Here is a 72089-nt window from a genome sequence, read left to right on the forward strand (position 1 = left end):
TTCGAAAAACCGGACCGCCACCAGCTGTATGAAGTGTAGAACTTACTTAGATAAGTTCCTCAGTCAAATTCAAGATGCTTTTCCCGCGCCGGAAGCTGAAAAAACGAAACAACGAAACGAGATGTATAAATCAACAATGGAGACTCAAACGACCTGATATCTCAGAGCTCCTGTTTCCTAGACATGACTAATCCTTGTTTCCCTGCAAGCTTACCGGGAGTACATTTTCCATCCGTCCACAACCTTGTCAAACCACGAGTGAGGATACACTCAGTCTTGTGGGTACTAGTGACGTATAGCTCTCATTCGGACTACCAGAAGCGCAAAGCTTACTGGTACATGTAGTTTATGCTCAGCGACCCTGCAGGTGTGTTTTTGAAAATGTGGCTAGGATTTCGTGAACCTGAGGAACAGTGTTTCAAATTTGAAATAATAAAGATGAAAAAGACAAGTGGCTTCCGGGTGTTATAGTTAAAAATTCTTCCTATCTAGTTGTGTGTTCATAAATGTAAAACAATTCCTTAGCTACGCACCTAAACTACGGGGAAGACTTCCCCAAAGCGGGGAGTAATGCATGGCTAAACAAATGATCGGAACTCTCCATCAATTATAGTTGTATAACAAAAAGAAGCAGCAGAACAGACCAAGCCCAAAACATAGAGACAGCGACAGAGAAAAGGTGTTCTTTTTACTTTAAGCAATTGGTCTGAAAATTTCAGCGACTTCATTCAGGCCATTAATAGCCGTGTTGTACTTCATGATTAATAATGCCTCGCGACGGCTTAATTGGCCTTCCAAATCTCCTCCACGTGGATCTCTTTCAATTTTTGACAAAACCGTCCATCTCAAATCTGCCTCCCTGTGTGAATGAGTGACCCAATGATGGACTAAAGGGGCATTCTCAACTCGACGTCTGATCCTAGATTTATGCTGGATGATGCGTTGTCGCACCTCCTGTGTTGTTTTCCCAATGTACATCATGAGGCGTAGCAGGGTGCCTGAAATGATGATGCAGCTGCGCAACGAACGAGCATGTGTTGTTGGTGGGTACAGTCTGTCTGTCCTGTATTTTGCATAGCCTACCAGCACGACCGCTTCACCAGTTCTAACGATGTCCATGTGCTTCCCATGTAGGGGACGCTGGCTATCCCAACATGCCATGGCTGCTCACACCTCTCCGCAACCCCATCACGCCGGCCCAGCTCCGCTACAACACTGCCCATGGCCGGACAAGGCGAGTGATAGAGAGGACGTTTGGCCTGCTGAAGAGCCGATTTCGGTGCCTCCACAAGACCGGCGGCGCGCTCCCATATGCCCCTGCGAAGGTCTGCAAAATCTTCATGGTCTGCTGCATGCTGCACAACATGGCAGTTGAGAAAGCTGTGCCACTCATCCTGGATCAACATGACGAGGACCATCCACCCGTGGAGGACGAAGGGCTTGGCAATGGGGCTAGGGATGTGGAGCCGCAAGAGGACATCCGGACTTGGCTCATACACGACTTCTTTGCTTAGTGGTGAGTACCAGTGTCTGAGTGTGCACACATTGCTCCACGTGCGGCATGTGTTGTGATGTGTGTCTCCACCTGCATGTATGGCACGTGAGTCAGATGTGTGTGTGGGTGTGTCACTGGAGTGATGGTGGCAGTGATGGTTGTATTTCCCCAGTCATAATTGTGACCTAGCATGTTGTCATCCATACATGTGTCGAGTACATGCACATGCAAGTGGCTGTGCTTTTTGTGGCTGACTTCTTGTGTGTCTCTCATCCCCAGGTACTTGCGCATGCCGTCTGCTGGTTGCATTGTTGTGGCACTGCTATTCCTCATGGACACGTCATCGTGTGCTGACTCAGCGTTACACGCACGGACAAGTTTGGAAGTCTCCTTAGGGTAAGGGATGCATCAGGGGTGTATTGGGTGTGGCAGTTGTTCACGATGTATGCACACTGCCCCTGTCGATGTTTGGTTCCTCTGCAGCCATGTAGCATCACCATGGGACACGACATGCAGCTGTGTACACCTGAATAGATGGTCTGACTGGTTGACAGTCATCAGTGATGGGATAGTGGATTGTGATGATGGCATCAATGTGTGTAACACTGCCCTCGGACACATACGGTTTGCATTGGCTTGACATGGTGTGGGACTTCTACATCAGCGGATCAATGGTGTATGGCAGTCTCTCCGTGAGCAGCTGTGGGTGTTTAGCTGTTGGCCGACAATTGTGTGCCAGTTCCATGGCTATCACGCATTTGTGCTGCAGAAGGGGGGTGCCAGTGTTGGACCCACATGTTACTCCACATGAAGTGTTCATGTGTATTTCAAGTTGCCTCTGCAATCCCGAAAACATGACTAATAAAGGTGTCCCTATGCCTCCAAGGTGCCTCTTCTCAGTCAATGCTGGTGTGTTGCCACGGTGCATCCAGCATGTCTGGCAGGGTTTCCCCTGATAGTGGCTATGTGTCTATGTGTCGAGTAGCAAGATGCAAGCTGTGTGTGTGGGCTGAGACTGTGTATTATGCATGATGTCCATGACTGTGGGTATTGTGACATGTGTCATCCCCATGCATCCAACGTTGGCCAGGCCCCCATTCTCTGCATCCACCGGACTCAAGCTTGCAGGACATGGTTCTGCCACCTGTCTACACATACCTGGGTGCCCCCCAGGACACTGGACTGGATCCCTGACCTCTGCGCATGACTGTTGCTGTACTCAATGTGTCTGTCAGCACGGTTGTGCGGCCACCCCCTCAGCTGGTTGGGCCCATCACGGGTGTGTATGGTGCTCCATGTCTGTCTTGCCTAATACACTGTGGCCCGTGTGTCCTGTGCCAGACTCAGGCCCCAGGGTGTGGATGGTTGAAGTCAAATAGAAGTCAGGCATGTTTAGACTTTACAAGACACATGTAAGGTAATAATGCAACCAGCAGGCATCTTCTCTTCATGGTGTGAATTTTTAGTTTGGGGGGGTGGGGGGGGTATGACGTGAGGGGCTTTCCGGGAGTTTGGAATCCAAAGTTCAGTAGGGGAGTTGGTGTCCTTGCCATTGGAAATCCTCAGAGTCCATGCCACAGTCTTTGTCCACATTGGTCAGACAGTGACCAGCAAGGCCATGTGGCAGAGAATGTCTCTTGATGCTGTGATGCTGTTGCTCCAGTGGGCCAGGTGCCAGGCCAGGTGTCCTGGGAGATGGTGATGTAGCGCCGACCCTCACGGTCCTTTCCGTGGACGACCCGGCCTCCTGTGGGGACCCTCAGAAGCAGGCCGTGACGATGTTTGGGATGCTCCATTGGATGTTTCCTCCTCCTCCTGATCCCTCCCTGTGGGTGGTGATGTTCTACGCCTTCTGGCACAGGGAGGGTTGCCCATGTTGTCGGCCATCCGACGGAGTGTATTGTGAATCCCCTGGAACACCGTCACTTGCTCAGCCTGTCTGTCCTCCATCCTCCGTTGGTGTTGCAGTAGACAGGCATGTTGCTCCGCATGTTGCTGGGCCTGCTGGGTCTTTATCTCATCGAGGGTCCCCTTGATCTCATTGAGGGTGGACACAACCTGGGCCATGCCCGTGGTGTCCTGCCGGTATGAGTCCAGGATGTTACGGACATGGGAATATACCGGTTCCCCAGCCAACTGGTCAGGCTGGCGCCTCCGCCGTCCTCCACTCCCACCACCCCTGCCCACTTGCACCTGGCCTGCCCTTGTGGGCACATCGGGTCTCCGGGACCCCTGAGGGGTGGCATTGGCGTTGTCGCCTGCCTCCTCCTGGGTGCCCGGGACACCGTGTCCCTCCTGGCCAGCCTGGCTGCTTTGTGGTGGTGGGGCAGGGATCCTGGGTGTCTCCTGGGATGTGGCAGGAGTGGGGGTGGTGGTTGGCCCTGTTGTACCTGACGCAGGTGCTGCAGGTGGTTGGACACCAGAGGTGCCAGGTTGGTCGGGGTCGTCCACAGAGTGGTGAGAGTCGTCGCTGCCGGTGGGATCGGGCTACCGCAGATCCGGGTCCTGTGAGTCTTCCCCCCCAGTGTTGGGGGGTGAACCACGACGTTGACCTGTGTGTGAGAGAGACAATGTTAATTTTGGTCCATGCAACATCCATGTTTCATCAGTTTCAACGTTGGCACATTTCCTCTTGCAATTAGGATCTGTCTTGCATTCCACTCACAGTGCACTTGTGCATGGGTGTGTCCCTTGGGCACCACTTTGGCCCCTTTAACTATGTGTGGCACAGTCTTACTTGCTGCGTCAAGTGTGACTGCAGTCAGCAGTGGAGTGGGCAGGTGTGGCGAGCCATGCATTGGTGCCTTCCGTGTAGCACTGTACATGTGCACATGGAGTGGATCCACACACTTATATAATGCAGGTAGCTGTCGTTGTGCTCGTGAACAGGTTGTGACATGGCCCTGTGTTTTGCCATGGGGAAGAGGGGGGGTTCTGGCACTGGCCACCCTTGGCTACATGCACGCAGTCTACCTGCTGACGAGCAGACATTCCCACACACCACACGGCTGATTTGCTCTCCCTGTGTCTCCCTCCCTCTCTGTCCCCCTCTCCCTCACTCTGTGTGTCAGCCTCCTCCCTCTGTCCGTGTCCCTGTGTCTCCCTCCCTCTCTGTCCCCCTCTCCCTCCCTCTCTGTCCCCCTCTCCCTCCCTCCGTGTGTCAGCCTCCTCCCTCTGTCCGTGTCCCTGTGTCTCCCTCCCTCTCTGTCCCCCTCTCCCTCCCTCCGTGTGTCAGCCTCCTCCCTCTGTCCGTGTCCCTGTGTCTCCCTCCCTCTCTGTCCCCCTCTCCCTCCCTCCGTGTGTCAGCCTCCTCCCTCTGTCCGTGTCCCTGTGTCTCCCTTCCTCTCTGTCCCCCTCTCCCTCCCTCCGTGTGTCAGCCTCCTCCCTCTGTCCGTGTCCCTGTGTCTCCCTCCCTCTCTGTCCCCCTCTCCCTCCCTCCGTGTGTCAGCCTCCTCCCTCTGTCCGTGTCCCTGTGTCTCCCTCCCTCTCTGTCCCCCTCTCCCTCCCTCCGTGTGTCAGCCTCCTCCCTCTGTCCGTGTCCCTGTGTCTCCCTCCCTCTCTGTCCCCCTCTCCCTCCCTCCGTGTGTCAGCCTCCTCCCTCTGTCCGTGTCCCTGTGTCTCCCTCCCTCTCTGTCCCCCTCTCCCTCCCTCCGTGTGTCAGCCTCCTCCCTCTGTCCGTCTCCCTGTGTCTCCCTCCCTCTCTGTCCCCCTCTCCCTCCCTCCGTGTGTCAGCCTCCTCCCTCTGTCCGTCTCCCTGTGTCTCCCTCCCTCTCTGTCCCCCTCTCCCTCCCTCTCTGTCCCCCTCTCCCTCCCTCCGTGTGTCAGCCTCCTCGCTCTGTCCGTCTCCCTGTGTCTCCCTCCCTCTCTGTCCCCCTCTCCCTCCCTCTGTGTCCCCCTCTCCCTCCCTCTGTGTGTCACCCTCTGTCACCTAAGCCCAGCTTCCTGGGCACACACTGTTAGCAGATCTTTGAATGGCCCTTGGCTTGTTGATGTGAGTTTGTTTCTGATCTCCAGGCACCCATTGGGTGTAGTGTCTGTCTCTGCGCTGCTGCTGTGGTGGTGTGTGCTGCCACTCTTTCACAATGTTGGCTGTTCATTAGCTGCTGTCATGTGCAAAACAGTGCCTTCACCCCCATGTGTTGATGCAAGGCGTCCGCCATTTGCTGGCGAGTCTTTCCTGTGTGGGGACACAGTGTTTGTATGGCTGTGAGCTAGGCCATATGGGCAAAGGGCATTGTTGTCTGCTTCTGAGTTGCACTATGTGAATTTTGGGGCCCACCCTCCCGCTATCCGGGTTACCGTGTCATGTGTTGGTGTCTTCTGTGGCCTGTGACTTGACATTGTCCAGCTGGGTGCATGGGGCATGGTGGCGCCAGTGGCATGTGCGTGTTCATGGAGTGTGGTTGAGTCATGCGATAGCTTGGGGTGGTTGCGTGCCTGTTAGTGATTTTGGTTGTGGATGACGTTCCCCCCATGTGAGGTGCGTTGTTTGTGTACTCACCCGGGTCTCGGAGTCCTCCTAATCCTTCGACTGCCTCCACCGGCTGTATGGCCATCACCCTCTCCTCCCAGGGCTGGTAGTGTACGGGTCTGCGGGAGGGCCCTCCTCCAGTGGCGTTGGCCTGGTTGGGTTCCTCCAGCATCTTGGCTCGGACCCTCCTCCGCAGATCGTACCACCTGGCTTGGCATTCATGCCTGGTCCTTCTGGTGTCCGCAACAGCATTCACAGCATCGACGATGGTCTGCCACATGGCTGTTTTTGCTGCAACGCTGGTCTGTCTGACCAATGTTCCAAAGAGCTGTGGCTCGACTCTGAGGATTTCATCGACAAGGACCTCCAACTCTCGGTTACTGAACTTTGGATTCTTGTTAGTGGGCATGGTGAGGGGTGTGTGTGTGGATGGTGGGGGGTGTGTGTGGATGGTTGTGGGTGTGTGGGTGTGGTTGTGCAGGTGTGTGTGTGTGTGAATGTGATGAGGGGGTGTTTGTGAAGGTGGTTGTGTGAAGGTGTGCAAGTGTAAGGTGTGGTGAAGCTTGTAGTATGGTGCTGTAGGTTGTCTGTGGTGTCTGGCAGCAGTGAGTCTGTTGCAAAGGCTCATGGTTTGTGTGTGTGGGCCCTTTTTATTGGTCCATTGGTGGGTGTGGCTGTGTTTGAAGTTTGGGTGGGTGTGTTATAAGGAGTGGTGGTGTTTTGGGCCTCTGTTTGTTTTTGGCAGTTGCAGGTCAGTGAATGTGTTTTTTTAGTGTTTGTTGGACATGTTTTGTGGCTTTGTGCCATTCGAATGGTGTATTCTTGTGTTGTTTTGGTTTGTCCTGGTTGTGTACGTGCGTTTTTAGCGTGTGTACGGTGTGTACATGGGCCATTTGGTTGTACGGTGCTGTCCTTGTGTGTGGCTTGGTACGACTCGTACATGCGGTTGTGATGTTGGGGCCTGGGGTGCGCTCCGTACTTAGGAGGTTGTGGTGGGGGTGCGACTCTGACGTACACGGGTGTACATACAGGGGGGTACGACACGTACAGGGGTGTACATACACGGGGGTAGGACACGTACAGGGGTGGGGGTACGACTCGAACGTACAGGGGTGTACATACATGGGGGTACGACACGTACAGGGGTGGGGGTACGACTCGAACGTACAGGGGTGTACATACACGGGGGTACGACACGTACAGAGATGTACATACACGGGGGTAGGACACGTACAGGGGTGGGGGTATGACTCGAACGTACTGGGGTGTACATACACAGGGGTAGGACACGTACAGGGGTGGGGGTACGACTCGAACGTACAGGGGTGTACATACACGGGGGTACGACACGTACAGGGGTGGGGGTACGACTCGAACGTACAGGGGTGTACATACATGGGGGTACGACACGTACAGGGGTGTACATACACGGGGGTAGGACACGTACAGGGGTGGGGGTACGACTCGAACGTACTGGGGTGTACATACACGGGGGTAGGACACGTACAGGGGTGGGGGTACGACTCGAACGTACAGGGGTGTACATACACGGGGGTACGACACGTACAGGGGTGGGGGTACGACTCGAACGTACAGGGGTGTACATACACGGGGGTACGACACGTACAGGGGTGTACATACACGGGGGTAGGACACGTACAGGGGTGGGGGTACGACTCGAACGTACTGGGGTGTACATACACGGGGGAAAGACACGTACAGGGGTGGGGGTACGACTCGAACGTACTGGGGTGTACATACACGGGGGTAGGACACGTACAGGGGTGGGGGTACGACTCGAACGTACTGGGGTGTACATACACGGGGGTAGGACACGTACAGGGGTGGGGGTACCATTCGAACGTACTGGGGTGTACATACAAGGGGGTAGGACACGTACAGGGGTGGGGGTATGACTCGAACGTACTGGGGTGTACATACACGGGGGTAGGACACGTACAGGGGTGTACATACACGGGGGTACGACACGTACAGGGGTGTACATACACGGGGGTGGGACACGTACAGGGGTGGGGGTACGACTCGAACGTACTGGGGTGTACATACACGGGGTAGGATACGTACAGGGGTGGGGGTACGACTCGAACGTACAGGGGTGTACATACACGGGGGTACGACACGTACAGGGGTGGGGGTACGACTCGAACATACAGGGGTGTACATACACGGGTGGGGGTTCGACACGTACACGGGTGTACATACAGGGGGGGGTGTGTACATTAACGGGGAGTGCGACTCGAACGTATGGGTGTTGGGGGGAGTGTTGGGCGCGTATGCGGGGACATGTCTCCATGGTTGCAATGGGAGTTCGGTGCGGATGGTGTTTTTACCATACGGTTGTGAGATGGGACGCACGGGTTGGATCGTGATTCCTCGGTCGGACTTCACTTTTCACATTTGTACGGTAAATCGTCTGAGGACGTGTCGGACACATTTTCCGACCCGAGGACGTGTGGGGAAATATTCCGAATGCAGTTCGTATGGACTTTTTACCATGCGAATCGTGATTGCCAGTTTGTACGGCACTTGTACGATTCGTACGGTAAAAAGACCGGATACGAGTCGTACGGGGAATTTTTTTGCCGGATCGTAATCGGCACCATAGTCTTCAGCATCTGTAAGCTTCCCATCATCCACTCCAAGAGGCTCAAAACAGGTGTTGAAGTCCCCAACAACCCTGTTAACTTTTTTAGTTATGGTTCCTAAGAAATCCTCTAATATAAGGGCTGTTGGAGAACATCTACCACCTGGGAGCCCCCTTAAATAATTATTAATAATAATGATGTTAAGCCCCTTAGTGGAGCAGACCCTAATAGCCATAATGTCTGGGCTATCTATCGGAATCTCCACCACTGACGCACCCTCTCGTTGGCGTACCCAGATCGACAAACCGCCCACAGGTCTACCCCTAGTACCCTTAGCTGCTGGTTTAAAAAAGTCCAAGTAGCCTGAGCGAAAAAGTGGAGCTATTGCCCAAGTTTCCTGAAAGGACCAGATATCAGTCTTATCAATTAAACTAGCCCAGTCTGGTAGATGTAATTTGGATTCCAGCCCCGCAATATTCCATGACGCTACCTTCGCAAAAGGAGTAACGGGGCTAGAAGTAGCCACCTGACTATCCACCATATTACAAGAGGCAGTACTCCCCATCACGACATTATTGAAGATAGGAGGAGAGAACTGCAGTGAGAGGGAGTAATGAGGCGGTGATACTGAACTACAACCATTTACCCCAGAGGTTTGAAACTGGCACCCATATAGCGATAACCTATCCAGATCCTTTCCATCCCCATGTCAATCATTTTCCTCTAGGGTGTACAAGGGGGCAAATTGGTTATAGGTAGAAATAGGGTGATTAAATAAGGTATCAAAATGGTGGGCCCGAGGGAGGTGACTCTCTACCCTAAAAGCAAGATTAGAATGTCTATAGGGTGTTTCAAACCTATTCCATGTAAGCAGAGGGGTACCTGAAGTTGATCGAGGATAAAAGTGACTTAGAGTAAGCGTTTGGATCCCACCCCCTCCTATAGAGACCCTCCCTTCACAGATAAACCTTACTGCTCTGGGATCTCTAACATTTACAATAATACAACCCCCTACATTGTCCTTACATCTACTGCCCAACCAGCTCACCCTCCTTACATGAAGTATTTCACCATTAATGTGGCCAGGGAGTGGTTTATTGTTACTAAGCAAAAAATGACTTTATTTTTCAGCTCCCTGTGATTTTCCAGTTTCTCCTCTTCGATCTCTGGTACCCCTGCCAATATCACAGTGTACGGCACTGAATCGGGGGGGGGGGGTGGGGGGGGGGGAGATCGATACAGGGATGTTTCCTTTTCCTGACAACAGTTCCTACAACCTCCTTCTCCTTATGGATAACCACTACTGCCAGTTTGGCATGTTCAGACTCCTTCCTACCCTCCCACCCTGGCACATCATCTCTCGTACTATTGTGGTGACTATTCTTGATTACCCCTGTAGTGTCCCTACTATCATGATGTCTTGGATGCATGGGGTTTTGGGGTGGGATATTATTGGAGCTGACAGCAAGAAAACCATCCAACTCCGACGCTGGTCCTCCTTCTGCTACACAATTAGGGACTATAGTGCAACCCACAACCTTTTCTAATGCAATGGTATTCGCCATAACTATTTTTCCCAATTTCCCCACATTTTCAAGAAATAATTTAATTCTTTGGAATAGGGGGAGCATTAACGACTCCATCAAATGCTCTATCTGGTCAAAGAAGCTATCAGTATACTGTGCTTTCAAAGGCCAGCGCTTAGGCAGCTCAGTAGACTGTTTCCTCAAAACTTCAGGATTGGGCAGAGTATTCTCAATTACCAAATGAGGCGCTATGACTGAGGCCCCTCCAGATTTACTGGTTTTAATTATTTTGGGACACCTGCCCTTATGAGCCCCACCCCCTCTCTTCCTTTTCCCGCATTTGGGCATTTGGAAGGTAAAACAGTAGCTTTTATGGAGCTGTCCCCTGGTAATGAATTCGAGATCATAGGAGCTACTGAAGAACAAGCGTCAGATACATCAGTAGCCTCCAAATCTCTGCTAATAACCTGCCTGGTATCATCGCGGGGTGAATCGGTGACCAACTGCTCTGGGGTAACAGCATCCCTAATAGTACCCAGTGAGGAGCGCTTGGAGAAGATGGGATCTAACGACAGTCTCTTCTCAGTTAGCGCTATCTCTCGTTCCAGCATGACCGCAGCCCTTGTAAAAAACTGGTCCATGGTCCTTGAAATAGACCCCTCAGTGCTACTAGTCGCGCTATTTTTCTCTTTCACTTTCCCTTTCCCCATAGTAGGCGACAAACCTCAGGTGGGCCAGGAGATACAACTAAATTTGCAGTAGGTCAGTACAGGTCAGTACAATGAAACAACCAGAACAATGAACGCCAAAACAAACATAACTACAAATATATTTAACGAACCTAGAGTCCCGAAGATAACTAAGTCCACTGTTCAATTAACCCGGCGCCGCCCGCGACGCAAGGGAGACGCCGGTATTTTGTGCGCCTCCGGGCGTGGAAGTGGACGCGAGTGAGCGGGGATGTCCTGCAATTTCTTCTGGGGGCTGTAGTCCCCCCGCACAGCGGCCGCAAAATAGCACAGTAAGCAGCAGCGGAGGGGACCATCCAACAGGAATCTCCAAGCGCGAAAGGCAACAGAGCAATAGGACAAAGAACCAAATAACAAATAACTGAGGGCAAATTTTACAAGCGGCTCCTCTTATCACTCTCTGAGTAAACAGCCGGCAAACTCTCCTCTACCTGTCGTGCGTATCTTCTTGATCGGGCGTTACAGCCCCAGTACGACCTTCCAGCTTTTTGGCGCCGCCAAGCAATTCCACTAGCGTTGAGCCGGGCAGGCGTTGCAGGGGCACCTCTCCTTCCCCTTCCTCTCTGGGACCTCCTTTCCCTTTCCTCTCCGGGACCTCCTTCCGGGTCGTGCCTCCGTTGCGAATACAGCTACAATGCACTAGAGAATCACTCACAACAGCCCCAATTGGGGAAGAGGATGTGGCATAGATTAGTACTTTGCTTCTATTAGACTGGCCTTTGCCACCAAGATGCAATTCGCAGCCAAAATGCAAGTATTTAGTCATTAACCTTTATTGAAATATTCAATTTAATGATAATTTTCTAAATTCTATTTGCACTTATTACATTGTATGTTTTTTTTTTTTTTGTGGTTGTAGGAGAACAAGGTGGGAAGTTATTTAGCAGCTAAATTAAAATGAATTAATTTTATTTATTACTTCGGGCCACATTACGATCTCGGTCGGAAACTGAACCACCTGACTTCTTGTTGGATACGGTTCCAACCGACTCGTGGTTAGCTGTTACGCCTGACTGATTATGATTCTTCCGAACACCGTTTGGAAGGACTCACATTGACTTAAATGGCAGCCTGTGTTCCTACCAACAGCACAGGTGCCTTTATGGGGAAAATGGGTGTTTGCAGAAAACCTTGCACCCTGTGGCGGTGACCACACTGCATTATTTTACAGGGGGGGTCCCTTGTCTACCCCCTTGACTCCAAACCGGAGCACTCAGGATGAGGGGGGCCCTACTAGTCACTTTACCACAGCCTTTTCGTGTCGGCCTGACTCGGACATGCTGTTTGAAGCCAACATCGTAATTGCTCAGCTGGAAATGCAATCTGTAGAGCTGTATGATGCGGGTCTTACCAACATGAATGCTCCGAGAGCTGATCATAACCGATTCGGAAAGACCATTTGGTTTGAAATCCCACCGTGAACATTGTAAGTGGTCGGAAGGTTTCTGACACTGTCTAGGGGAATCCAACTGTTGGGAGGAGGCTTTACGCCTGACATCGTAATGAGGCTGTTACTTGTAATTGATCGCTTAAAGGTTATCAAAACCGGGAGGAGCGTTGAGTAGTCCTCCACCCGTCCTGTTACTAATTAGAGAGGCATGGTGCTAATCGTCACGGATAAGGTTTAACACACCTATTTCTGAAGCTAAGTCTGCCGCAACTAGTTGAATTACGGATTGAAAATTTCAGTTTAAGTATCCATGCAATAGATGGTTGAAGGCGTGTCTTGGGAGCCACGAATGGAGACGTGTGAGCCTGTAGCTCCGCGCCGGCCCAACAACTTTCATGCCGTAATCAAGCCCTAGCCCGCGACGCCCAAGATTGAAACTGTGGCGCAGGAAGGGGATAGTCTGCTGCATCAATTGAGATGCTTTGATTCAAGGCGAGAGGAAGAGACACATTATTACGAGGCTTCATCTGCCCCGTCGCCACTGATCGCAATATAGTGGCAGTGATGTGTGGATGTAGAGATGCGGCCCTCCCTTCCCCCCTGCTGGTAACATGAGGTTGTGTCTTGTTGAGGGCCTGAATGACTGCTGAGCTGACTGCCTGGATCCCGTGACCCACACGCTTTGCCGAAGATCAGGCCGTGAGTGTTGGGAGCCTGAATGGGACACCGCCCCAGAACCAGTTTGGGGGCTGAGGCCTGCTGCTGGTGCGTACCACCGGACCTGCGAAGGGAGGGAGGAGGGATTAGCCACCCGATTAGCTCCTGCGACACCGCCAACACCGTAAAAAGGTGATGCACCTTGTGGATCCGCACAACCGCCCAAAACGGCATCAGTCCGATCTGCCTGAGGGGAGAGGCCTATACTGGTCTGCAACACTCAACTGAGTGAGAAGTTGAGCCCTGCCCCAAACACCTTGGAAAGAAAGTAGGACTTTGGGCGGGTGAGGTGGCCTGCACTAGAGACTTCAAACCTCAACGCCCAGTTGACAATTTGGCCCAGGTGGAGGGAGGCAAGACCTGACAGCCCTCCACAAATTCAGGGAGATGCAAGATACTGGGGCCTGCAAGCTGGAAAAATCACTGGACGCCACTAGTGGGGAAATGCATCGGTGTGCCTCATTGGACCTAGTAACTGGAATGTGAGAGTACTCATCCAACCCCATGCGTGGCCTGGAGGGGCAGGCCTGCGCCTCCCATACTGCTCAACCTCGATCTCCATCATGACCCCCACAACCTGCGGAACTGGGGGGTCGGCTCAGAGGACAGAGAACTAGCCCTGCCTTGGATACACCGCGGAGGAGGGTCAGCTTGAATTGTTGGGGGCACGTCCACTCGCATAAGCCCTTGGGGACCACGATACATATTGTTTGTTTGGAGTTATTGCGCCCCCCCCCAGTGGTCGACCACCACCCCCTTGGTGCCTGGAGATTAGCCCCGCTTGATGGCACTCTTAAGTACACGATAAGACCCTAACATGGGTAAACCCAGAACGAAGGCGGATAAAGGTGAAGACCCAGCAGACCCTCCACAGATCTCGGAGGCACCGCCATCAATGGCCGACTCAGTACATGAGCGACTAACTAAAATCCTGGAAGCGATAGCGGACACCAAACCTACCTTGCACTGGGTCCCTCCTCCGGGCCCTGGCCCATCGCCTCTGTGGCTGGGGGGGAGGGGAGGCAGACCTGGACGCCTCAATTCTTACAATGCCCATGGAAAGGCTTACACTATAATGTGTAACATAGAACATTAGTTGAATGGGCTCTACCGTCAAGCATCACAATATACAGATATCTGCGCAGGAGGGGGTGCAGATTGCACTCCTCCAGGAAACACACATTACCTGTGGGTAGGGTGAGAAGCTGCGCAGACGATGGAGAGGGCAAGTATTTGCGACCTCTTATTCTGCATACGCGAAAGGGGCATTGATTTGGGTCAGAACTGGCATACCATTCGAACCCTTGCACATACTGTTTGGTAGAGAGGGTAGATATGTAGTGCTGAAGTGCAGAATTTATGGACAGGGACTCACATTGGGTAGTATACATGCCCTTAATCAAGATCAAGTGCAGTTCCTCCATAGGCTTTCAGGCTCCTTGACTGCGGTGCTAACCCCAAGAGTACTACTGGGAGGGGGCTTCAATTGTGTTGCTGACATGGTTCTAGATCGCTCTCACCCCCCTCACATACATAAAACTGCGGCGGGGTTCCGAGATTGGAGAGGACACTGGAGGACATGCCAGAGACCGAGACTACTCATTACTCGCCCTTACATCACTTGCAAACAAAACTGAACTTCTTCTTGGGTACACTGGGCCTGAGTCGCTTAGTTACACACAGAATATTTGGGGCGGACGCTTTCTGACCATAGTCCCCTTTTGCTTGTAGTCCAGCCGGAGGAACACCGCCTGCCAATTCCAGTGTGGCGGTTGAACACTCTGGGTACTTGTTTCAGAGCGACCATAGGCACGGCTATAGACTTCTACTTCGACAGCAACAGACAGACTGCCTCCAATACACTGATAGAGTGGGAGGCTTTCAAGGTAGGACAGAGGGTGAAATGTGTGGGGGAAACAGTGGGAACCCAGAGGGAACTTCACCTGGAAAGTGGACACGTTAGAAGGTGACCTACATAGACAGGAAAACTAACAAGGAACTAGACCAGACGCATCCAACACCCTCAAACATGCACGTCATATCAAGCTCTTGACTGACAGTTGTGTCACGACTTTAGGAGTTACCTCACCTAGGTGCAAGAAGTAGAGAGGGGGGTCGGGCAGGTTGTGGCTTGGCTATTTAAGCCGGAGACGCGGGGATCCCCAGTAACGCAAATTATACCTCCTGAGGGCGACCCATTTTATGGTCCGTATGCCCTTAATGCCTTACTTTGTGACTATTATTCATCACTAAGGCACCTCCCCTGATATACAGAAGGAATTCCTGAAGTTGCTGCGCCCCCAAATCCTTGACGACCACATAATTGATATGCTGGTAGGGCCTCTGACAGTCCCCGAAATCCGGGCTGTGAGGAAAGACCCCTGGACCGGACTGTCTCCCGGACGAATTCAACTCAACTTACACTGCACAGCTTCTGCCGCAATTGGAGAAGCTCTACACAGAATCCCTGAAACTTTGATGCCTGCCAGAGACCACAGGCGATGTGCTGGTCATCCCCCTCCCCAAAAAGCCTAAACAGTTGGCATAAGTCAAAGACTTCTGGGCACTTTCTATGTTAAACATGGATTTCAAGATCGTTAGTAAAACTCTGGCGCTCTGTCTCCTACCCCACATGCTTACCCTGGTTCTCGCTGACCAGAATGGATTTCTTCCGGCCAGGAACACATCATACAGCCTGCGAAGGATGTACTTGATGCTGTACCATGCAGAAACTTGTTATTTACAGCATGCAGCCTTCTTGTTGATAGACCTCGAGAAGGTCTTCAACTTCGTGAAATGGGACTACTTGCTTGAAACTATGAGACGCATGGGCCTGGGGGGAAGCTGGGTAAACTGGGTGAGGGTGCTTTATGAACGTCCCACAGCTAGGATACAGACCGGGAAAACTGTCCCACAGTATGAGCTCTTCCGAGGAACACAAGAGGGATGCCCATTGTCACCTCTGTTGTTTGCACTGTCAATGGAACCATTGGCAGCATTATTCCACCAAGGCGGGGAGGGACTAGGCATCCCATTAGGGGGTAACACTCATAATATCTCCCTGTATGTAGATGACTTATTGATATACCTCAGTCACGCAATGTTGGGTACCAATACTGCACTGCGCCTGATAGAGTAGTTTGAATAGCTGTCTGGCCTCAAAGTTAACCGTGGCAAAACTTAACTCTTCCCCATCTCAGCCAATGGGATTCACCCATTAGATATTATTGGGTCCCCACAACCTTCAGTTATCTGGGGATTCAGGTCTTTCACTCGATGGACGACTTACGTGAAGGTAATCTTGGCATGGCCCTCCAGTCTCCAAGATCAAATGTTTCCTTCTGGTGCACTCTACAACTGCTGATCATGGCCTGGGTTTCCTTTGCATAAATGGTCATGCTGCCTCGCCTGCTGTACTTTTTCAGCAATCTCCCCATAACCGTTCCCGCTTCATGGTTTGGACAACTAGATGCTCTACTGCGAGATTTGATATGGTAAAAAGGGAGGAGTCGGTAGCCCTGTCGATCCTGCATCGCCCACCCGCAGAGGGAGGACTATTGAGTGCTTAACTTCGAGCTCTACTTTTTAGATTCTCAACTCCAGTGGCTGGTGCAGTGGTTGGCAGATACGGGCACAGTAGGCACTGATCAAGGGATCTGCACGGATCTGATGCTGTCAAAGATGCTAGACGCGAACATCACCATCTCATCTATCCCTGCTGCAGACCACGACTCTACGCTGCTGGAAATGCGGTCTCTTTAAAGAAGGGAAATCTCCCCTATATGCCCTGGCCCTGCCCCTGGTGGGCCTCCCCCACGGGAACACCAAGAAGATACTAACCCCAGCAATGTTGAAGCCCTGGAATAAGGCCAGACCATAAACGGTGGGGGATTGCTACCAGCAAGCAACCCTGGCTCCATTTGAAGACCTACTTGATAGCTACGACCTACTTACAGGCCAATTCTTAACCTATGAGATAATACTGCACACCTTTGGAGGGCTATGGGAGGGAGCCAACGGGAGACTAAATCACACTCGATATTACACTCTGTCCTTACATTAGGCAATGCAAGACACCAGGTAAAATGGTTCTATACATCGCAACTGGAGATGATCTGCACAACCCTAACGAAACTGCGCACCTGTTGAGAGACTGCTCTGGATAGACATCACAGACCCAGAATGGTCCAAAATGTTGCCATACCCTAAGAAAGTGTCACGCAATACTAGATTGAAGTACACACAGTTCAATTACATAAACATGACACCTCACAAACTTCAGCTTGCCTTTGGAGACACTGGATACAAATGCCAAATATGCGACCGTGTAGACGCAGACTTTATATACATAACTTGGGATTGTGCCCCACTACGCAAGTTCTGGGAGGAAACAATACAACTCATGTGTGCAGCTGTGGGGCGCATACTTTAACCTTCAATGGGAGTGTTCCTGTTGGGGCTCTTTCCCTGTTCTCCTAAAACGAAATCGGGAAACCGATTCCTGGATTTAGCCCTGGTCTTAGCCTGGAGAAGAATAGCACTGGCCTGGAAATTCGTACATGGACCAGCAGTGGAAGCCTGGAAACACAATGTAACCCACTGGGCGGGGGCAGAAGTCAGAGTACTGACGAGGTAAAAGGTGCTTGGATTGTGGCAACTCACCCTTGCCGACCTCCGGAAAGATATACTGGAGGCATGGGAAGACAGAGACAGGAGTGACATAGGGGGGAGCGAAGAGGGAACACATACGAGCGGCGAGGAGGATGACCAAAGGTATGACGCCTAAATGAAAACACTGAGTTGACCTTCATAAAAACACTACTGCAAACAGACCCTGATATACCGCACAACAATGGCAAGATAGGGACTGCACACACTGCCCAGCTCACACATAAAACTTGGGTACACTGTGAACTTACGGCCCGACATGTGGATAATGACCCACTGGTGGTCTAGCGCCCACCCGGCCCCCTGCCTCCCATGCGCATGCCCCACACAGCCTGCTTCACGTATTAGCAAATACACAACCCTTGGCCCCACTGCACAGTTAGTTAATTACATAGTATGATTCACCAGTTGTATAGTTTTTTTGTTTAATTTTGTGAGATATTTACAGACTGGCATATAATATGTGATAGTATACATTAACCGAAATAATCTTTTCCTAAAACTTACAGGCAAAATACGACTTTAACATATGAGACTGTTGGACCTAGAGTCCTTGGGTAGCTTGGCTCAGGTAGAAAGGCTTTTACTCCAGAATTGCATGTCGTGCTTGCATCACACCCAACTCACACCCTAGCGCAACACCACTTAAAAATGACGCTACACCGATTATTTATAAGTTTAGAAGAAGTCTTTATCCTTCCTTCTCAAACGTGGCTAACCAGTTTCTTTTTTATCCAGCACATTTCAGGGTAAAACATTTCATTGCATTTAACATGACAGTACCATTCCCTCTTTTAGTTTTACTTTCGTACAGCAGATACTTAGACACCCTCTGAGGTTTCCACCCTGCGCCTTGACTCTGGAGTGCAAATTCCAATCCCCCCAGACAGCGCTCCATGTAACATTTACATATTACACGATTTCAAATGATCATTTAGTCTACACGGTGCTTTTCTGACAGATGGTTTCCCTAATTGCTATACTTTTTTAATCTTATACTGTCATTAATAATCAGCCCTTTACATATTGGGGTACTAGGCTGGAGATCAACAATGCTGCTGGCAGTCAATTAGTCACATCTAGGCAGTTTACTTATAGGTTACTTTTTCACCAAGTCGGATCCATTACAGTTAAGCAGTACATATAAACTTTTGCTGTTTCTAGAATTCAATCTGCTACCTCCTGCGCTATGCTTGAAATTGTTAATACGTTGACTTCAGTCACGCGTGGGGATTTTGCCAAGGTGCCGGTATTAATAATTTGAACCTGTATTTCTCCAAGGGACCAGCAACTGGGTCTAACAGGTCATCATCTGGCCTTAAAAGTGTTCTCTCCAGTACCTTCCCCCTTTTATTATGCCCAGCTTACTGTGTACACCTGGAATCCTCCTCACGGAAAGTTTGGCGGTGCAAGGAGGTGCGTTCCCTCTCCTCGTGAAGCGGAGCTCACTTGCTGGCAAAAGGGAGACTTCTCTAGGGGGGAGGCGAGGTGAGTGCACACCCATCGACCACCTCCCCAGGGGCTTCCCTAGTGTGGTCTCCTCAGTTGGCGGAGGCCTCGCTCTGTCGCTATCTCACCGCTGCTGTTCCCACTCTTTAGCGGACTCCTAGGCCAGGCGCAGGCTCAATTCCACTCCGTTTCCTCAGGGAAGCGTGCCCGCAGCCGCCAGTAGCAGCGCGGCTTGCGGGGGCGCGGCCTTCACCCTCGACTGGCAGCAGTAGGGCGGCGCTTCGGCGTCTGCCCCACACACGTGACACCAGGACGGCGGCTTCAAGGCCGGTCCTGTCCCTTTCTTCCGGAGTTCAATTCTCCTCACCCTGACGGCTGCTTCGCCTGCTCGCCCGTCACACCCATGAGACCCGATCCTTCCCATGGAACTCACGGTGACAGCGGACAACCTCTGGAGGACAACAGGCGACCTCCCGACCTCCGGGTGACGGGGGTGAAAGTTCCAGGTAGGAACTCGCGGAAAGAGAGGTGGGGGGGGGGGGGGGCTGAAATTAAGGGTTCCAGGATCCCACTGGAGCAGATGAGTAGGCCAACCAATCTCTTAATTCCTGGGCCCGGACATCTCCCCTTTAGTCAGGGATGGTGGACAGTCGCTAGGGTCAGGTTGATTCCAAATCCCAGGCAACAACCGGGATGAGGGAAAGGTAGTCTTGCACGGCGTTTCCTCCCCTGGTCCTCCTTCGGGAAGTCTGACTACACGGAGGCCCCCAAGGTAACGATGACCCCCAAAGTCATTGGCTGTGATCAGGGACAGGTCAAGAGGTTGAGGGTGGTGTCACTGATGAGGGAAGTCACGCAGACCCTAAGACCTATCAATTCCCTATCTAGCGCAGCCACCTCCCCACTCAGGTGCCTTACTCCTGACTACCTCACAGCTCATCTACCTCCTAAAATGGCCGCCCCCCCCTCACCTCTATTTATAACCTGGGGCCTGACTGGCCAGAGTGGTCCAGAAGGTTCCGGAACCTCTCATGGCAGTCTATGGCCCAGGTTCTAAGACAACAGTTGGGGCCACCATTTTGTGAAACCACACTCCCCCTTCCTCCATTTCTTCAGTGAAGCAGATAGTGAGAATGGGGCGCCCGGAGCCTCTACACCAACACCAAAATGAAGTTAGCGGACAGAAAAAAATGAGGGGGTAAAGGAAAAAAATATATAAAATAAGGAGGGAACAGCCAGAGGGCTGACAGGTCTAACACGCGTCCCCCCCAGCTGAAAGTGGGGAGAGCTACCCAATCCCTTGGGAGTTCTCTTCACTAAGGCGGAAATACCTGGAGAGACCGTCAGCATTGGCATGGTCCACTCCTGGGCGATGTTCCACCCTAAAGTCCATTCCCTGTAGGGAGATGAACCACCTCAATAACTTGGAATTCTCGCCCCTCATTTGCATCAGCCACCTGAGGGGCCGGTGGTCGGTCTGAACCAGGAAGTGCGAGCCAAACAGGTATGGCCGCAGCTTCTTCAGAGCCCACACCACCGCAAAAGCCTCCCTCTCAATCGCACTCCACCTCTGTTCCCGGGGGAGTAGTCTCCTAGACAGGAAAACCACAGGTTGGTCCAGACCCTCCTCATTGAGTTGCGACAGCACTGCCCCGATGCCATGCTCCGACGCATATGTTTGGACAATGAAATCCCTGGAGAAGTCAGGGGCCCTGAGGACAGGTGCCGCACACATTGCCTTTTTCAAGGTGTCAAAGGCTTGCTGACACCCCTCGGTCCAGATTACCCGTCGAGGGTGCTTTTTGGAAGTGAGCTCAGTCAAGGGAGCCACGATAGTACCATACCCCTTGACGAAGCGTCGGTAATAACCGGTGAGGCCCAGAAAGGCTCGGACCTCTGAGTCTTGGGAGGTTCCCAAGCCATGATAGTTTCAATCTTTGCCTGGAGGGGTTGCACCTTGCCCCGACCCACCAAGTGACCGAGGTACACTACCAACCCCTGCCCAATCTGGCACTCACTGGCCTTGATTGTCAGACCCGCCTGCTGCAAAGCCTGAAGGTGACACAAATGGTCCTCCCAGCTGCTGCTGAAGACAGCGATGTCATCCAGGTAAGCCACCGAAAAGGCCTCCATCCCGGAGAGGACCTGGTTCACCAGCCACTGAAAAGTGGCAGGGGCGTTCTTGAGCCCAAAGGGCATTACACAGAACTGGTAGTGAACCTCAGGTGTGGAGAAGGCTGACCTTTCCTTTGCTCCATCCGTCAGGGAGATCTGCCAGTACCCAGATGGAAGGTCAAAGGTACTCAGATATTGGGCAGCTCCCAACTGGTCAATGAGCTCATCCGCCCTCGGGATAAGATGAGCATCGGTCTTTGTCACAGAATTCAGTCCCCTGTAATCCACACAGAACCGGAGTTCTGGGGTAGTGCCCGGCGAGGCAGCTTTGGGTACCAGTACCACCGGACTGGCCCAGGGACTGCTTGAAGGTTCAATCACCCCCAGCTCTAGTATCTTGGTGACTTCTCCATGGATGCTAGCCTTCACCTTATCCGATAAACGGTAGGACTTGGACTTCACAGGTGGGCTGTCCCCTGTGTCCACATCATGAGTACACAGATGAGTCCTCCTCGGGATAAGTGAGAACAAGGAAGCATACTGCTCCAAAACCTGGTGGCAGTCCTTCCGCTGTTCGGGAGTTAGGGATGGTGAGAGGATCACTCCCTCCACTGACCCATCCTTTTCCTGGGACGCAAAAAGATCAGGAAGAGGTTCACTTTCCTCTTCCTCTGTTCCATCAGTCACCATCATCAAAGTGACCTCTGGTCTCTCTTGGTGGGGTTTGAGGCGGTTGACATGGAGCACTCGATGGGGCTGCCTGGGGGTCTTAAGGTCCACCACATATGTGACCTTGCCCTTCTTCTCAATCACCTCAAAGGGGCCTGACCAGCGATCCTGGAGGGCGCTAAGCTCTCCAGGCTCCATAACCCACACCTTTTGGCCAGGCTCCAGCTCCACCGGGTGAGCATTTCGGTCATACCATTCCTTCATGACCGTCTGGCTGGCTTCTAGATTTTCAGAAGCCTGCTTCCACAACCGAGCCATTTGGCTACGAAAGGCCAGCATATAGCTCACCACATCCGGGGGAAGTTTTCTGGGAGTCCTTTCCTATCCATCCTTCACCAGGCTGAGGGGTCCACGAACAGGGTGTCTGTACAACAGCTCGAAGGGGCTGAAGCCCACTCCCTTCTGTGGTACCTCCCTGTAGGAAAACAGCAAACAAGGTAGGAGGACGTCCCATTTCCTCCGCAGGCTCTCGGGCAGACTCCTGATCATGCCCTTTAAGGTTTTGTTAAACCTTTCCACCAGACCATTGGTCTGGGGGTGATAAGGGGTGGAGAACCGGTAAGTGACTCCACACTCTTTCCACATAGCCCGCATGTATGCCGACATGAAGTTGGTACCTCTGTCCGACACAACTTCCTTGGGGAACCCCATCTGGGTGAAAATCCCCATCAGAGCCCGTGCCACCGCAGGTGCAGTAATGGTCCTCAGAGGGATAGCCTCTGGGTACCGGGTGGCATGATCCACCAGAACCAGGATGAACCTGTGACCGGCGGACGTTGGTGGATCTAATGGCCCAACAATGTCGATGCCCACCCTTTCAAAGGGGATGCCAACGACCGGCAGTGGTTCCAGGGGAGCCTTCAGCTTCACCCCTGTTTTCCCACTAGCTTGGCAGGTTACACACGTCCTACAAAAAGTGTCGGACGTAATCCTCATCTGAGGCCAGTAGAAATGAGGGACAAGCCGAGCAAAAGTCTTGTCCTGTCCCAAGTGTCCTGCCAAGGGTATTTCGTGAGCCAATCCCAACAGGAAGGCTCGGTAACGCTGGGGAACTACCAAGGCCCGGGATGACCCATGCACCGGAGCCTTGGGTTCGCTATAGAGGAGACCATCTTCCCAATATATGTGGAAGTTCCCCGAATCGTTACCCGCTGCCTGGGCTTCGGCCTGTCGCCGCAAACCCTCAAGGGTAGGGCACTCCTTCTGGGCCCGACAAAGCTCCTCCCTAGTAGGTCCTCCCTCCACCTGCCATTCTGCAGGGGTAGGTAAGCCCTCCAGGGAAGTCACATCCCCCTCTGTGGACTCCGGGACCGCTTCAGTCGCCCCATCCACCTTCTGAGGTGCAGATGCCGGGGCAGGCTTCCCCTGTCCCCGTTTACCCTTTTTGGCAGCTGGTTGGGCCTTTGTCCCAGGCTCCAACCTCTGTGAACTCCCTCTTCGGGCAGTCACGGACCGCGTGTTGGCACAAGTCCACTCTGGTGTCCCCAACATCTCCATGTGAGCCTTGAACTCGACCTCCTTCCATGCCGTATGTTCAAGGTCATTTCCCAGCAGACAGTCGACCGGCATGGCAGGGCTTACCGCAACTCGTAGAGGACCCGCAACCCCTCCCCACTCAAAGTGACCCTCTCGGTTGTCAGCCATCACAACCGGGTGGACTACGTTGGGAACTACCTGCTCCGGGGACACCAGCTGACCCCGTACCATAGTCATGCTGGCTCCTGTGTCCCTCAGAGCCTCCACCCTCTGGGCATTGATGGTGACCCATTGCCTGTACTTAGTAGTATTCGAGGGCACATGGGTCTTAGGAACCATCTCACAATCCCCTAGGGACACTAAGGTTAGCCTTGCCCACTCACCTCCCTTATCTAGGGGCAACTCCTCCCCAAGCACTACGCTCGCCACCCCAGGGGTCTTTCCTCCAATGGGAGGGTGTGGTCTCTTGGGACACTTGGCATCCCCCTTGTAATGCCCAATCTCGCCACACTCATAACAACGGACAACCCTAGGCTGCTGACCACGGTCAGGATAAGGGGGTTTGTGGGGGCCAACCTTAGGAGGGAATCCTAATCCCTTTCCTTGCGAACTCTTTTGGGGGCCTTTAGGGAACTCCTTCTTTTTGTCTCCCCCCTCTTTCTTCTGGGGGGCGCCCTGACCAGACCCTTGGAAATTCCCTCCAGTCCCTTTTGAGGATACCCGGGTACTTGCCCAGATATCCGCCTCCTCTGCAAGCTTCCTAGGATTAGTTAGCTTGCTGTCCACCAGGTGTTGACGCAGCTCCGGAACACTTTTCTCGAGGAGGTGCTCCCGTAAAACCAGGTTATACAACCCCTCGTAGTCTTTCACCTCACTGCCCTGTACCCAGCCCTCCAAGGCCTTCTTGGCGTAGTCCAAGAAGTCCACCCAATTTTGGGTGGCCAGCTTTTGACTACCCCGAAATCTCTGCCTATATTTCTCAGGGGTCAGCCCAAACTTTCTAATCAAGGCGACCTTCATGGTGGGGTAATTGGTCTGCTCTCGTTGTTCCAGAGCTAAAAGGGCGTCCCTCCCCACTGGAGGCATATACCTATATAGACCACCCCCCCACTGAGCTTAGGGGATCCCATGGGCTCGTAAGGAGACCTCATAGGCAGCCAACCACTTAGCAATGTCATCCCCAACACCGTAGCTGGCGACTACGTCATTGGGTAGATAGGGTCTGGGCTCCCTGGTAATCTCTCTATGTTCGCTGCCACCATTGGGACTGCTGGGGGTTCCAAGCTGTAGGGCCTTGAGATCCAATTCCTTCAAATGGACCTCATGGAGGAACCTCCGCTCCTCCCTCTCTTTTTTACAAGTGGGCTAAATCCATTTTGAATTGCCTCTCTTCCCTCCTGTCGACTAAATCAGCTGAAGACAGGCTTCCCCCCGAAGCGCTACTACCCGCTCTTGAAGGGGCACTAGGTCCTACATCCATATTGCCGCTCTCAGGGGGGAAAAGTGATTCTGTCCCTTCCGTGGTGTCCGGTCCTGCCCCCTCCTTCTCCCGTTTTCCGCTAGGGTGGGCCATAACCCAGGCTCTCAAGCTAGTTTGGAGTTCTATTTTCTTTGCCCCCTGCTTGAAAAATACCCCCCTCTCCTGGCAGAATTCCTTTAGCTGGGTTATGGTTTACTCTTCCAGCCTACCCAACTCAAACTCCATCCTGCCAGGTGGGCCCCAACACTGCAGAATAGAACTTCACGTTAGGAGACCCTTCCTTTAACAGGAAGTTACACCACAGGACAGAACAATTTCGAAAAATTCAAATCAGGGACACAACCTGGAGAAAACTCCAATAAAAAACAACAATCAGGTGTAGGGTGTGGCGCACGCTAAACCGCTAATGAATGGATGCAAGCACAGACTCCGTATCCCACCGCTGAACACCAACTTGTTGGAACTAGAGTCCTTGGGTAGCTTGGCTCAGGTAGAAAGGCTTTTACTCCAGAATTGCATGTCGTGCTTGCATCACACCCAACTCACACCCTAGCGCAACACCACTTAAAAATGACGCTACACCGATTATTTATAAGTTTAGAAGAAGTCTTTATCCTTCCTTCTCAAACGTGGCTAACCAGTTTCTTTTTTATCCAGCACATTTCAGGGTAAAACATTTCATTGCATTTAACATGACAGTACCATTCCCTCTTTTAGTTTTACTTTCGTACAGCAGATACTTAGACACCCTCTGAGGTTTCCACCCTGCGCCTGGACTCTGGAGTGCAAATTCCAATCCCCCCAGACAGCGCTCCATATAACATTTACATTTTACACGATTTCAAATGATCATCACTACACGGTGCTTTTCTGACAGATGGTTTCCCTAATTGCTATACTTTTTGAATCTTATACTGTCATTAATAATCAGCCCTTTACATATTGGGGTACTAGGCTGGAGATCAACAATGCTGCTGGCAGTCAATTAGTCACATCTAGGCAGTTTACTTATAGGTTACTTTTTCAACAAGTCGGATCCATTACAGTTAAGCAGTACATATAAACTTTTGCTGTTTCTAGAATTCAATCTGCTACCTCCTGCGCTATGCTTGAAATTGTTAATATGTTGACTTCAGTCACACGTGGGGATTTTGCCAAGGTGCCGATATTGATAGTTTGAACCTATATTTCTCCAAGGGACCAGCAACTGGGTCTAACAGGTCATCATCTGGCCTTAAAAGTGTACTCTCCAGTACCTTCCCCCTTTTATTATGCCCAGCTTACTGTGTACACCTGGAATCCTCCTCACGGAAAGTTTGGCGGTGCAAGGAGGTGCGTTCCCTCTCCTCGTGAAGCGGAGCTCACTTGCTGGCAAAAGGGAGACTTCTCTAGGGGGGGGGCGAGGTCAGTGCACACCCATCGACCACCTCCCCAGGGGCTTCCCTAGTGTGGTCTCCTCAGTTGGCGCAGGCCTCGCTCTGTCGCTATCTCACCGCTGCTGTTCCCTCTCTTTAGCGGACTCCTAGGCCAGGCGCAGGCTCAATTCCACTCCGTTTCCTCAGGGAAGCGCGCCCGCAGCCGCCAGTAGCAGCGCGGCTTGCGGGGGCGCGGCCTTCACCCTCGACTGGCAGCAGTGGGGCGGCGCTTCGGCGTCTGCCCCACACACGTGACACCAGGACGGCGGCTTCAAGGCCGGTCCCGTCCCTTTCTTCCGGAGTTCAATTCTCCTCACCCTGACGGCTGCTTCGCCTGCTCGCCCGTCACACCCATGAGACCCGATCCTTCCTACGGAACTCACGGTGACAGCGGACAACCTCTGGAGGACAGCAGGCGACCTCCCGACCTCCGGGTGACGGCGGTGAAAGTTCCAGGTAGGGACTCGCGGAAAGAGAGGTTGGGGGGGGCCTGAAATTAAGGGTTCCAGGATCCCACTGGAGCAGATGAGTAGGTCAAACAATCTCTTAATTCCTGGGCCCGGACATCTCCCCTTTAGTCAGGGACGGTGGACAGTCGCTAGGGTCAGGTTGATTCCAAATCCCAGGCAACAACCGGGATGAGGGAAAGGTAGTCTTGCACGGCGTTTCCTCCCCTGGTCCTCCTTCGGGGAGTCTGACTACACAGAGGCCCACAAGGTAACGATGACCCCCAAAGTCTTTGGCTGCGATCAGGGACAGGTCAAGAGGTTGAGTGTGGTGTCACTGATGAGGGAAGTCACGCAGACCCTAAGACCTGTCAATTCCCTATCTAGCGCAGCCACCTCCCCACTCAGGTGCCTTACTCCTGACTACCTCACAGCTCATCTACCTCCTAAAATAGCCGCCCCCCCTCACCGCTATTTATAACCTGGGGCCTGACTGGCCAGAGTGGTCCAGAAGGTTCCGGAACCTCTCATGGCAGTCTATGGCCCAGGTTCTGAGGCGACAGTTGGGGCCACCATTTTGTGAAACCACACTCCCCCTTCCTCCATTTCTTCAGTGAAGCACCTTGCGCCTCTCCCTCAGATAGTGAGAATGGGGCGCCCGGAGCCTCTACACCAACACCAAAAAGAAGTTAGCGGACAGAAAAAAATGAGGGGGTAAAGGGAAAAAATATATAAAATAAGGAGGGTACAGCCAGAGGGCTGACAGGTCTAACACGGACTATGATTCATGTGTAAGAACTTTAATGGATAACCTGCTCTATGGCTTCTTCGAAATGTAAATAAAGTTAGTACAGGACGATTTTATATATTCTATATGCCAGATAAGTGCTGTATAGTGATATATCACTAATTGCTGAACTATATGATTATGGATGTTTATTAAAATAAATGCCAATAAAAATGTTGGGAAAAAAAAGTATCCATGCAATAGATGTCTGGACTTTGCGGGGACAGGGGTGGAGAAGGGAGGAAAAACGTACTTCATGCGAAACTCAGTCGGGCTTAATTTCCCGCCACAGTGGGTCTCTTTAGTTCGAGTGTGACGTGCTGGTCAGGTAACCTGGCAGTGGTTTGTATTGACAGTATAGTTCAAAAACCCTGGAAAGCGTCCGGTGACTAGAATGTTAACTGCTATCTGGTACACAAGCACGTCTAGGCATGTAATTTAGTACGCAGATTCACCAGAAGCAGCTATGGAGAGCCGTTCTGTACAGTGGACTGGAATGCTGACTGCTGTGTTGTGCACATGCGTGAGTTTAGCAAGTAATTTATTGTGTAAATTCAGAGACCCAGTAACCTTAGAGCGGCACAATACATGCTGCAGCTATAAGGGGCCTTCCTCAGGACCCATGCCCTACATACCAAAAGATAGCCCTTACAGCGGTGCAAAGGGCCTTGCCAATTGTGGCACAATTAAGCATTTACATCAATTTTTGGGAAATAATACCGGCACTGGGGAACCTGGTTAGCAGGAACCCAGTGCTCTTCTGTCAAAGATGCATCAGATATCATGCAAATCATGGGGCTAACCATGTCCAAAAGGGGCACTTTCATACAGGCATTTCTAAAAAAAAAAAACCTCCTCAACATGACTAGGGGCCTGATTACAACTTTAGTGCAGCAGCAGCGGCACAAAGAAGCCTCTGCTGCACAAGCACCGCCGACCGTATTACGAGTTGCAAACGTGCAGCTCGTAATATGGTCGGCAGTTCTTTGGCCTTTTCCATGATGATGCACCCCAATAGGAACTGCCAAAAAGTTCCAGCATGGCATGGGCGTTGACTTCCATGCTGTGCTGGAACTGTGGGAAATACAGTGGGGGGTACAATTACACCCTGTAGTACTTGCAGCACCAGCTTTTTCATGGTGGGGCTGTGCCATGAAAATGCTGGTGGTGCAAGAACTAAAAATATGCTGCCTCGGACTGCACCAGTCGCTGCTCAGTATATTGCGTTGTGGCGCTGCAGCACCACCGCCACTGTTCCCTGGCGCAGCAGGTGTTCCACCAGCGCCATTACGACTTTGTAAGTTGTAATATGCAGTACAGTGAACCGTCCCCATCCCTCACCCTCCTCCCGTGCCACCGCAAGACGGCCAGACTTGTAATCAGGCCCTTAGTTAGCAAAGCTAAAACTTTTGTTATGCATAATAAGCAAACTGTCTAACATTTTTTTTTTTTATTTGTTCCCTTTTCCCAGCAGGTACTATGTATTTAATTCTTCGGATGGATACATTTACAATGCTTTCAAAAAGAAGAGTCAACCTTACTAAAGCAATAAGGCTTTCAATGTAGTTATTAATAATCTTTGGAGTATTAAATGCAGAAGTATAACCCCATTATGCTCTCAGTGGATCGAATACAAATATCATGATACGTAGGAGGTAGAATCTTAATGTGTTTACAATAATATAAATATTTGTTGTGCTGATTGTTCTGGTTTTATAAGTAAAAGTTTAATTTCATATTGATCTACCAATTGTAGCACCGTTTTTGTACAAAAGTCAAAAGATTACAGTAAACATTTGAAAAGTGAATTGTGGTTTTCCTTTATACTGTCTTGGGTGTGTCAATCATTTTTTATATGCAACGACAAGGTGATTTTCCTCGTCATCACTGAGAAAGAGAGTCTGGCTTTGCGTAACAACGGAAAAAAGAGCCATTTTCAACATTTAAAATAATGTAAATGCACGGGAAACTACCACCATTTTTTAAAGAATTTTTTTTTTATTGCTATAAAGGCTTGTTTTTTTTCTTAAAATGTGTACATATATTTATTTTTGCAAATTGTCAATTCATCAACTAATTGCAAAGAAATTTTAAAAAAGTGGTGTTTATTTGTTTCCTGTTGCTCACTCTAAAATAAGGTGTTTCGCTATAATTATTATTTATTCATAATGATTGTGGTTTAATATTTAAATGTCTGTTAAAATCTCACTGTTGTATTCATTTTTCCCTTTAAAATAAATTTCAGTTAGTATGTAAAAATTAAGTATTACCTGGGTATTAATGTACTACCCCGTCCATTACCCCTATATCCTGTCAGTAAAGGTGAATATAGTAGTGCAATTAAATTATGGAAGTTTAATGCTAAAATTAAATGTATTTAAAGACCAAGGGGCCTATGACTATCTCGATCGTAAACCCTCCGACCTTAGGTCAGAGGCTTTACGACGATATCGCCTATTTCAGTTCTGACCCGCTGATTACAATGCAGCCGGTCAGAATTGAAACTGGCTGGTCATTACAGCTGGATTGAGACAGGCTCTAGGAGCCCATTGGCCATTCGGAGACCGGCCCGTAGTCCCATAGGAAGGAGTTTCCACCTTCAGTATTAGTATTCTTGGTTTCCCACAGTCTTTCTGACATGGGAAGCCTGATGGAAAGCGAGTTTGGGGGCCCCCTTGCCTCTCCACCTTGAGGTTCCTGCCAAGGAGTGCAGGGATTAACACAATCTCTGATTGGGATTTTGTGTTATGCTCGGTTTACGGGCGTAACACAAGCTCCCATAGAGAAACCGGAGAATGTGACCGCGCATAGTGCGGTCTCATCGTAATAGCGGTGTCTGACATCGTAATCGTGTCCCTAGTAATTAGTACTCTGGAATTAAAAGTTATGCCTGGGTATTAATACAATTTCATCTCCCGTTACCCTAATATTATTTGCACTTTGTCCCTAAAAGTGTTAAAGTTGGGTTTAAAAAAAGTATGTTTAATAATTATTTTAAATTACAGTTAAAAGCCTATTAATTAGTACACAGGTATTAAAATGAATTCCCTTTCCTAAAGGTGAATGTTCATCAGTTCAAAAATATATTTTAGTTTAAAGATTAAATAAGGTATATTGTGGTGACATCCACAGGTGCTCAGGGTTTCCAACAAAATAAAGACGGAGGAGAAAAACCTAAAATAAAGGATTACTCTCTGAAATGGCTTCCTTAACCATAGGAAAAGGATGGTTGCACCCCAATGTACAGTGTGCTACAAATAGGGCACAACAAGGGTGAACGCAAATGTCCCATTAGGGCACACCCCTCTACCTGTGGGCAGACACCTGGGTTGTCAAGTCTAGTGATCGTGAAGGAGGTAGTCACAGTTACTTTTGGGGTTGACAGGCAGAGGTGACCCTAGTTTCCATGGATGATAGAGGAATAGAACCATAATCCAACATGCCTTCAAATGCTTCCAGATATAGACAGTGGGATACCATTAACAGGTAGAGGCTCTGTGAGACACTGAAGCCAGCATGAAAACTGTCAAGTGTTAGCTGTTGACTGCAGAGCAGGTCCTAACAAACACATTCCACAAAGTCCTAATTGCCGGCTCCCATGCGAAACATCTACCAGTGTCTCCAGTCCCATTTGAGGGGTGGGGGAGGGGAATCGTCATAGGTTTGCAGGTCAATGTTGTTAACATACAGCTTCACAATATAAGCAAAGTCGTGCAATAGAGAACGCAGGATTGACGCTCATGGTAGATGGGGGACATGGCCTTTCGATTGAAGCTAAGCATGGATGAAAAGTTATTAAAAAGCTGAAATGCTCCAAGCTTTGCTGGGTTGAAACAGGTGAACTCCAAGCGGGTGAGATAGCATATCAGCGGTTGCCAAATCTAATGAAATGTAACTTCTATGCGAGGTAAGTTGTGGGAAAGTTGTTGCATCACCATCACCTCCCATGGGCGGTGAAACATTAAGTTATTTGGAGGGCAGTTGTCTTTTTCAACTATATTAATACCAGCTGTGCAGCATTCAGTATGTGGCTAATAAGCTTCTAGTCAGCGTGGGTCATCGCTTCCAAGGCAAGGTATTGCACACCTAGTGTAACTGTGAGGTAAGAGGCAGGGAATGGTTCCCCTATGGTGACCTTGTTCCAGAATCACTTTCCAATATGTAGTAATGAGGCTGCAGGAGCACCAGAGGTGGTAAGTATATCCCACTACTAGCACACACTGATGGCAGAGGGAAGATGTTGATGGGTATATGCTGGACAAGTAAGCTGGTGTAGAATACCATTGAAACATGAACTTGTAAGCCATTTACCTGTGGGATAAACTGCGGTAAGTTTTAGGAGTCTCACCAAATGGTTTCCTATTGCTTAGACGAAATGCCCTCTATATTGGAAGTCTGCAAGAAAGTTTGAAATGTGTGGGTTTGAGGGGGTGTGGAGTGTTGAATGGTCCGGTATATGTTGGCAATTAGTCCCTTAGAACCGTCAAGTTCGTACTCATTTTTCTGATGGAATATTCAATCTGGTAGCCCTATAATAATTAGAGGGGGGGCAACACTCAATGATACAGCTGGCGATACTCAAGCCTGGTCGTTTCAGGGTGATGGTAATCAACCTTACATTGCTCAAAAAACGTTATGGAGGCTCCCACAAAGATCAAATTTGCATGCAATCAGACTGAGGGGGAGGAGAAGATAGTAAGCCCCTCCATGATTCCCAATCTGTCCCATATGTTGAGCACTGTCCTAGTGGGCATAGCTGTTCAGACTGTTTTGGTGCTACCAACATTGACATTGACATGTATACACCCACACATACCTATAGGTGCTGCACAGTCGAGCGTGCTGGCATAGCCATGCTAGAACCCCGAGTCGCCGGCAGGCCACTGCCAGATCCATGTGGACCCCATTTTTCACACTCTAGCGGACCACCCAAGAGATGTAAGTGGGCGGCCCAATAGTGCTAGAGAATATTAGGGCAGACCAGTCTACCACTTTCTCCAGGCCGCATCATGGAAGAGTTACAGATCCTTTGGCTGCTTCCCATTCTGGATAAAAGAGCGAAGGCCCTGCTGTATGCGAGTGTTATAATCTTGGGTGATCTGAGTAGGCAGGGACTGGAAAAAGATATATGGCCCATGGGATGACATTGATTTTTATGACATTAATGTGACCCAGTTAAGAAACAATGAAGGGTTTCCAGTGTCTTAGATCTGCTAGGATGGACCTTCGGAGTTACTTCCATTTGGCCTGTGTCCAAGAGGACAGCGTAGGGCTAGATTATCACCCAAATATCTAATCGCGTTGGGTGCCCATTGTAACTGCACCAGGGCTTGCAGAGTAGGGAGGTCTTACCCGGCTATAGTTAGATTGAGCATGCAAGATTTAATAATGGTGATTTTGAAGACCGATACCGCTGCAAATGTGGCACGTCTGTCAACTATAGCCAGTAGGGAGGTAGTGGTCGAAAAGAAGTAAGCAAGGGATGATCTGCAAACAAGTTAACCTTATGATCTCGGCCACCAAAGGAGATGCCCACAATAGCAGGATTGCAGCAGATGGAGATGGCCAATGGTTGAGCTGCTAGGGCTTAGAAAAGGGGTGTACACAAATAAAACACCTTGTTCACCACTCGTCTGCTTTACTGCTAAGGGGGGAGTATTCTGCACCCAATAGTTCTATGTCCTCACAGTTAATCGAGCAGGATAGCTGTTTGCTACCAGCCACTGGTGTGCTGACTGGCTATTTTTCACCAACCTGCCATTATAGACTAGTTTCTGAGGCCCTTTGCTCTCAGAATGCCAGAAACCAAGCCTGCTCGTGCAGAGGGTGTTTTCACCCCCATGCCACAGGGTGACCTGCAGAATAACATTCCAAAACGGGGGTGAGAGGGGGCTTTGAAGAGTCCACCACCTCTGCTATGCAACTGAGCCAGCACACACCTCTCTAGCAAGGCATGTGGTTAAAAGAAGTGGCGGCACTTGGGTTGAAACAATGGGATTACATTGGCATATCACTGCTGGGTGATGTATGGTTGGGCAACTACATTAGGACGTTCCAAGACCTGCAGGGGAAATACACCCTTCATGCCTCACAATTTTACAGATACCGGCAGCATCATGCCCTTAATGCACACATCTCAACAGGCACGTCTTTTTCCTGAATTTATCCCATTGGAAGCCCAGTTCATGATGCAAAACCTGGGGAGAGGATGGGTATCCTGGATATATTGTACCCTTATCAATAACGGCCCTACAACACTCGATCCACTGAGGACCAGATGGGAGGGATGGCTGGGCCCCCTGGAGGAGGACTAGTGTGACTCCCTTACAGCCGCCAAAACCATCAGAACCTCAGCCAGAGTCCGCCTAATTCAACTATACTACTTGCAAGCCGCCTACTTCACCCCAGAACGCCTGCATAGAGCAGGGTTACATCCCTCTCAAGACTGCACACGCTGCGGCCAAGTACTGGACGAATTTTACCAAATGATCTGGTCCTGCCCTAGCCTTATCCCATACTGGACAGCAATAGAGTGAACTCAAACTGGTCCTGGGCTGGCAGGTTCGCCATGATCCCGTACGCCTCATCCTGGGAGTAACGGACGGCCTAGATGGTTCCCGAGCTCACAGGTTATTCCTTGGTATAGCCATCGCGGTAGCCAGGCGTGAAATTGCAGCTGCTTGGGCGCATTCTAAACCCCTAAGTATAACCAAATGGGGCCAAGGGGTAGACGGGTGTGCTGCACAGGAACAACCCTTTTTTTGAGGCCCGGGGCTGCCCAACCAAGTATTAAAAGGTCTGGGGCAAATGGACGTATCAATTAGATTATCTGTACCGATGTTTACCTGTGTACACAAATGCAATGTTTATGCGCTGTGACTGCGATTGAAATCACTTATTTGTATGCAATTTAGGCTAACATATGAGGAAATGCCATGAAATACTGGCTAAATGTCTCATGCTGTTAATCATTTGATCTTAAAAGTAAAAAAAATGTGATTGTCCAAATAAAAATATATAATTTATTTTATTGTATATTAAAATGTATATTGTTTATAACAAATTAAAAATATATCTGCAACATGGAAGGTTTACATTCCGACCGCCAAATTACAATGTTGGCGGTCCTAGCAGAATCCCAATGCCTCTGCAGACTCCGGCAGGGGACCTGGGGGGCACCATACACAATCCTGCACCGTGTGGCTGGCATCACACGTTGCAGGGATGTGCAAAAACGTCCATTGTGGAGCTTGTGCTGCGGGAGGTTTCAGACCGCAGCACGGGCCCTCACTGATATACATTTATTACACACCTCATGAACAAAAACTAAGACATTATTATAAATGAAACAAACAATTAAATATTAATTTTTTTAACAATTAAATATTAAAGCTTAATGCATAATAATCACCTCGTTTGTATATATTTACATATAACTAATCAAACATTTTATGAAATAGTTCATACAACACATAATTAAAGATATAAAACAGAATTATTTAATTATAAACTAAAATATTTTCTACAAAACAATAAGACAAAAATAACCAAAATAGAGCAATTATATGAAAATATACAATAATTGGAAAACTTACAAAATAATATGAAAAATTATAAAGTTTCAACAAAAAACAATAAAGGACCTTATGATGTTGGGCGCATAAAGTCCACCCAACACAGTTTCGCTGTTGAAACTGACCGACCATAAGACGGTGGTTCCGCCACCGTATTATGATGCGACCACATATGGTGCGGTCACAAACTACCATTTCTGTATGGGAGCTTGTGCTGCTTGCGCTTTCCACTAGCATCCCAAACTCCCATAGAGAAATGTGAGATTGTGTAAATTCCCTGCACCATGTGGCAGGCACCTCACAGTGCCTTCCACAATTTGCAGGAATTTACAGGAGGGCACCTGCCTCCCGGGCCCCAACCTGAGGCTTCAGAGGCATGGGGGACCTGCTAGGTGCCCCCAAAGTCACTTTCCGAGATGCTTTTCATGTTGGAAAGCCCAACTTGAGAAGCCTGTCAGAAAATGACATCGTAATCACAACGGCGGAAACGTCGTCCATAGGGGATTATGTGCAGCTGTCGGAAACCTGTCGGTCCTACGGGCTGGTTAGGCGGTCATACTTTAAACCATGGATGTCTTAGGAAAGCCTCCTACCGACATCCTAATGAGCCCCAAAATGTACTTCACATCATCTCCCTATTATTAACAATACCAACAATTCTTAACTATAAACATAAGACCCACATTCAAAAATTACTTTATTTCTTCACAAATTTCATTTTCTTACAAATTAAGATTGTGATTCTTATAAAATAATGTAATAATAATTTACAACTAAAAACATAAATTAACTGACACAAGTATACAAAAAAATTCCGAAATGTTTTGAAAACAAATATTTTTGTAAAAAATTATAATTTAATATACCTCAATATTTTCCAGTGGAACAATACATAACACTACTTAATTATTTTAAACATATATTATGAATCGCCGTAAAAACAATCTTCGAGCCTGATTATGATAACGGTGCGACCACCTCCGACAGCCCGTCAGTTGCGGTCCCACCATTATCGCAATATTGTTTTCCGCCTGCCACATTAGGGTGGATGGGTGGTGGTCGGAGAGACCGACCGCCATGTATCCAACATGCTCAAGGAGCTCTTGGGACCGTCAGAGGGATTATTGATCACTACAATGGTGGTGGAGCCTGCCAGGCACTGCCGTAGGAATTATGATGTCCCTCCCCGTCGGCTGTTTCATGGCGGTTTACGTGTCATGAAAAGGCTAGCGGAAAGGGACAATGCGGGCCCCCCTTCTCCCCTGGCCCTCAGTTTTAGGTTTAGGGGGGCATCATAGCAGGCACTGCATGGTGCCTGCCACGTAGTGCAGAGATATGTCATGTTTATTTTTTGTGCTGCGGCATGCGCTGCAGCACGCAGCATCCGCCGCAATACAAAACATAAACATTGCGATTTGTTTGGCGGGACCACTGACAGCAAGTTGGGCGGTCCTGTTTCTGATATGATGGCGGTCGGACATTAGCCGTCATAATGAGGCCCTTAATTTTCACACCATTTTTAATATGTTTAAAAAAATGTAATATCTGATATTACTGCCTATCATAACAATAATTACATTTATAACTATCCTAAAAAAATTAACAATTGGAATATATTTAAATACTTCCCATCCCTTTCCACTATTACCTACCATCAGTTCCTAAATTTCAAAATATCACATTTAAAAATAATGTAAAAAATTAAATTTTAACACAAATTATTTTTATATTTTTGAATTATTACCCCTCATTTTATACTATAATACCAACATTCCACTCCTAAATTAATTAATTCAAATTTTAAATAAGTTTTAAAATATTAAAATGCTAAAAAATAAATACAATTAATTTTTCAAATTATAAAGTTACTTCTCAACCTTATCCTCTGGAATCCCCAAATCCCACTCCTATATTTTTACAAATTCTATATTAATGTAATAAATTTAATGAAAAATTTGAAAATTATTAACAATTTTACAAATTATTCCCTATCATTTCCACCTATAACCCCAACATCCCACTCCTAAAAATATTTATAAACACAAAATTCAAATAATTCTATAATTTAAATTATTTACAACATAGTAATTTACACAAAAAATTTACATAGATTTATATTATTTTAGTATAGGGATACATAAAAAAATATTAATACAAAATATTTTTTTTAAAAATAAATTGACATTTTATACGATACAAAACCTAATTTCGATATTTTTGACTTCAATATTACCTATCGTGATATTTTACATTACCATATTTTAAACACAATGTTTCTGTTACTCAATATTTTGTTTGAATACCAACTTGAAGCCTACCTTTGGTTTCCCTGCTGTGGACTACTCAAAGCCGCCTGCAGCCTCTGTTTGCGGGCCCCCTCTACTGTGACCATTCCCAGTGACAAAAACCTGAAGCCAAAGGGCACCTCTGCACCTGTCACCTGTGGCCAGCACAGAAGAGGACCAAAATGCCCTCAAATCCCTGAGCATCGTGAAGCCTGAACCACTCTGTGAGTTCAAACCTACTGGCTTCCCATTTCAAACCTGCAGCGTCTTTTGATGATGACCGATCCCCATTAACTTGCATTGAGCACCCAACACTGTTTTGTACCATTTGAACCTGGGAGCCCTAGTGGAGCTGGAGGTGACCTGCTGGTTCTGCCTTGGATCTTGCCCTATACTCGCCTTAAATTACAGGAGGTTGGTCTTGTAAGTCCCAGCAAAGAACTTGTATGCCGTATTTGTTTCTCCTCCCATATGACAACATTGCAGCCTCTGAAAACTGCAGTGTTGACTTTTTAAACAAAAATGTTTCTATTGCAAAATGTACTTACCTCGTCGTATTGATTCTCAGGCCAAAATATATATATATATATATATATATATATATATACACATATATAATGATACATATTCTTTCTATACATTGGTGTGGATCTCCCTGAGACGTCTGCATCATTTATTGACTATCGTGTGTTTGCAGATGTCTAACTCTCCTCTCTGATAAGCATAAGGGTGCTCAAACACACTAGCCCCTAGAAGAGCACCTAGAGATTGCTAGAGCAAGCCCCTGTCCACTCAAAGGAATACCTGGACTCTTCGCAAAGTATATATCTTTATGATTTAGTATATAAGGAGCCAGCTTCCTAGAGGAAGGCGCTAGGTAACCCCGAATGCTGGGCCATGACTGAGGCCACAGCCTGCTAAGTCCAGTTTTGCTGAGAGCAGCAGGGGCGTGGCCCCGGACCCTGACACCTTAGGTCTGTTTTGCGAACTAAGTGGCTCATTATGATGGCAGAAGTACCGCCAACTTGGGGCCGGCGGAGGCGGTCCTTCCGCCATCAATAAGCATTTTACCCACTGCCCAATTAGGATGGCGGTGGGTACCACGGCAGACGCAAAGCCTGTCCGCCGCTTCACCGCCAAAGGCAATTGTCCCGATTGCCTGGCGGACGGTGCAGGGCTCCTAAAATGGTGGTGGTGCCTAGAAGGCACCGTCCACCAAATTAGGATGGGGGTAGAAAAAGGCCTTTCCATGGAGGTGATGCCGTCATGGAAAGGCTGGCTAGGATTGGGTTTGGAGGCCTGTTGTGGACCCCCTTGTTTGCAGGGGGGTCACAATGAGTACCGCAGGCACCGCATGGTGCCTGGCACGCAGTGCAGGGAAATGCGTGCATGCCAATATGACATAGCGAACGGTGCCGCATACAGCAACACCGTCCGCAATGTTAAGACCCTGGAATGAACCCGCCAGAATGGCGGGCGCATCCTAATATGTGTGGTGGGACTGCCGCACATCTGGCAGGCGGTCCCAGCACCGCAAGAATGTCCGCACACCATTGTAATGAGCCATTAAGATTGGATTGGCAGTGAGGCCTGGTCTGAGTGTGTCCCCACAGTGAGAGTCACCCCAGGGACTCTTCTGCGGACAGCGAGAGCAGTGCTGCCACAATGCTATGAGCATTTCAAGCAACCACTGTTTATGCTCCACGAACAGAGATGTACAGCTTATGTATTACAGCCCCCAGCCTTGCTGGAATCAAAGCGGAGCCAAGCGTCAACGTCAATCACCCTTCTCTTGATACCAGGTTGGCCCACTTCCCTCCTTCCTAGCACTATGCGCAGGCCTAGTGCTTTCTGTGCCCTGCTGCCACAGTGCCCCTAAAGCCCAGTCATGGTGTTCCACGCCAGCGGTGCACCCCTCTTCCTACTTCCAGGGGCTGGTATGTGGAGGTTCCCATTCGGAACCGTTGATTCACCAGGGCAGCAACTTCTTACCTCGACATGGATGACTTGACTGTCGTCCATTCCAAGCCCAATTCGAAGTCCATGCACCAACTCCCATTCTGTGAGGCTGCCTCTAGGGTGACTCTGCCCAACGCTTCGGAGGAAGAAGACATGGTGCAGGCACCATCATCTTTGTAATATATGGCTATAGACAACCTGCTTAATGAGCACTCTGATATCAAACTATACATGGGTTCTACTTTTTCATAAGTGTTAATTTCAATGCTAGGCTTCCAAGCCGATTTATGGACCTTTACTCTTTTGTCTTGGATGAGGCAGCCAGTGGCTGGGAGTCCAACCAAACCCGTCTTTTACTATACGGATACATCAGAATTGTTCAAACGGACTCCCGGAGAGCGAGTCATTTGGAAAGCTCTCCGGATTGGAGTCGTCCGGAGGGCTTTCCTGACGAGGTCGGTATTGGGCACTTAGACGGGATTGGATGGGTGTTGTGATACATGCAAGTAAGATACTGACTCCCCCCCACCCGACTACCCCTATGGTACGGAGGGCGTCCATCCCACTTTGAAAATCACTGGTGCTCCACACATTTTGGACATGGGTTGGACGAATGGGTAGGTATGTGTTATGCAAAATCCGAAGACGCAATAAGGTCTTGAACATACGTTCCTTATATGCTTTAGTAGGTGACAAGGCGGATTTCCTTCTCACATTGAACAATCTCCGGCTTTCTTTTGCAACGGCTATTTGCAATGGCGAGGGTGCACATGGGTGAGGGTCCTGGGGGGTTAGTAACCTTGACCTTTGACAACGTGCGGACCAACACCCTCTGGTCAGATTACTGCTATCTGACAATATAGTATACCTGTTATGCCATGGCAGATCACTGGTAATTGACACATCCGAGCGTTAGGGATTTCACTTTCAGCTCATGCATCCATGGCACACGTTCCCATATCGACTAGTTGCTGCTCTCTCTCAGACTGGTTGGTAACCTAGAGTTTAAGGAAAAAATATCGACCCCCAAAATATCCCCATCCAAAAATATCATGACAAACATCTTTACCAAAAATATCGTCATGCTATAATTTCAAAATTATTAATGAATAAATTATCAGTCAATAACAACATTGAATACAATTTTTTTTTTTAAATATAAAAATCTCCATATTAAGCATTAAATAAGTCAAATGACAACACTAATGTAATAATAACAGTTATATAATGCTTTTTTTAAAAAAGCTAACAATTATTTTCAGAAAGTCAAACATATAAATTAATATATTTATTAGTTTAGAAATATCTAATTTAAAATATTCTGAAACTAATTTTAGTTACTATTATAATGGTATAGTTTGCTTAAATCATATAAACTATATATATATATATATTTTATATTTATATATATATATATATATATATACAATAACCAAAAACATTTTTTTTTTAAAACAATTAAATTAGTAATATATATTACACTAAATACAAAATTACACTTTAGTAATCATTTATTACATATTAAATATAATAATTTCAGATATAATTCTAATTAATCATAAATAAATAATATAATTGTAAACAATGTAAATTAGACTATAATATGTTTCAATTGAAACATATGCTATACCCAATGCAATGTATAAAATAGTAGGCAAAATGTTATACTCATGATGGGTTAAATATACTATACCCACTCCAGTCAATGCAACATTAGTGAAAGTGTTGGATTGCGTAGTGGTAAAATTAAGTATTCCCATTCCAGTCAGCGCACCAGTATGGAAATTGTTAGAAGGTGTACGGGTAAAATTTACTATTCGAACTCCATTTAGCACAACAATAGGGAAGGAGTTGTATTGCAGAGTTGTAAAATGTATTAATTCCCACACCAGTAAGTGGAAAATTAAAAACAGAGTAATTGACTTAAACAAAATAAAATAGTTTCAAAATAATACTTAATAATCTAAAAAATGTATTTTCTAAATAAAAAAAATCTAAATAAATATAAATATAAACAAAAATATTTATTGCAATTAATAATATATAAACATAACTATAAATATTACTATAATTAGAATATAAAACTATACATTCAAAAAAATGTTTACCTATAAATGCAATGCGGCCAATTATGATATCAGTGGGACTGACACCGATGTACCATAAGTGTCAGTCCTATAAAGATCTCTAACCGCAGTCAGACCACTGCATTAGGATGCCGGTCTGACTGCATTGGCCCAGGGAGCGACCAACATCTTCAGAGGGGCTCATTCACCACATTGGAGGGATGTTTTAAAGAATGCCTCTTTGCATTGGGGCTTATGCTGTGGCCTTTTCTGGGCCACAGCACAAGCCTCAATACATATAGGCATGTTTGATCGGATCCTGATTTAGCGGGCCGGACCACTGACCACCTGCCGGTTGGTCCCGTTCTTGCAATGATGGTGGTTGGACGCTTTTCCGACTGACATCATAATCGAAACCATTGTTATTGACATTCAAAAGGCACAACACAATTAAAATGTACAATAACAAATTATATATTGATATAAAATTAAATAACTATTTTTAATGTTATTATTAATTAAATAAATGAATACCCTATATCTATACAAAGTACACAACACACATTTAAAATAAAACATTCAAATGATATTATGTACATGTTATTTAAATACAAATATATGACATTATCAATTAAAATTAACTATTAACACTATATTTATAATTATTTAATCTACCCACCCTCTAAAGGTACAATAAAAAACCAGCCCAAACCTAATAAATAAATTAAGAAAACATTCTTTGCATTTTTTCATAATTGTCTGTTAAACAATTATTGTTAATTGTTAATATATAATGTATTATATTGCAATAACTTCACTTCCTTTTTTACTACAAATGCCACATCTCTCAACTAATTTGTAAAATAAACATGTCAAGTACATATTCTGCATATTTATTTATCATTTAATTAATTAGTGTAAATTAACTTTATATTTAATTATTAAAATTAAATTCCTTCAAACAGTTTACACATACAAAAATAATATACACCACAAATAAAATTTTGTATTAGACAATATACGAAATTAATTGTCAAATTAATATTACTAATCAACAAATAATTATTTATTTATTAGAAATAATTTACTACACACCATACACCACTACATAACACAAAACCTGCACCTGAAACGTAATTAAAAAAAATGTATTATACAATTAACATAAATATTTCTCAGTTAAAGTATTTAAATAAACTTCAAACTATTTATTAGTTATAATTAATGAACTTCCTTCCCTATACCCCTGCAAAACAAACACGCTGCTACTTAAACTTAAATATTTTTTTAATTAATTATACAATTAACAATTAATTTTGAATTTTAGAAAAAATATTCAATTTACTTTATTTATTGATTAATTATATAATTTATTTACTTCCCACCCTAAACTCCTATGAATCACACAACCTGCTATAGTACTTAAAGATAAAAATTTAATTCCAAAAACACTAACATTTTAAAAAAAATATTAAGCAACATTATCAAAACAAAATTTTTATAAAAAGAAAAAAAAAACATACTAAAATACCTAAAAAGAATACAAATACGATATTCTTAAGAATAATATTTATGTAAACTATATTAATGATTTTGATATTACTAACAACTATATTACCTTAAAATCTATACTCTTGACTGGGGCATTCGTGAACACAATATTTCGGTTTGACAATATTAAATATGGCGGTATTTTATTTAACATATTTTGTCTGATAATCGTGATCTACTGGCTGCCTTGGTTATAATGAAATATACATCTGACCACGCCCGTGTGTCGCTTCACCTTGACCTCTGTCTCTTGCAAACCCACCAGGCGCATGAACACAACATGGTACAAAGTCCCTGAGGACAACCATCGGTTGTGCAACTAACTGAGATGCAATTTGATATGAGAATGCTGTATCCATTTCCTCAGCACAGGTTCTCTGGGCAGCCAGAAAGGCCTCCCTGAGAGGAGATTTGATGTGCGACTCAGCAGCCATCAAGCGCTGTTGTGAGGCACAACGCAAGCAGGTGATGGAAACCACCCTTTGCCTGAATCCGGCATGAAACGCTTCACCAAGCCTCACCGTTCATATAGAACTGCTCTCCACCAAGATCGATAATAACCCTCATTACACTGCAGAAGCAGAGACAATGGTTTTTACTTGCGGCAACGGCATTAAGATAGGGAAAAAGGCTGGATGGTGTTTTGCTGCGCAGTTGCGTCAGACGCAGTCACACGCAACAATACAGACCATCAGATTTGCATGTGTTGTACCCATTACTGGCCTGCACAATATATTGCAGGAATATGCCAATTTTTACAAGGCCCATGACTCCTTAACCAGGCCGGAACATTCTTCCACAGAACAGGTGCTTCTAGCCGGCGTTACCCTACATGTCGTGTCACAAGATCAGGCACAGTCACTAGGGGCTCATTATGATGGCGTGCATACATCAGTCTGCTGCCATGCCAGATGTGTGGCGGTCCCACCAGCCAAATTAGGATGTGCCGGTCGCACTGGCGGGCGCATCTTGGCCTTTTCACATAGTGGACGGTGCTGCTGGCTGCAGCAGTGTATGCAATGTGAAAATGCTACGATGTGCATTTCCATGCACAAGGTGGCAGGCACCACGCAGTGACTGCCACCTTGTGCATGGCAATGTACCCCCCAGTGCACCCCCTCCACAGAGGGAGCCCGCAACTGTCCCCCCAAAGCCAGTCTCCGCCTGTCTTTTTGCAGCTCGATGTCTGCCGCAAAAAAACAGACGGAAGAGCTCATCCTAATCACTACGGCAGTGCCTGCACGGCACCGCCGCAATGATACCCTGGTTCCCGATTCCGCAAGGCAGGCGGAAAAGGACCGCCTTGCGGGACCATGGAGGATGGACTTTCCGTCCGCCGCGGAACCAATGTGATTCCCACCGCCACCCTAATTTGGCAGTGGGTGAATCAAATTATGATGGAGGGATGATCGCCACCGCGTGCCCGGCGGTGGCGATCCTCCCACCATCATAATGAGCCCCTTGGTGTTGGCATTAGCACAAAGAAATTGCACAGGCCATTGACAAGATGACAACTGTGAAGGCCCCAGTAGACAATAGTGTTCCAATTTATTCGTACAAAATCAGTTAACACATCATAGTGCCTTTTTTTGGGCAGACTAATAAGGGATATATCCACAGGCACAGATCCTCTTGCCAAATTCAGTAGGGGGCTTATTTCATTATTTTATCAAACCTGGCAGAGAACCACTTCAATGAGCCAACTTAGAACAGAAATCCCTCGTAAACGTAGATATGAAGATCCTGGCGAAGGTTTTGGCCAATAAAATCAAGGTCTGTATTCCAATACTGATTTTCTCCCCACAGATTGGGTTTGTGCATGATCAAACTTCAGCAGTTCTTCTGAGGACGCAATACATCTATGTTACAGATGCAGCAGGATGAGAAGGCGTTTGACCGTATGAAGTGGCCATACCTGTTCCGGATGATGGAGGTCATGGGCCTAGGAGATGCGTACTTTTCTAAAAAGACATGACTCTATAGTGCTCCCATTGCCTGAGTAACCTGTGGTTCATCCACCTTTTTAGCTCTCCTTCGTAGCACAAGGCAAGGGTGCCCACTCTCCACGCTGTTATTTTTTCTATTTATTTTGCCCAAAAAATAAAATTGAGAATTAAAACTGTCCACAAATTAAATCCATAGATGTAATCCTCCATAGCGTCTAACCATAAAAAACATGATTTTTTTTCTTTTTTTAAATAAACGCTTCAGGAAAGCTGAAAAAAATGGAAATGTAATATATTTATTAGTTATTAATAAACTAATACACATTTCATAAAAAATGGTAACTGCATCATCCATGGAACTCCAAATCAGGAACAATTCCACCTGTTAAAAATAAAAAACATCACAAACCCTCCTGCACATACACATATTAATAACAGTAGATGCCTTATTAAAATGTTCAATACCATCTCGGAAACGGGACCGACCGACCTCCGAATGGTAGTCCCTACTGCCTAAATACGATGCGGCCAAACATGGAGCGGTGCGGTGTATTCTAACATTTCCCTATGGGAGCATGTGCTACAGCCGTAAACTGTCTGAAGCACAAGCTCCCATAGGGAAATGGGAGGTGGTGTTCATCTCTGCACCGCATTGCAGGCACCTCTGGGTTCCTGCCACATGGTGCAGGGAATCAACAAGGGGGCATCTTAGGTACCCCCTCAGCCATCAACCGTGGGCCGCTGGGTGATGGAGGCCCTGCTAACACGCCATCCATATGGGTTATGTGCCGTTCCGACTGGTCGACGGGCTCCTTGAGCCCTTCGGAAGTCGGACGGAATGTGTGGCTGGTTTCACTTCCAACCGGCTGTATTGTAATCAGCCGGTCGGAAGTGAAACTGGGGGTCTCAGTCAGAAATCCTCCGACCTAAGGTTGAAGACTTTCTGACTGACACAGTAATCAGGCCCTATATATTACACTTAAAAACAACTACAATAACTCTATACATGCTAATCTACACATAACTAAGGGCCCCATTACAATGGCGGGCGGACTTTGTCCGCTCGCCACATGACAGTAAACAGGACTGACTGCCAGAGATGCTGCAGTCCCGCTAGGCCAATTAGGATGCGACCGCCACCCTGGCGGTCGCATCCCGTATCTTTTACATTGCGGTGGGCAGCACTGTAAGCAGCACCGGCTGCAATGTAAAAGATGCATGTTGTGCATTGGCATGCAAAACGTGACAGGCACCACACGGTGCCTGCCACCTTGTTTATGCCAATGAACACACCTTGTTTATGCCAAGTGCAGCCACACAGGGGGCCCGCAACGGGCCCCCAAATTCATTCACGTATGTCTTTTCATGGAGGAGTCTCCGCCATGGAAAGGCATACCCACCGCTGGTATCCTAATACGGATGGCGGTGCCTGGGCATTTTTCGCCATGCTGGCAATCCGACTGGCGGAAATGCAGTGGACGGACTTTCTGTCCGTTGCGGTACCCCCGTCATAGTAATATGGTGGGGGGTAAATCGTGATGTGATGGCGTGCGGATCGCCACCACCGCCCGGGCGGTGGCGATCTGCACGATATCATAGTAAAACCCTATTATACTACATATCACTAAACCTACAACGTTTTCATGGTACTACACATATAATTACCAATGCACTACACCACATATCAAGATCCAAAAGGGGACAATACAAACCATATTCAAAACCGAACTACCTTGCCTCTACTCTTAAATTTCCTTTAAAGTTATTTAAACTAAACTTACCTTAACCATTGAGATGCAGCTCCCAAATGCACGCTTCTCTTTCCAGAAGCGCCCAAACAATAATAGGTATAGATGAAAAAATCAACTTATAAAAATATTAAAACATGATTAACTTAGAAAATAGAATGTGTACCATTGAAGTTAATATAAAACAATAAAATTCTAAAAATGTATGTGTCCAAAATGTGTTTGATTGTAAAAACTGTTAAAAATGTTATACAAATGTTTGAAACAATTGTACAATATATAGTAATTAATATTATAATATACAAAATATTTTTTACTATATTCAAATTAGTTTGGGTAATTTGTTGTAAAAAAAATACACAACTATTTCAAAATGAAAAAATAATGTAAAATATCACAAAAATATAATTATGTATAGAAAAATGACTTTCTAACTTATTCTTTATAAAACTGTATTTTTGATTCTAGTTATATATTAAATAATAGTATTGAAAAATATAATATTATTTAATGTCAAAGCAATTGTTATAAATAAAAATAAATACAAACTAATTAATGCACTATAATGTTTGCAAAATATATATTAGATATTAATACATACAACATATATTTATTTAACATAGATTAAAAATAATGTGAAAATATTTTAAGAAATAAACAATATCAAACATTTAAAAAATGGACACATGGATCATGATTTGGATGTTGGTCAGTAAGCCTTCGACCGCTCATCGGAGACTTCCTGACCGACATCCTTGGTTTGAACTCCAACTTCCGTATTTCAATTGACGGCGCTCAGGGGTCCATTAGGATGTAGGGCGGTGGGACTACTGCCGCGCTGGCAGTGCGGAAAAATGCCTTTTTCCACCCACTAGCAGTGGATATCACGCTCACCATATTAGTATGGTCAAACATAGGCCAATTCCCGACCGTTGCGGTGCGACGTGTGACGCGCACCGCCATCAAAGTGCGCCTGCCACCGCGGCGGTGGGAGCCAATGGAGACCCTCCGCCTTGCAGAATGAAGTCCGCCGCTCCACCAATTAGGATGACTTAAGCAAGCAGACGCACCACAGCAGCGACACCGCCCAACCAGAGACGGCGGAAACTCGACAGCGGAGCGCGAAACCAGAGTCCCTGTCATGACTGCCATGGACCCAGCCCTACACGTCTTTCCGGTGCTGTACCTGCTACATCACCAGGAACTCATGGACCGCCACGGACGACGCCGCAGGTACGCAATAACACAACACACAACCCACGGCCTGACACAGGGTCCAAATCCACATCAGACACCCTAGGGGGGATAGGGACACATCCACAAGGGCACCCACACATCAGCCACCTGCCACAAATACACCCCGCTGCATCCTGGACACACAGCTACCGCCACCATGCAGCAATGTCCCGGTCACGTCACCGCAGCGGCGAACACAAGCAAATACATGCGCAATGCATAAGGCAGGGCCAGTGCCAGGCATGGGCAAGGCACAAAGACCACAGGGCCACACCCCCTCCCACCACACACTAGCACACCCCATGAAGGCACATGCCATGTGCCCCTACTGTGCACCCCATGCACAACAACAAGCCAGGGCAATACACACTCTGCACCACACAACAAACAATCATGGAGACACACAATGCAGGAGTGGCTGCACAGGAACACACAACACACAGCACAGTACCACATGGCCAGTGAAACACACACAACACCACACTCAGGGAAATATCAATGAGGACAAGCAACAAATGAACACATACAAGGAACCAACATCCAAATGGACACACAGCCTGCACAGTCACACATACATATCACAGACTGACACACACACACACACATACATACTCCCACATGCCAACAGCAATGGAGCACAACAAATAGGGAAACCAAAGTGGGCTGCACACAAACGGAAAGCCATGGAGACACACAACAAGCATGTGTAAATCACATCAACACAAGGAACAGAGCACAACACCCTCACACCATCAAAGCACACATGGCTGGCACAGTCAGTGAAATCAAACCACAGACAGCTCAGTGCAACCACACAGGGAGACAGCAAGGCAAACCATGTATAGGCACAAGGATGAAAGGAAGGCCCTGAAGTCAAACTGGGAACTGCCACACATACATACAACTACTTCACAGGAGTACACAAGCAGCATTACACACAGGGACCATCTACACACCTCAGGACTGACAATCACCAATAAGAATCTACACACATACCCCCTCACACCAGCAGCACACAACACCAGAGCAAACAACACAGCCACAGCAAACAAACAACAGATGCACAGGCACAACAATCACATAGCAAACATAGCATGACATCAGGGGATGCACAACAGGCAATAACAAGGCAACATACACACAGCACAGCAAGCACAACAAGCTGTGTGTGCACACCAAGCATACCAGACACACACAGACATCAGTGACAGAACAGCAACCCACACAACACCATAGAGCGCAGGACACCCAGGGAGAGAAGCAATAACACAAACAACACACATACATACAACACAACACCCAATAGATGCACAAGTCTGGGACACAAAGGTGGAAACAACTTGACCACAGGACTGGGCAGCACACAAAGTTGAACTACATAGCAGCAACAATGACTGACAAACAGCACCAGAACATCACACATGACCCATTGGGGAAATGCACAGATAGGCACCATGAGAAGATAAGAGCAAGGCACAAAATGCAGAGCACGTCCATGAGCAGCTGCACAGGCAAGGGCAAAACAGCAAGTCCAGTGGCCAAGGCAGAGTGCAGAGTATGTCCATGAGAAGCTGCACAGGCAAGGGTCCAACACAGCAGTGAACAACAAGGCCAGTGGCAAGGGCAGAGTGCAGAGCATGTCCATGAGAAGGTGCACAGGGAATGTGTGCGACTGTACCTTTCCATGGCCAGCAACACAGTCAGGGGGCAACAATGTGCAGTACAGGCCCTCCTGTGTGAGACACAGGTGTGTGAGGGTGACTACCACTCAGACTTGGCTGTCAGGCAGACTGGGAGCTGGCTGTGCCTCAGGGACTGTCGGGGCACTTAAAGGGGGAGAGAGCGGAACAGCTGAGGTAGAGCGATCAGTGTCTTGGACCAGGTGGTGTAGTGGCACATGGAGGTGGAGTCATGCAGACGGGAGTCACGGTGTGGCTGGGAGATTGTGGAGGGGTGCCCTTCCACTTCTTCGAGATCCTAAATGGCTTGCCTGACTTGGGATCAATGGGAATTGGTGTGGGCACAACAGGCACACACACCACCACTGCTGCAGCAGGTACAAGCGCTGGCAGCCCCTCTGGTGATGTGCTGGACCCAGCTGAACGCTTTGCATTGCTTCGCCTCTTCCCTCCTTTCCCCTGTTTACTAGGTATCACCCCTACAATCCTCCCCGGCCCCTGCTTCACTGGGCTTGGAATGGGAGTCGAGGTGGTTGGTGATACTGCCTTTGAACCCTTCCCAGGTGTACCCTTGGCATGCACCACCTCCTTGGTGGGCACAGACACTACGATTATCTTTGCGCGATGCCTTAGGGGCAGGAGAGTCCTTGGATGGGGATGCCACTGAGGCATGTGTGCCTGAGGTCTGCTGCTTTGCTAATTGTCCCCTGGTGTCACCTGACGGGCTTCTCTCCCTGCGCTCTGGGGTGCCTTTGGTCTTCAGTGGGGATGGTGTCTGCGCACGGGACCGCTTGGGCTGTGTGCTCCGTGTGCTGTATCGTGACTTTGATGTATGTAGACAGTGGTCACTATCGTCAGACGTGGCCACTGCCTGGGTGGTGGACAAAGGGACTGGAGCTGGACTGTGAGAATGTGCCTGTTGCAGGGCAGACGTCACTGTTGATGACAAAGCCTGGACTGTCCGGTGCAGCCCACCCACGTCGATGCCGTCCATGAAAGCAACCACCTGGGCCAATTTCTTGTCGTGGTCAATGAAGGCATTTAGGAGAGCTGTGTGGCCTACACACAGCTGGTGCAAAAGGTCCACAGACTCAGCACTGATGGCAGCAGGGGGGACAGGAGCAGCAGTGCCAGGAGTGAAGGACACTCTTCCCCTCTTACTGAGGCGGACACGAGCAGCAGCAGAGGAAGTGGCTGGGAGGGTGGGCAATGGCCGCTGTGTGGTGGAAGTCGATGCAGAGTCCCCGTTCCCTGTGCCCTCCAACATGGATGCATCCACGCTGGCATCAGATGATGTGGTGATTTGCGTCTCAGGCTGGGACTCCTCCAGCAGACTCCTGTCCCCCTCTGATGCACTGGTGACATCTGTGTCACTGGGCTCCTGGGCAGCTGTGGTGCTTGTTTCACCCCCACTGGTGTCCGTCTCCTGTCCCTCCGTAACCACAGGTGATGCTGCATGGGAGAGAGAGATGTAGGGTCAGGTCAGTGACAAAAACAGAACAAACATATGCAAGCAATGCATGACAAAAGTTGAGCAAATCTACATGTTGCATACCACCCTGTGCAATCACATTGTGCCAACTCACTACATAGACTCAAGCAGTGCATGGAAACTGGAAACTCAGGCATGAGTGAGCCATGTGATGACCACACAGCACAATACCCTGCTTGTGGCTCTGTTCAAACAGACACACAACTAGTTTTGAGCACACCTAGAAACATGATGGGGGCACACAACTTGTTGCCAATTACAGAACTGGATGTAACAGGAGGAGACATCACAGACCCAGACTACAACATGACAGTCCACAATGGACATTAGCCCATGCCACCCACCATGTCGTACCTTGGGGACAATAGAATGTTGCACATTGCTGTAAGATATCCAGGCCTCCCAATATGGGTGCATGCAATGGACGCATTAATGTACGCACAGTCAGATTGGGCACACTGCCGTTCCCTCCCATGGGATTCCCAAGACTACACCAATGCAGAAGAAACCTGAAGAGCACAACTCAGAATGTAATGTGAAGGCACAGCTTCCAAATCAACTTTGTAAGTACAGGTAGGGCAAATGCATGCCACAGGCACCCAGGCCAGCAGCCACTTACATGCCACAGCATCAATCTACCAACATCACAGAGGCCAGCGCTGGCACAGGCTCTGTACACATGCAGCCACTCCCATCCAAAGTCAGACTCCCCGAATGCTCAGCCCTGACTTGCTGCTGATGCTCCTTCAAAGGTGCATCCGGCTCAGGCTGTGTCACCGCCAAGATGCGCCCCATTAGTGGTATCATGCTGTGCCGTGCCCGACACCAAGTGCGAGGAATCAGCCCCAGGGTCATCTCCGCCACATTCTTTGCCAGCCGGCTGATGTCATCCCATCACTTGTGGCAGTGGGTGCGCCGTCGGTTTGAGACCCCCAGGGCTCGCACCTTTGCTGCAATGACCCTCCACACGGCCTTACGCTGGTGTACCTTGAGCTGCAGGCATGGGAGACAAGAGGGAGAAATGATCAGGTATACAGTGCCATGTACCGACATCTATCAGTATAGCAGCAAGATAAAACAAAATCACATATCCAATGATAGATTAATCAGAGACCATAGTACAGCCCACATGTGACCACTGCATGGGAAAAGCTGATGTTAAAGCATGCAGGTGTGAGGGGGAAAACAGTCCCTGCACATCTCACACACATGCAGGATGCCAGCACTGAAACCTGCCTGCCCACATCTCCAGTCAATTGTTGGGTTGAGCAACAAATACATCACATATCAACCTGTGTTGGGGGGTGACCCACTGTGTCCAAGACTGCGCAGCCCTCAATGTCCCTGCCCTGTGAATAGATAACTGTGTCATGGATGTCACATTGAGGGACATGATCTCACAAATACAAAATGCCCTTCACAAGGGCGGTTGTGTGCAATCTACAGTGCTGAGATGGGCCACAGCTGGAGTGCAATGTGAAAAGACTGATGTCATACTCTGTAAGTGAAGTGATGTGTCCTTGTCTTTGTAGACGGGGACTGTGGTGTCCAGCTGGGCTCACCCTGAGATGGACTACAGGGGCACACACAGCCATCCAGCCAAGCAATCACTGTCCTGACTACAGCATGAACAACCTTCTGTGTCACTGTATGGCTGACAACACAACACAGGTCACTCATACTTACATGTGCAGGGAGGGAAAGCTGTGGCATTGGGTACACGCACCCTCCTACTGGAGACAGCATGTCAGGCAGTGCATGATACTACCCCACACTCCCAGGCACATACTGCATCAATACACTACATGTGTGGCCTCCCTGCCCTACTACAACACTGTTTAAGACTCACCATGACATTTGGGGCACCATGTAGCCTTGGGTACTGTGTGAGCACCTTGTCCACCAGGACCTCCAGCTCCTTGCTCGTGAAGGGACTGGCACGGATCTTCTCTGTCCTTGCCATCAGTGTGGGCGTGCGACAACAGCAGGGGATTTGGGTGGCGAGGGTCTCCAGGCAGCAGTCCCTGGAGGCAGCAGCAGGTGAGAGGTGTCAGGCAGCAGTCCCTGGAGGCAGCAGCAGGTGAGGGGTGTCAGGCAGCAGTCCCTGGAGGCAGAAGCAGGTGAGGGGTGTCAGGCAGCAGTCCCTGGAGGCAGCAGCAGGTGATGGGTCTCAGGCAGCATGCTCTGTGAGTAGCGGCAATGTGAGGCTCACTCAAACATATATAGCCCCCTGGGGTCGTTTCAAAGGTGCCAAGTTGCAGCAATTGGTGGTCCATGTCTACCTCTTTCAAATCCATCCATTGACCACCTCCACGGCGGCGGAGCATGCCTACCGCGACCTTCAAAATTGCATCATGCCACTGCTATCGAGCTTCCCATTGGCTCTAGGGCCAGCTCCATGGCGGTGTAACACCGCTGTGGCCCGGGGTGCGCTACCGCGATGGTGCATCTTTCAAATGCAGCTAATGACCGCCTCCGCGGTGGCAGAGCACGCCTACCGCGATCTTCAAAATTGCATCATGCCACCGCTATCAATTTTCCCATTGGCTCTAGGGCGAGCTCCATGGCGGTTTAACACCGCTGGGGCCCGGTGTGCGCTAGCGCGATTTTAGTGGCGGAGCATGCCAACCGCCATTTCCACATGTCTCCATGCCTATCACTACTACACTGCTGTGAATGGGGGTGCTGGTGACACACCACCGGTGCCAGGCGGTGGCTGCCGCGATATGGGTGCAATGCATTGACACGAGGCACTGCCATTCTGGCGGAGGAGCATGCAAACTGCCATTTCCACATGTCTCCATGCCTATGACTATTGCACTGGTGTGAATGGGGGTGCTGGTGACACACCACCAGTGCCAGGCGGTAGCTACTGCGATATGGGTGCCATGCATTGACACGAGGCACCGCCATTCTGACGGCGGAACATGCCAACCGCCATTTCCACATGTCTCCATGCCTATGACTACTGCACTCGTGTGAATGGGGTGCTGGTGACACACCGCCAGTGCCAGGCGGTAGCTACCGCGATATGGGTGCCATGCAATGGTGATGGCCATCTGTCACACATCAACAGTGCATAGTGCCAACATGTTCAATGGCACATCATTGTGCACACAATGCCAATGTTCAATTTACTCCACTGATGGCTACACATGCCATGTTTGTGTGTGTGTAACGTACATTTGTCTGTACCCACTCACATGTCACTTGAGGATTTGATGTTGGTGTAGGCAGGACAGTGTAGTGCTGGACTGTACAATGTGTACACATGTCAATGTGTTGAGGTCCAGTGACAATCACAGCAATGCTCGTTTCGATGAATGTTGATCTAATTAGTATTGCCTCTCATGTCTGCTAATGAACACATTCATCATTACATGACTGTGGTCATTGTGTGGTGGATGTGTGCCAGGTTGAATGACGCATCAAGGTGTGACCGGTAGAGCAGCTAGGTAGGAGACAGTGGGTTTGATTAGTTACACATATGCTGGATACTAGACTCCCAGGCGTGCACATGTGTACTGTGGCGATATCCATATGTGCATTCACATAGCTAAAGGTGGTGTTTGAGGTACTTGTCCTGTGTAAGTTGACACGTGTGCCCTTTGTGTAGCTGAAGGTGTCCCTCCATGTGAGGTGGTCTGTTAGTCACTCTAGATGTCTGTCATTGTTGTCGTTGTGTCATCCAGAATGTGATATGCTGTGCACATCTCTTGGTGTATTATATTGACATGTGTCCACTATCAACTCCAATAGGAAAAGGCCAAATCTGATTCATCACTTGACGGTGCTGGAGGACATGGAGGATGTTGCGAGCATACGCAAATGCCGCCTGGACAGAGCCACCCTGAAGACCCTTTGTGATCTGTTAGAGCCCCACCTGCAGCCACGCAGGAAATATCTAACAGCTTTCACCCCTGCTTATAAGGTGATGGCAGCCCTGCATTGTTTTGCAACAGGATCGTTCCAGGAGACTGTGGCCAGTGCTGGTGGGATGTCATAACCAATGTTCAGCATGGTGCTGCGTGATGTGCTGTCCGCCATGATGCTATACAAGGACAGATACATCCATTTCCCCAGGGGTGCTGAATTGCCAGCTGTGAAGGGAGACTTCTATCTCCTTGGACACATCCCCAATGTTGTTGGGGCCATTGATTGCACCCATGTCGCTCTTGTGCCACCACAAGCAAGTGAGCACATTTACCGCAATCGCAAGCATTACCACTCCATCAATGTGCAGGTGGTGTGCATGGCAGATATGACCATCTCGCAGGTGTGTTCCAAATTCCCAGGCTCGGCCCACGACTCCTACATCCTGAGGAACAGCATAGTGCCCCAGCTGATGGCTAATCTTCTTCCAGAGCGTGCATGGATTGTGGGTGAGTATGCCTAGTCGTGTGGCATGCTGTGTGTGTGACCTGCTCCCCTGAGACTCTGCAACATTGCAATGTCTATTTGTGTTTGTCATACCTAGGTGACTCTGCATATCCCAACCGTCCTTGGTTGCTGAGCCCACTGCGGAATCCCAAGTCCCCAGCTGAAGTCCACTACAATGAGGCCCATGGGAGGACACGTCGTGTGGTGGAGTGCACTTTTGGCCTGCTCAAGTCAAGTTTCCGGTGCCTGGACAAGACCGGAGGTGCACTAGCATACTCGCCCGGGAAGGTGTGTCAGATTGTTGTTGCATGCTGCATGCTCCACAACCTAGCAATTCGCAGGGAGATTCCCCTGCTCCTTGATGATGGTGAGGAGCCAAGGCCCCAGCCTGCAAACCAAGCCGTGTCCAGTGATGAGGACAGTGGAGAGGAGGAAGGTGTTGACCTGCATGAACAGCTCATCACCCGCTCCTTCACTTGACGGTGGGTGGCAATATGCAACATACTCATTGTCTTATGTGATTGCTGTTGTCGTGAAGGGGCATGTGAGAATTGTAGCATCAGCCAGTTGTAGACTCAGTGGTGGTTGGAAATCTTTCTAGGACATGTCATTTGGGAACATCAACGGGACGTGTATGTTGACACTTGGGGGCCATTGTGACATGTGCATGTTGGGTTATCCTGGTGTTAAGGCTTGTGTGATGTTTGTGATGCCACACCCAGACCAGTGACAGTTTTTCTGTTGTGTTTCCCTAGGTGGCTTCGAGTTCTCCTTGCCTACATACAGCCCGTGGTCCGGGTACATTGTGATCATGTTGAAGACTGTACACCCTGCAAAAAAGACAGAGCAGACACAACATGTGTGTGAGGATATTTTATTTACTATGGTGAGATGCAAGGGGGGGTGTACATTTCCATGGGGGGGGGGAGTGAGTTGACAGTCATGGTAGATAAGATGGTCGAGTAGTCACCACATTGCTGTGGTGACCCAGTCCAACAGGCAGATGCCATTCATAAGGTGGTGTGGGGTAGGACAGTCCAAAGAGACAATGCAGTGGTGGAGAGGGTTGCATACATGGCTGGCTCCGTGACTTGCGTCTGGCAGGTGCTTTGCCTCCAGATACTCCCAGGCTCTTCTTGGGACGGCCCCTTTGTCGTTTGGCAGGGGGGCCCTGCTGCAGGGCCAATAGGGTCTGAGGACTCACTCCTCTCTGTGGGCGCAGGGGAGGATGGTGAACTGTCAGTGTGCAGCCCACCAGAGGGAGGCGGAGATGTTGTCTGGGGCGCATGCCTGTTCCTCAGTACCACCACTTGCTGGACCAAGAGGTCCACGATTTGTCCCATGTGTCTGTCGATGGACCTCATCAGCAGGATGAGCTTGCGCAACAGATTGCCCGACCGGCCCGTTCGTCCCTGGGCCTGTTCGTATGCGCCAAGGACTCTGGTGATGTGTTTCCAGGGAGTGGGTCTCAGCCTCCTGGTGTCCCTGGCTGACTCTGCCCCTCCCACCTGCCCTGCTGCCACGGACCTGTTGCCTCACCACTGTGGGCACCCGCATCCTCTCCCTGCCCTCCTCCATGGGTGGTGTGTGCGGGGCATCCTCTGGGACAGGGAGGGGGTTGCCGGAAGCACTGGTGGTGGTGGTGGTGGTGGCTGTGGCTGCACAGACCGTGACAGCAGGGGTCTGCTGTGTAGTTGTTGTTGCTGCAGATGTGGTGGGGGGGACGCTGGGGTCCTGGGACCTGTTGCTCCCTGACACACCAGATGGGACGGCCGCAACCGTCAAGCTTTGGGTTAGCTGTGTGTCATTCACATTTTGCACAATGCACCATTGACATATCATCACATGGTTGACTGTGTGCAGTACTGTGCTCCCTGACATGATACAGTGGTACAAGCCTTACTAGTCCATGGTGCGAGGTGTCAGGGCATACCATGCGAACCGTGTCCAATTGAGGTTTACTGGGGCTTGTTGCCATCTAGGGCCTGGCACAACATGTGTTTAATTGTGGACTCATGGTTTAGTAGTCTGACCTAGCAGACGCCACATCTGGCCATGGATTGGCCATTGTCATCTCCTGCATCCCTTTGTCCTGTCATGTGCATATCTTGATTTGTGCCACCACACATGCTTTCATATTTTGAGAATGGTCCTTGTTGCACTTGCCCCATGGTGATGCACATGTAACTAGTTGCAGTGCATGAATGTGCCCAGGCTTTCTTCTACTTGTACATTGGTGTGTCACACTTTGGTGGTTGTGACAGTTTCCTTGGCTTACCTGTGTGCACACTGTGCTTGGCAATGGGTAGGTATGGCTCTTTGTGCAATGCGAGGGCTGGTGATGTCATATGGCACCATTTAATTTGGGGAAAATGTGTGGGTGCACGTGCTGGCTACCTACCTGTGAGTTTGTTTGTTGTACTGCAATGGCTTCCAACTGCTCCTGGGGGGGGTGGGGGAGGGATCCATCCTGTACTGAGGTGTGGGGCACAGGGAATGTTGGGAGTAGTAGTTCAGCATTGCCATCCACAAACACCCTCACAGGGAAGATGGCTAGCTACCTGTAAGTTTGATGAGGGTTGTGTAATGGCTGACACATGCTTCTGAGTGGGGTGGAGGAGTGCTCCATCCTGCTGAGGTGTGGGACAGGGGGCATGGTGGGAGTAGTAGTGCAGGCCCTCCACCCCCAGACACCCTCATTGTAAAGATGCAAGTTTGTTTGTTGTACTGCAATGGCCTCCAACTGCTCCTGGGTGGGGTGGGGGAGGGATCCATCCTGCTCAGGTCTGGGCAAGGGGGCCTGGTGGTTGTTGTAGTGCTGTCTGCCTGTACACATGCCCCCATGGTTATGTTGTTAGCTATGTTTGTGGTGAATGGGAGTGGGTGTATGTTGGATCTGTGAGCCATGTTTTTGTGAGTGTGGGGTGCAGATGGATGGTGTGTGTCCTAGGTGGTGTAGCTTCGTAGTTGTGCAAGACAGTACATAGCAGAGTGGCGGTAGTCATTTGTTTGTACTTACCAGCCTCCACTCCCCCGGCTACTCCTGTGAGACTCTCTGGATGCAGTATGGCAAGCACCGTCGGGGATATACTAATTTCTGGGGCGGTGTCTCCACTATACTTGCGGCGGGTTGTTGTTTTTCCGCCACGATTCCGAGCGCCGCGGACGGATTTTGGGCATCTCCGCCCACTACGGGTGGTGATTCTGGAACAAATACCGCTGCGGGCGTTTTTTTTGGCGGTTAATGCTAATTTGTCTGCCGGTTTTCCCACGGGGCCGGCGGGCGGTTGTTTTCCACTTCCATGGAGCTCGGGGTGTTTTTCGGCCCTACTTCCTAATGGACCTCTAAATTCGGTCTGAACCTGCCTTAATTTACAGAACATGGTTGTGACCCACTTCAATTAGCAAAATACAAACAGATATCACTCATAAACGCAGATATGAAGATTGTGGTGAAGGTTTTGCCCAATAGACTCAAGGTCTATATTCCATTAATATTTCACCACCACAGGTAATGTTAATACATGATCACACTTCCGTGAATCATATTAGGACAAACTCCCATCAACTGTTGGAGACCCAGAACAATGAGGATGAGAAGGTGGTTGTCTCTCTTGAAAGCAAGAAGGCGTTGAAACTTATAAAGCGGACTTACCGTTATGGATTATGGAGGTCATGGGCCTAAGGGAGTTGTACTTTGATAACGTGAATCTACAGTGCTTTATGGCCTGAGTGACCTGTGGGTGCTTCTCATCCACCTTCTTTGCTCTCCTTTGTAGCACAAGGCAGGGGTGGACACTCTTTCCGCTCTTCTTTTATTTTGTAATTTGCACACAAAAAAAATAATTGGGAAATACAAATGAGAAAAAATTAAAGCTAAAGATATAATCATCAATAGCATCTAAAAATAAAAATACATGAAAAATAGATCAAAAGAAAGAAATGCTTCAGGAAAGCAAAAATTAAAAGAAAATGTAAAATATTTATAAATTTACAAAAGAAAAGTCCACATTTCCTTTAAAAAATGGTAACCTCATCATCCCTGGAACAGAAGATCAGGAAAAATTCCACCAGTTAAAAAAAAAAAAATACCTCCTCCACATAAATATATTATTAAAATTAAAGGACTTATTATGGTGTACAACACCATCGCGAAACATGAACAAACAAGATAAAACCAGACATGGTGCGGTGCATTTGCATTATCACATTGCAATATAGGAGCATGTGCTACGGCATTACATTGGCCGTAGGACAAGCTCCCATAGGGAAATAGGAGGTGGAGTTCATCCCTGCACCGTGTGCCAGGAAACACAGGGTGCTTGCTACACAGTGCAGGGATCAACAAGTGGGCATCCTAGGTATCCACTTAAACACAAAACGTAGGCCGCAGGGTGACGCCAGTTTCCAACAGGCTTTCCATAAGTGAAAGCTGGATATTAAAAAACCCTGACAGAAAGAGTGCATCGTAATACAAATGGCGTAAAACGCCATACATATAAATTACATGCAAGTTCCGATTGGGCAACAGGTTCATGGAGCCCGTCAAAGGCCAGCGTGAATAACCGGCCAGTTTCACTTCAGACCGGCAGTATTATATCAGCCGGTCAAAAGTGAAACCGACTGTTTCTGTCAGAAAGCCTCCAACCTAAGGTCAGAGACTTTCAATGTAAGATCATAATGAAGGCCTATATATTACACTTAGAACTACTAAAATAACTCTACACATACTAATCAAAACATAACTAACGGACTTTGTCTGCCCGCCACTGTAGCGGTGATTGGGACCGCCCGTCAGACGTGCCTGCTAGACACCACCACCATATTAGTGGCCCTTTTCCATACACCAAGTAATCGGTGCGATTGCCACCGGTGGAAAAGCGGCAGACAGACTTGGGGGTCATTAGTATAGCGGGCGGATCACCACCGCCTGTATGGTGGTGGTGATCCAACCGCTAAAAACATCCGCCTGCTGCAAATTTCCCCCGCCACATTACCATGGCGGGGGGTAGCCCGGCGGACAGGAAGACCGTTGCCGGTAGGCAATCCGTCCGAATGCCTACCGGGCGTAAAAGCAGTTTATATGGTGGCGGTGTCTGGTAGACACCGCCATCCATATTACTATGCAGGTGGGGACCTGCCTTTAGGTGGCGACAACGCCGCCACGGAAAGGCAGGCAGTGTTTGACATTGGGGGCCCGTAGCGGGCACCCAGGAATTCTTGGGGAAGGGGGGTGCACATGGGGGGTACCTATGGTACACCCCTGCATTTCTATGTAAAACATGGCAGGCACTGCGTGGTGCCTGTCACGTTATGCATTGAAAGGCACAGGCTGCCTTTGTGGCATTGCGGCGGGTGGTGCTCTCTGCACCACCCGCCACTATGTTGCAGATGCGCCATGCGCCCGCCAGTGTGGCGGGTGCATGCTAATTGGGAGTGTGGGACCGCCGCACCCTCAGCGGGCGGTCCCGTTTCCAGAGGATATGGCGGGCGGACAAAGTCCACCCGCCATACTAATGGGGCCCTTTGCGTCCGCCACGATACCCACCGCCATCCTAATATTGCCGTGGGTAAATCTTAATGTGATGGCTATCATAATGAGCTCATAATATACTACATATCGCAAAGCCTTAAAGGTTATCATGGTAGTAAACATATAACTGTAACTATGTATTACACAACATATTAAAATGCACAAAAAGACAATACAAACAATATAGAAAACCTAACTACCTCCCCTCTAATATTAAATTAACTAAAATTAAAAAAAAATAATAATCTAAAATAACCTTAACCAATAACCATAGCTACCAAATGCAAGCTTCTCTCCCCAAATGCGTGCAAATAAAAATAGGGATAGATGAAAAAATCTACTTGGACACCAAATACAAATTGGAAAAAATATTATGTAGCTTTGAAGTCAATATAACACAATATGATTCTAAAAATATATGTAAAAAATGTATTCACTTCCAAAAAATGTTATAAAAATGTTTGACAAAATGAAGAAATATATAGTAATTAATATTATAATATACATACATTTAAATAAAATATATACAAAAAGGTTTGGTTAATTGGTTGTTGATTATTTGTAACAAAAAATATACACAAAGGTGGCAAAAGTAATGAAAAAAATGTGTAAATATAAAAATATAATGTATGAAAAGAAAGATTATTATGTATAAAGCTGTATTTCCGGTTCAAGTTATAAATTAAATAATATTATTTAAAAATATAAGATTATTTAAGGAATGATTAGCATGCAGCTGTAGAAGCCTCCAACCCTTCATTGGAGCCTTTGAAGCTGCATCGTAATATGCCTGTAAGATTACTTTACGAGTGCCTCATTTTCATGAAAGCGGTCGTAATGGAATTCAAACGGTCATTCAGGCTAACTTAGAGGCGGTAACAAAAAATGATGACAATTCTGTATTGGACACCCGACCAAGTGAGGTATCATTTTACTCGGAAGACTGAGGAAGACGCTGTGTGCCAGCATGGTGATCACACACAAAATATGTTGAAAATTTGATTTTTAAAACTAAAATTGAGGTTTGCACGGAATTCAGGTCAGGAATATTTTGGGGGGATACACGCAAGCCATACCTCCCTGTACTCGCCCAGATGTCTAGTTTTCAGAAACGTTTAGTTTTAAAAAATGTATAAATTTGCTAGGTTTCGCTAGGTGCAGGCAGAGCTAGGATTCAAAATCCAAAGCTTGGCACTTGGAAAAATAAGGGTCAGTTTTCACTTTAAAAATGTGGTGTGTCTACGTTGCATTTTGGGACATTTCCTGCTGCAGGCACACACAAGTCAGCTACCGTTTTTATCAAGAGACTTGTGGAATACAGGGTGGGTAGAATTTTGTGGGTCAAGGCAGATTCAAGAACTTTCCATCCCAGAAATAAGAGGAAAATGTGTTTAATTTTTTAGAAGTTTGAGGTTTGCAAGGGATTCTGGGACACAGAACCTGAAGAGAGCCACAGAAGTGACACCATACTGGATTTCACTTGCGGGCTCATTAGTATGTCGTAACGTTTGACTCCGCCGAGCCTGCAGTGGTGACCGCCACCACATCGTAACGACTGAAACCACCCGTCATATTACAATGGCGGGGGCTCCCCAGAGGATGCAAAGTGCGTCTGCCGCTTTTCCGCCATCCGGCAATCATTCCAAATGCCAACTGGGCAGAATTGGCCCCTAATATGGTGGAGGTACCTAGCAGGCACCACTGTCCATATTAGGATGGTGTAATTATAAGACCGCCATGGAAAGGCTGGCGGGATTTGCTTTGGGGACCTGGGGGTTTGAGGGGTGGGGGGCTGCACTTGGGGGCTACCTATGGTACCCCCTTCATTGTCATCTAGAAGGTGGCAGGCACCAAGAGGTGCCTGCTACGTTGTGCATGGCAATGCACAACATGCCACTTTGGCTTTGCGGCGGGTGCTGCTTACAGGAGATGTGCAAAACACACTGCTTCTAAAATCTATATTTTGTTTAAGAAATATTTGGCTTTCTTTTGTACCTATATTTATCTGTTTATATTTACCAAATGAATTGTGATAAACACAGTACATAATGAAAAACAAATACAAGATGCAGCTCAGTTTTTGGATCTGGCTTCCGCGGGTTCTTGGTGAACCTATAAGTCCTACATATCCCAAAAAAAGAAGGGTTATGCAGATTAAAATGTTATATTATTTGGCATACTTAGAAGAAATTACAGGTGAAAACGTTGACACAATTGGCTATTTTTTTTTCTACATTAGTGCAATATTTTCTATTATCAAATGTAAATTTGTGTAGGAAATCATTAAAGGATTTAGACAAATGTCCCCATTACTTAATTCATAATTTTGTCTAGTTTTCAGAAATGTCTAGTTTTCGGGGCTCCATTTTTGTTTTGAAACCCATTCCTAACACAGTAAAATTTAAAAACTTCAAAGAAAATTTTGATTACTGTCAAAAGTTTACTTGCCCCTGAAATCAGAGATGATGGTGATTTTATCACCACAAACACATTGTTAATGACATTTACAGGAAACACACCAGACGCTTTCTAATGCTGAAGTTTTCTATTTAAAAAGGCAAAACATTAAAATATTTAGAAAATGTATGGGTCCCTTCCAGGGGAATTAAAAAACCCTGGGTACCTTTCGAATACTCAGGTTGTTGGGAAATAGGTGACAAATTAAACATTGATACCTTATGTGGACAAAAAGTTACAAGGGCCTAAGTGCGAAATACACAAAAATAAAAAAAATAAGGATGAGCACAGGGGGGTGGGGAAATGCCCTATTATATTTAGGTATAAATATATACATATTTGTAAAAAATTATGGCATTATTCAAACAAAAATAAACTTCTTTTTTCAAAATCTAAAAATACTTTAAATACCAAAGATTTTGAGAAAAGAAACAATTTCCAATGCCTTATGCTACATATGAAAATATATTCAAAAGTATTGCTTAAAAAAGTAATTGTTTGACATCTTTACCCATGCCATACAGTTTTCGGTCAGGTAGGTAAAATAGCTGCAGCGCTTTAGGGGAGGCATAGACATATGGCCAGGCACCAACAAGCAAGGTTTTAGCTCTATTTGTAAGCCCCGTAGGGGGGAGCACATATAGTTAGGTTTATGCTGTATTTGTAAGCTCCCCTATGACATAGGGGGAGCACATACTGAGGGGGAGCACTGCTCATTAGGTTTATGCTGTATTTGTAAGCTCCCCTATGACGTAGGGGGAGCACATACCGATGGGGGAGACCGGCATTGCATGCCTGCCACATGTATCACAAGTACATATGCAACGACTCATCTCCTACTCCTCTCTTCCCCCCTTTTCTATTTTGTCTCAATGTCGTTGTAAACTGTCTATCTTATAAAAGCAAATAAAGATTTTTTTTTTAAACCATGAACAACGCAGCAAATCAAACTTGATATAGAACACTTGGCTCACCACAATGAACATCAGAAAGAGTGCATTATCATTCCCCCCGTTGACAGCGAAGGCGGTGGCCACAATTTGCAGACGCTCTGGATGGGAGAGGGAAGAGGGTCACGAGTCAGCGAGGACCTCCGTACAGAGGGAGTAGCGAGGCGGGGGTAGGGGCATCCCCTTGTCGGGTCAGAGCAGGAGGAGCATCGTAAGTCTCAAGCACCGGTGATAGGTATTGAGGGGGGAGCAGGGTTTGTTGTGATTAGGGGGTGATTCTATGGGTCGATGTGGGGGGATGTCAGGTACGGGTGAAGAAGCGGCTTGGCCAGTATCCCTAAGGAGGAGATCGGTATGCCGGACTGTGATTGCATGATGGCGGCTGCTCATACTGGTTAGGGGGAGCAAGAGTCTGCCTACGTGTCTGATGGTGGGGGGAGGGAACTGGAGGGGGGGTGGCAGTAGGTGGTAAGGGAGGGAAAGCACAGCGTGGGGGAAGGATAGTGGTAAGAATGGCAGACGTGGAGGGGGAGTTGGCAGGAGGGAACCTGGATGAACGCCTTCTCAGCGCCCGACATCGCCATCGCCATCCCGGACGGATACAAGATCACCAGATGGGAGGAGGCATCGTCATCGTACACAAAAACACCATCCGCATCTCGACCAACTCCGACAACACCTTCACCGCCGCCGAACACCTCCACTTCCAGATACACACCGACCCCAAGACGACCCTCAGAGGCACTCTCATCTACAGACCCCCGGGACCTCGCTCGCAATTCAGCGAAGACATCGCAGACTTCATCAGCCCACACGCCCTCCCCTCCGCTGACTACATCCTCCTAGGGGACCTCAACTTCCACCTGGAGAACAACAATGACAACAACACCACCACCCTGCTGGACAACCTCGCCAACCTCGGACTCAAGCAACTTGTGAACACCCCGACCCACTACGCCGGCCACACGCTTGACCCCGTCTTCTCTTCCAGCAAGCACATCTCCTTCAGCCACTCCACCGGACTTCATTGGACTGACCACAGCTGCGTCCACTTCAGCTTCAGAAGAATGACGACACACCACCACCCGCAACAGATTCTTCGCAGGAGCTGGAGCAAGATCACTGCCGAGCAGCTCACCACCTCCCTCGACCTGAACCCTCCCACCAGCACAACGGACCCCAACGAAGCAGCCAGCAACCTCACACAGTGGCTGACCGCCTGCGCCGATGACCTCGCACCACTAAAGAACCCTCCCAGCAGACTCGGCTGCAAGAAAACCCCCTGGTTCACCAACGAACTCAAGGACTCCAAGAAGAACTGCCGCACCATCGAGAAGGCCTGGCGCCACAACCAGACCACAGACAACAGGACCGCCCTCAAGCACGCCACCCGCAAGCACCACCAGCTGATCCGCGCCACCAAGAAGAAAGCACTCAAAGAACGACTGGACAACAACGCCCACGACAGCAAGGAACTCTTCAGCATCGTCAAAGAGTTCTCCAACCCCAGCGCCGGAAACAACAACATCCCCCCCTCGTAAGACCTCTGCGACTCACTCGCCGCCTTCTTCCACCGCAAGATCGCCGACATACACAACAGCTTCGGCGCACAGACCACGCACCCAACCATCGAACCAACGCCCGCCACCACCACCCTCTGCAACTGGACCCCGGTCAGCACCGACGACACCACCCGCACGATGAACTCCATCCACTCCGGATCCCCCACCGACCCCTGCCCCATCACGTCTTCAAGAAGGCCGACGCCATCATCGCACCCCATCTCCGGGACATCATCAACGCCTCCTTCCTCACCGCCACCTTCCCGGAGAGCTGGAAGCACGCCGAGCTCAGCGCCCTCTTGAAGAAACCCACAGCGGACCCCACCGACCTGAAGAACTTCCGCCCCATCTCGCTCTTCCCCTTTCCGGCCAAAGTCATCGAGAAGACCGTCAACAGACAGCTTGCCGCCTTCCTCGAGACGAACGGATCCCTTGACCCCTCACAGTCCGGTTTCCGAGCCAACCACAGCACCGAGACCGCCCTGATCGCAGCCACCGATGACATCAGATCCCTGCTCGACAACGGGGAAACAGCGGCCCTCATCCTCCTGGACCTCTCCGCAGCGTTCGACACTGTCTGCCACCGCACCCTAGTTCATCGCCTCAGCAACATCGGAATCCAAGAGAAGGCACTAGAGTGGATCATCTCATTCCTCGCCGGAAGAACCCAGAGAGTCGGCCTCCCCCCGTTCAGATCCGAAGCCACCGAAGTCATCTGCGGCGTACCACAAGGATCATCACTCAGCCCAACCCTCTTCAACGTCTACATGAGCCCCCTCGCAGACATCGCACGCCAACACAACCTCAACATCATCGCCTACGCCGACGATACCCAGCTGATCCTCTCCCTCACCAACGACCCCGCCACCACCAGAGCTAGCCTACACGAGGGGATGAAAGACATCGCCGAGTGGATGAAGAACAGCCGCCTGAAACTGAACTCAGACAAGACGGAAGTCCTCATCCTGGGATCATTGCCCTCCACCTGGGACGACTCCTGGTGGCCCCCTGCCCTGGGCACCACCCCCATACCCACGGACCATGCACGCAACCTCGGCTTCATCCTGGACTCCTCCCTCTCGATGACCAGACAAGTCAACGCCGTCTCCTCATCATGCTTCAACACCCTGCGCATGCTCTGCAAGATCTTCCGATGGATCCCCACCGAAACCAGGAAGACCGTCACCCAGGCACTCGTCACCAGCCGACTGGACTACGGGAACACCCTCTACGCCGGAACCACAGCCAAACTTCAAAACAGACTCCAACGCATCCAGAACGCCTCCGCACGACACAGCCACATCTCCGGCCACCTGAGAGAATTGCACTGGCTCCCCATCAGCAAAAGAATCACGTTCAGGCTCCTCGCCCACGCACACAAGGCTCTCCACGACCTGGGCCCAAAGTACCTCAACGACCGCCTGACCTTCTACACGCCCACCTGCCAGCTACGATCAACCAGCCACGCCCTCACCTCCTTACCACGCATCCGCCGAGCCACCGCTGGAGGAAGATCCTTCTCCTACCTTGCAGCCAAAACTTGGAACTCCCTCCCCATCCACCTTCGGCTGACCCAGGACCACCTATCCTTCAGGAAGCAACTCAAGACCTGGCTGTTTGAACAGTGACGTAACCCTTTCCCCCAGCGCCTTGAGACCCTCGCACTGATTGATTGATTGATTGATTGAGAGGGGAGAGGGGTTAAAGGGGACAACGGGGAAGGAGTAGTGTGCATTGAGGGGGGGAGGAAAGAAGGGGTGGAGGAGAGGGAGGGTAAGGGTTGTGTGGAAGGATGACTGGGATTTTCTATAGGGATAAGGAAGTGGGAGGAGGTGGGAGCCTAAACTTCTCGGCATTTGCCGCAATCTGGACAGGTGGGCCGGGGACATCTGGAGAGGCTATTAGGACATTAGTGTGGGGCCTCCCGAAGAAAGGGAGCCCATGTCTGCACAAACATCTCTGCCTGATCCTGAATGCCATAGATAACGCATTTGTGGGATGCTGTTTGAATCATCGCCACCATCCAGACCTCTTGCGAGGGGGGGTTGGGTGACCTCCATTGCCAAAGGATGCAAAGCTTGGCTGTGGATAGCACCGTGTGTAGGAGGCGGTGTTGTGAGAGAGTAATATCCAGGGAGTCTCTGAATTTGTGCAGAAGGATGACGGGAGGGTTGAGGGGAAGGCGAAGGGGCATGGACCCTCCCAGGGTGTCCCTGATATAGGACCAGGAAGATTGAATAGAAGGGCAGTAGCAGAGAATGTGGGGAAGGTCGCAGTGTGCATCTGGAAATCTTCAACACCTCGAGTGCAGCTTCATAGGGGTCCAGTACCGCTCATGAAGGGTCTTTAAAAAGACAGAATTTCAGCTGGGCCTCACGGGCTTCCTTGTCCAGGGCCTCCATAACCTTCACTCAGTCCTCTTTTTCGACTGTGAATTGTAGGCGTGCCTGCCAATTTGCACGGAGGCTGTGCAAGAGAGGTTGTGAGAATAAGTGGTTTGTCAGTGTGCCCCGACATCACCCCCTTGTGCTGGCCTCACACCGACAGATAGTCTACTATTGGCAAGGATTGCAGGGTCCAAGGACGAGGACCAAGACATCACCTCAGGCAGTGCTGTAGCTGCAGATATTGCCAGGCCTGCTGAGGGTGTAACTCAAATGTCTCCCATAGTTGAGCAAGACGTTTCAGGTAACCTCGGGCAGAGACCGCTGCTCTGCCTGTGGAGTGTGCAGAGATTTGTCTACTCTGCGTTCCTCGGAGAACGCGGAGTAGGCAAATCTCCGCACACTCCACAGGAGCCTAGTTGGCCAGCCCCCGCCTCCACCCTACCTATTAACAATTGATTAAAACTTAAATAAAAAGTAAAGAAAAACCACTTACCTTGGCTGCGGCATCCCTGGACTGCCCTCCTCCTCTTCATCGCCGTCTCTGAGAAAACTGCGCATGAGGGTGTGCACGCGCATTTCTTGTGAGAGCAGATTTACCTACTTATGGCGAACATGCCCCCGCACTCCTGGCCTAGGGGGGTACGTACCGGTCCAAAGCCTGCTGCAGAGGCGTCGCTAGAGGGGGCCCCGATCGGGCCAGTGCCCTTGAACCCCACTACTGCAGCTGCTGTTTGTGTCAATAGTAACACAGAAAAACAGACACTGCACCTTGCAGCACACATTCAGTCACCCATCTACCTTTCACTGCAAAACAGGGTTTGTTTGAGGCTATACAGGAGCCTATACATTTGCTGAAAATTTTTAAATCAGAGGTTCTAAATACATGTGCAGTATACATGTGCGTCTATATATGCACATATAGATAAAAATATATACACATCCATTCAAAGTCAGATTTAATTATTCAATATATGTGAGCACACTCTTTACAACAGACTTTTGGAGATGGTCTCACTCATTGTATCTGTGGCCTCGTGGGTGCCTCCGTCCCTCTAAAAATAACATTGAAGATGCCACTGACAGTTGGTGGTGGGAATGCCAATAGAACTGCATGCTGGGAAATACTTTTAAGGGGATGTTTGACGTATTCTGGGCATGAGGCAGGGCCTTTGCTGTGGGTGTTAGGAGCCACATTCCTGCGGCAGGAGGTTTGTGAGAGCTTTGTGGCTGAGAGCGCCCACGTTAGCCAGTTCCTGTCAGAGTGCTCGTAATGTGGCTGCTGCGGAACAATATGCCCCGTGCCACCGCCCCCTCTGCTGCCTCAGTAGATGCCGCATGAGCATTTCCTGCCTGTGTCTTGGACAGTGATCCGTCCCAGCACCCAGGTCCTGCCAACCCCATGCCTCATCCTGATACCACCCGCTAGCTTCTACCATCATACCCACACCTGTACACCTCCCTCAGCTCCCGTCTAGCACCATCACCGTGCACACCCAGGTCGGACTCTCAAGACCAGCCACACTCCAAACCACCCCTGGACCCTCAGCTCGCTGCCTACACACGTACCTAGCCTTGTAGCACACCAGCACAGGACCACACCTCAGCATCCCTGCAGCATGGCTACCTCACAGCCGGCACCCCCACAACTGACCTTTGGACATGCCCTACATACAACTAGCAACTAATATCACACCCTCAGCAGAGCTTATCACAGCCTCCATCACCCCTACACACCCCGTCTGCACCCACTCTCACAGATAGACACACGCTGCATGCCAAAACAAATTCCAGCACACCCCTTTCTCCCAGCACCTACATACCGCACCTTATCCCCTCACACACCCAACATCTCTGTACCACAGCCTTATCACTGTTCAATAACCCTCTACAAACGCTTTAGCGCTCATCACCATAACGTCGATCAGACCTCCAAGGACTATTGTGCTAGGTTTGTTTGGCAACGCAGGACATGTAGTTTTGCAGCACAACCTGCCTTCTGCCCACTTAAGACTAAGAGTTCGCGAAACAGCAGAAGTTATTTTTAAAAGCGTAGTTCTCTAGCAGGGATTGGCCCAAGTACCAAGCGATCAAGAAGCCTTCCCACAGGCTAGCATAAGGCAATGAAAGAGACAGTCAGTAGCAATCATTAAGTTTCAAGCTTCACTAGTCTATGTAAATGGTATTTCGGTGATGACTTTGAAACCAGTAGATCTAGCTTCTTTTTTCTCGTGAGAAATGCGCATGCGCGGGTGCGCACACATGCACAGTTTTCCCAGAGACGGCAATGAAAAGGAGGAGGGCAGCCCGGGATGCCGCAGCCAAGTTAAATGGTTTTTCTTTACTTCTCTTTAAGTTTTAATTCATTGTTAATAGGAGGGTGGGAGACTCCTATTCGCTATGTTGTGTGGCCATCTATACCATTGTACACATGTGAGATATAGGAAAGCCCAAACTAGTGTACTTATGGTTCAATGTCACTTAGGAGAGTCAGCTCCAGATGTCTATGAGGTTGGCAACTCCACCTTCAGTCGTCGAGTCATCTGCGTTCACCATGGGGACCGCCAGGACGCGTGGTATTGTTGACAATGCGCAGTCTCAGTTCAGGTGGTCTTGTTCTGTTTGTCACCTTGAGAGGAATTCGACTCCAGACGCAGTGGTGTGTGATGACTCTGTTCATCCTTCCACTAGAACACCTCTCCTGGGGTATCAAATAAGACTTTCTGTGATTGATAGATGGATAGTTTTGCAGGGTATTGGAGCATATAGCTGGTGTTTAAGTCACTGAGGCGTTGCTTAGCGGCCCCCTCTATGTGGACTGCAAGCTCCCTTGACACTTTTTGCTGTAGGGAGGCGATAAAGACCTCCACCCCTGATACCCGGGTTTCCTCCTCGGTGATCCGTTCGACTGCATTACGAAGGTCTTGTCTGAGCAGTCTAACCTCTGAGCCCACAGTTCCTATCTTGGCATCAAGGGCGTCACAAGACTGTGTGGTGGCTACCAGAAGGGCAGCATCATCCAGGACTGCATCTGTATGGATTCCTGTTTCTGCCTGCGCAGAAGGCTTGCTCAGTTGGGTGTATATATTTAGTGTGCTTTGTTTGGCTCTAGGCTGCCCCTTGTCCATAGTCATATTGTGCGAGTGCGTGTCAGTGCAATCTTCGGTTCTGCGCATTTTTGGTTCCACCACCGACCTGCCCGACCCTCAGTTAGTCTCCTTGGGGTGGCACGAGCAGTCGGGTTTCCAGGCCCCAACTCAGGATGAGAGTGCCAGGTAGGATGGGGGCTGAGTCACTGAATCATTGAATGCCCCCATGATGGGGCACAAGGGATCCCAAATTGATTCCACTAGTCACCTCCGCAGATAGCAAGTCCATAGGGAGCCACGGCCTGTGTTAACAACTCTTCTTTTCCTGATGTCATATTAGACCGGGGACACCCAACCGCCCTGTCGGTAGGCGAGACTGATGAAGGCATACACCACCCCAGGGGTGTAATCTCAGGCACGATGTCTCTGTGGCTCCGGGGCACCAAAATCCAGATCCATTTATGAGAGGGAAGCCTGCCGCATCGTGAGTGGGGCTAATCCAATGGGGTTACCCCACTGGGCTCATCAATGGTGCTGCACAGACCTCTACCCCCGGGAGGTATGTGTCGCTAGATGGCTACTCGTCACTTGTGGGTAGGATTACCACTTCTCGCCCCACCTTAGGTGTCCAAAGTCCTGGCACCTCTCACTGCTTGTGATGTTGGTATGGGCCCCGCAA

This window comes from Triturus cristatus, chromosome 1_1, assembly GCF_964204655.1.
Source record: "Triturus cristatus chromosome 1_1, aTriCri1.1, whole genome shotgun sequence".
Lineage (NCBI taxonomy): Eukaryota > Metazoa > Chordata > Amphibia > Caudata > Salamandridae > Triturus > Triturus cristatus.